The sequence below is a fragment of the Argiope bruennichi genome, chromosome 8, assembly GCF_947563725.1.
Source record: "Argiope bruennichi chromosome 8, qqArgBrue1.1, whole genome shotgun sequence".
NCBI classification, from domain to species: domain Eukaryota; kingdom Metazoa; phylum Arthropoda; class Arachnida; order Araneae; family Araneidae; genus Argiope; species Argiope bruennichi.
Window position 1 is genome coordinate 69,330,626 of NC_079158.1, and position 72,089 is coordinate 69,402,714.

Consider the following 72,089-nt stretch of genomic DNA (forward strand, 5'->3'; position numbering starts at 1 on the left):
AATATTTAATTCACCTTCCTACCGTAACTAAGCCGCGGAAAAAAAATGTAATATATGCATGTGCCGTAAAAAAAAATGAAAAGCATGAAGAATCTGTGCAGTGAAGAAATAGTACTTATGATTATGCTATTCTCAAAGGGTGTAGGTGATCTGCTTTTGAGTTCGGGAGTAAGTTTCGCCATACGATGTAATTTTTTTTTTTTTGATTGAATGATTTTATTCTGGAAAAGTTTCAAGTTATAGAAGTCAGCGAGTTATTTTAAGATGTAAATCATGAATGAAAATTATAAATTCATCAAAAGGAATAAAAATTTGTGAATGTGAACTTTAATTCCTCATTAGCGGTTTTTAAACGAAGCAATATTTTAACACGTCAGAATTATAGAATTATATTTGATTATTGAAGATGAAAATCAATCTCTTTCAGTAATAATTGAGCAGAATTCCTTGTAAGATTGCGAGAAGTGACAGAATGCAAGGATATATTTCAAAGAAAAATAATCTTATGGAGATTTAGAACAGATTTATCCAAGAGTTAAAATTTGTTGAATTAATTTGATATATTGTGATAAATAATAATGCATCAATAAACATCAACTGAAAAAAAATTCTTACCAAAGTACGAAACTAAAATGAATGAAAAGTCTACTTGGAGAAATGATACATACATATAATGGTATTTAGCAGATATTTGAGATATCGAAGATATAAACTTACCAAAGCTGGTAACTAAATGAATTCTCAAAACTAAAAATAATGAAAAATATATTTGTTGGAGAAATGGTACATACAATGCTATTCAACAGATATGTGAGATACTAATGGAATAAAGATATCAAAGCAGGTAACTGAATGGATACTTAAAAGTAAAGTGAATTAAAAATCAACTGGTTTGAGATATGGTACATACAATGGTATTCAGCAGATATGTGAGATACCTTTGGAATAAACTTACTACAGCAGGTAACTAAATGAATAATGAATACTCAAAACTAAAATGAATGAAAAATCAACTTGTTGGAGAAATGGTACATACAGTGGTATTCAACAGATATGTGAGATATCTTTAGAATAAACTTACCAAAGGTGGCAATTAAATAAATACTTGAAACTCAAATGAATAAAAACCTGAACTTGTTGGAGAAATGATATATACAACGATCTTCAGCGGATTTGTGAGATATTGATGGAAAACTTACCAAAGCAGGTACTAAACGAATAAATACTTGAAATTAAAATGAATGAAAAATCGATAAGTTGGGGAAGTCTGTGCTATTACTTATTACTCCAGAGGAAAAATCTACAAGTTGGAAAAATATACATTATTACTCCAAATGAGAAATGTACTCGTTGGAGCAATAGTTCATAGAAAAGTATTCAGCAGATCGGTGACTTGAATTTTGAACAAAATGACATTTTTATTAATAAGTAGGACTGTATTGGCCATCTGAGAAATTTGTGGTAATTATTCATCATTATTTTCAAATGGGCACAGTAATTGTTTACTCATTATCATTTCAATCTCAAATTATTGTCAAGATAGGATTTTTTCAGAGAATTTTATTTTTATGATTGTTAATACTGAAATGAATACGTTTTATGAATGAAAATTAAAAAGTCTTTGAAAAAAATTGATATTAATTGTATTTGTTTACTGAAAATACATGAAAAATACAATTTAGGCATATGCAATCGAAATAAAAATTTATTTAAAGCATTTGATCTTGTTACTGTTGAACATTGGGGTAAATTAAGCAAATCAGATTAAATTTCAGATTACAGAAAAAAGCACAAAAGGCATTTTTAATTATTTTAATATCCTACTTTTTTGTAAGAAAAAAGTTATATTTAACTTCATACATGGATCCAATTGAGCGCGATATAAAAAATTACGATATTTGGAAAATCCGGATCGAAGATAATTAACAAGTATAATTATATAAAATTTTTGCACTTAATTTTAGCTACAACAGGACCATGGACACAGAATGAACGCACACCCCTTTTCTTGTGTTTAAAACATATTCCAATTTTAAGAATGTTTATAATCGAACTCTCACAGGTTGGCGGATGGCATAAGAATTGCTTGCATTGGACAAGTCTATTTTTGTAAGTGCAAGGAGGATATTAATCATGTAGGCGGTGGTTCAATGATTGCAGATGTATTATTTAATACAAGAGAAAAAGAAAAGTCGGAGAAAAATAAACAAATTTAATATAATCCTATTTATGAAGACACTATTATTTCTCCACGAACGGCTCTACATTTCGTTCTTTTCTCCCTGTTTGGGATCAAAAATCAGCCGCCAACTCATCGGATATACGCAATAACAGATTTTTATTATTCTAAAATAAGTGTTTAACTCTCAGTTTTTAATGTTGTAGAAACAACTTAAAGTCAAGACTCTTAAGAATTCTGTGCAGACACGACTTGTATTGCAGACGACTTTAGCTAGAAAAATAACTCTAAAAATAAGAGCTATGAAAGGAAATTCTAGGAAACTCTTTTTTTTTTTTTTTTTTTTGTCAATAAATACAAAGCGAATGCCACATTATAGTTTCATGAATTAAGAATGTAAAAACATTGACAGTCATAGTTGGTAACATAAAAAGAAAACAGGAAGAAAAAAGAACTAATAATAAAGAAGCATTCCCCTCCTGCTTATCTTGTCTCTGTAAACGGTGAAACAGAAAGGCTCGCTCTTTATTGTAGGACTTTATGAAATGATTTATGAAGTGTCTTAAGCATTCGTCGGAAAAGAAACGTTTATAATTTATGAAAACCCATAAACGATGAATAGCGAGTCAGTAAATTGCCGGCAACGTTCATTGTTGATTTCGTACTCAGCGAGCTGCCTCCATGTTTGGCTTCTTTTGTGGCTTTGTTTTTGCTTGCTTCGGTTTTCTTTCCTGCAGAATGGCAATACCGAAAAGATCGTCTGAAGTTTGAACATAGGTTAGGAATGTCAGCAGTTTTGTTGGAAAAATGTTATGCTGTGCGTTTAACAAAGCATTATATAAATAAATATATTAAATGTGTCTAGTTGGTTATTATTTATAATAACCACGTTTTTTTAATAATTATTATTACTAACTGAAATTTTTCATTGGTTATTATTATAATAACTGCGGTTGGTGCAAATAATAAAGTAATTAATATTAACAATAACCGATTAATTACGCTAACCGTTATATATATGTATATCATATAATTGAAATTCTTATTTGTGTGCATGTGTGAGAGAGAAAATAAGATTTTGCTATGAAAGGAAATTTGAGGAAACCGTTTAAATAAGGAAGCATTGTTCAAAATTTTGAGAACAGGGGAAAAAAAGAAACAAAAAATGCATTTTTAATTTAATTCAAAAACCAAATTCTAAGCGTTTAATATAATTTTTTAATTGTTTATTTATAGAGTAATAATTTCAAATTAGTATAAGATTTTACAGAGAACAGTTTAATGTTTTTTATCTCTGTCTATCAAATCTATATTCATAGTAAGTACAAAAGGAAACAATAAATTTTAAATTATTTAATTCCCTTTCTTCGATATTAAAATTTTAATATGATAATGTTTATAGGATCATATACTTTAGGTAAATCATGTGATTAGACATGATGAAAAAATCGATCAAAATGCTTTACAAAAGAGAATGCTGACTTAGATCTAACAAATTTAGAGCGTAGTTATTTTTTTGCGACACATGTCCACAATGAAAAAGTTTTTCAAAATTTTACAAAGATTTTGAAACAAAAATAATCAAAATTTTAACTGGTTTTTTTTTTTTCTTAATAGCATATCATATTATTAATAGCATAATATGCCGGCGTCCTGGCCTAGAGGTAGCGCGTTTTCCCCGTTCGAGTCCTGGTTGGGGCAGGGATGTTCTCTTCCTTGTGTTCTCTCTGTGAGGTGCGTAAATGAGCCCTCCTGTAAAAAGGGGTTGTGCAAGCGAGTGTGTGTGTACTATCTTCATTTGAGCTAGAAGTCAGACTTCTGCCCTCGGGTGCTCAGGGGTCTTTACCCTCAGAAGCTACTGCGCAAAAATTTGGCTTAAAATAATCACACCTCAAAAAATAGCATAGTATGCTATGTTACATCAATCTAAAAATAAAATAAAAATCTTTTCAGAAAAAAAATCTTATTCCAGCACATGTATTAGATTCAGGAAAAAAAAATAGATATACTTTATTGCAATACTTTTCATTGTTTTAGTTTCTAGATTTATATTCACGCGCATTTCGACATTATGAAATATATTTTTTGTACACACGTTATAAATTCTAGATAATTAAGAATAATATAAGGAAAAATAAGAATAATTTAATATATTATTCTTAATATATATTTTATGTATATGAATAATAATAAATAAATGTTAATAACAAATGAATAATAATAAATAAATATTAAATAAAAATAGAAGAATCAAGCCTAAAACGCAACCCTTCGATGTTTCACTCTAAGTACTCGAATGTTCTTTACTGTCTTTCTCCCGACACAAATTTATTGTTAACTTAATATAAATTTCATATAAAGACATGCCTATTAAGTTCGAGAACACCTTAGTATAAAAATATCTTGATAAGAAATGCATGATAAAGTGAATTCGTAAAATATCCAATTTGAAATAGCAGAACTGCTTCCAAAAGCATAAATAATTCAAAAATTTAAAAATTCTTATTTATAAATGAAAATATAAAAATTTTGCCAAGCGAATGATTGAAATAAAAATTGTCATTTCTAATTAGTTTTTATCTTCCGTTATGATGTACATATATTTTATTGAAATGTATTTATTTTATATCACCGGTAATATTTTTTTAGCCATTTATGAGTCAGTATAACATGATACCTTGTTCATAGATCTCGATTTGGTACTATACATAATCTTATGCTGATGTATAGAAACATATATAGTTTTAATTTGTTTATAAATCTAGCATTATAATAAAATTTGAATTACGAAACATTTTTAGATTTAAAAAAGTCATTCTAAATTTTATTTGCTTCTGCTTCATAATTTTATATTTATAACTAATCACCTAAGATGTATTTATACATGAGATAAATCAATACCAATACCATCTACAACAAGGCTATAAAAAATCGCTAATTTTTACGAACAACTTTAACCTTCATTTGTCATCGAAAAAAAGAAATAAAAGGTCAGACCAACTCTTCATCCATCAAAGTGAAAAGAAAGTTTGTTTCAACTTTTTGGATGCTATAAAATGAAAGAGATGGATTGAATCGCCATTTTTTTTTCAAACCTTCATGTTCTATAAATGGAAGAATACTTTTACTTTCTCAGCTTTTTATCTAAATTAATACCAAGAACCATTCTGATTGAGAAACAAAACACGCTTTTTTAGGAAGAAATAAATTTAGAAACATAATAACACATTTATCTCTCATTTCCAAAATGAATAAATATAGGAATTTCAAATATAATTGTTCGAATCAAAGATTCCAGAATGTGACTAAAGATACTATAAATGACATTTTTTTGTGAACTATTCACACAAACCATTTGTTAACTTTAAGGTATGTGACTATGTTCGAGATTAATATTTTTTTAAGACGTTTGAAAATACTTATAATTTTAAATATTTACATAAAAAATGTAAGCTATGTATAAAACCAAAATAAAATAGTTAAGTGGCAAAAAAAAATTTTTTTAATTGAAAAAGAGGGTTTTCGCGGCTAAAAAGAGGCATAAATATAGTTGTAATATTATAGTTGTTCGAATCGAAGATTCCAGAATGTGACTAAAAATACGATAGATGACATTTTTTATGTACTATTCACACAACCCATTTGTTAACCTTAAAATGCAACACATTTGATTCCCATTATGAATTGATTTTTAACTTATTATAATTCTCAACGTTGCAGTTTAACGTAGATTATTATTTTAAGTTACAAATTCATTGCTATTTTCTTTATATTTATGATATCAATTTTTAGGCAACAATTATAAGGAGTGAACTTGATTTCTTATAAAAGTGAGATGTTCTTGCGAAAATAAATACAATATAATTCATTAATGTATGATATTTTAATTTAAAAATAAACTAGTTCTGTATTCCGAATTAGGATTGGATAATATTGCACGAACCTAATATTTTACATCGAAATCAAAAGTAATCAGGAGAACAAAACTAATACAACTAAGGGTATCTGATTCTTGGTATTCAGGCTTTTGGTCTCAATTAATACCAAATGATAAGCTCTTCAATTTCAATATTTTCAATCAGGTGATGCTATATCAATTTGATAAAAGTATTTGGTCTTTTGACCTAAGTTCGCTGTCCAGCTTCAGCAACGCTATAAGCATGCATGATATTTTGTTTAACTATATATAAGATTCTATAAAAAAGAATCTTTTCTCAATTGGTTATCGTACATAAAATCGTATCAACACTTTCTATATTGTAAAAAAATTCCTCAGATAAATCTTACATCTCCTTAACCTTCAAAATTGTCCTTGAAAAGAGAAGAATGTCATAGCTGGTCATAAAGGCCTCTGTTTTAAATTTGAGTTATGTAATTTAAAAAAAGATGTTGGCAACTTGTCTGAAACAACGTAAAATTACAATGAAACAACGTAATAATATAATGCTTAGGCTTAATTCATTTATCTTTTAATTTAATTTTAAAATTTATTCTTAGTTTCATAGCCGCGATAGCTGCATACAAAAATAGTTTTCTTAATGTTGTCGTGAATATAAACCAGGTCTAAAATAATGAAATCGTAAAATATGATTAAAGATACTTTGACAATTTATTAACAATAAGAAAAAAAACTTAGAAATAAAATTGATATTGATAAATAAAAAAAAAGTTAAATTCTCGTGCTTGAAGCGTTACAGAAATAATTTTTCAGAGATAATCAATCTGCCCTGAAGTTATTCAAATCTAGAAAAATGCTTCCTTAGCGTATCCATTACACAAGAAAATACTACTTACTAAATTTGACAACTCCAGCTTTGTAGATCATTTTGAAAGAATCATGCATTTCGCATATTATGATTTACAGCGTGTATTCCAAAGTATAAACTTATCTTGCTACAGTAGTCAAACCTTCAGAAAAGCGACAATTATCAATTTGAAACTGAAACCTTCAATCAATTATCAGAAAACTGAATACCTTCATATAATTTATGTCTCATTAATTTGTATATGATTGACACGGCAATGTTTGGAACACTGAAACCAACATTCGCTATCTTTTTAAGCATTGTCACTTTCGATATTCATCACTTTCCCGCGTACGAAGTGTACACAACAAAAAGTATTGTAGCCGTTAAAAAAATTCGAACTCGAGATTTTGACGATCACGAGATTTCAGACCTCACTGTCTATGAACAGGATAACTCAAAAAGTCTTTGAGTTCGAAGAACAAAATTTCATTTTTCATTCAAATTTAGTATTTATACTAAATTTGTAGATTTCTGTCAAATTTTGAAAGGAATCCATTTTTAAAAAACTCTGTTTGATCGGCTGTTAGAGTATAAAGAGTCGATAAATCAAAATTGCTTTGAACCAAGATGATTACAATATAGTACACAAGTTAGTTTAATTCTAAAGTTTAGATCCTATTCAAATTTTGATTAAAATCTGACAAATAGTTCATTGTCTTCCAGCTTGTCACGTGCATATGAACACAATTACTCAAAAATGCAACAACTTATGTAAATAAAATTTGATATTCAGTTTCAGGATCTAAATTATCGATCTTTCTCAAGTTTTAAGCTGAATGTGTCAAAGAATTGACCTCTGTTGATCTGTAATTTCAGTTTCATGTAAAAAAAAGGCGATGACTTAAAAACGTAATGACATGAACAGATAAATTGTGGCCCTAATCTTGTTATGAAAATTATAATTGTAATTTTAACTGTAATTCTGTGTAAAATGGATATTCGGTTTTCTTTACTCAACGTCAAAGCATAAGACTGTCAGGTTTGGCACTCTGCAATAAAAAGTTACAGTATTCATGGCATTCACGGCTTTGCTCAACCATTTTACTCTGGAGAAAAGGGATAAAGTCTTTATAATAACAATTAAGAGATAAAATTTCTAGAGACCCATTCTTGTTGGTTTTTCTTTCAAATGAATGAATAGGCCAACTCTATTCATGAAAGGGAAAAGAATAGATTGTTTCAACTTTCAGGACACTAGTAAAATGAAAGTGATGGATTTAATCCTCCATCTACAAATGTCCATGTTTTACAAACGGAAAAATAAAATTGAAAAAGCAAAAGTTAATCACAATTTTTTTTTTTAACTTCTGAACTAAATTAATGCCAAGAATCATTTTATATGAGAAACAAAAGACCCTCTTTTTCCCTTCAGCAAAAATAAAATTTAGACACACAATAATGCATTAGATCTCATTTCCAGAAGGAATAAATAAAGGCGATTGCGCAACAAAGTTTCGCTGGAGGATTCCAGAAGAATATGGCTGAGCAGCAAGATGGATGGTGGTGTCGGCGCAGGAAAACAAGTGCAAATGGCATTTTAATTACTACCTACTGAGTGGTAAGTGCTCACTATTGTTCCAAATTTCTTTCTCTTTTTTTTCAGTGCCACCTCTCAGTGGCTCTCGTGTCCTGCCATCATGTGAAGGCAGCATCATCCGTCTTGACTGTGGATGTCTGAAATAGAATAGAAGTGACATTGTCGGCGATCTGAGAGTGCTATGCCCCTGATGGATGGGACGGCTGCTGTTAATAGAAGATGGAACAATGGAGGCCTCTCATTGGTCGGGTCACCTTTTTGCTTTAATGAAGAGAGAACAGTTCGAACGGTCGGCGGATGTTTTTTAAAGTAATTGAGGGCGACGTTTGAGAATTTTGCGTTGATGTTCTCTTGGGGAGAAAATTGTATTTTATTCTTGTTTTTTATTTTTTAATGTTTGTTTAATTTAATTAATAGATCCTTTTTGTTAAGAAAGAGCGTTTCACCGCAGGAAAATTGTATTTCAGGAATGGTAATGCTATTTTTAATGTAATTTGTTAATAAAGATGTTATAAGTGGAAAATGTTCTTGTAATTTAAAATATATTTGGAATACTTCTTATAGAAAAGATTATGATTTTATTTTAAACAGATTTTTTAAGGGAATTATAAAGTTAAAAACATGGGGAAAGCTTTGCGATATTTATTAGTACTTAATTAGTCCCGAATATCATTCTAATGCTTTAAAATTAAATTATACCTTTAACTGGTATTCAATGGAACAAAATAATGAATATGTTTTAAACAGTTTTTCTGAAGGAAATATATAACTGTTCTATATATACTCATCATCAATATATAATTGATGATAACTCAAAGTTGACAGAGCTTGGTGAGTTTCGCTGTGTATGATTACAACCATTAAATAATCCCGAATGTGTAATTTTGGCAGTGTGTGATAATGCAATTGATAATTTTGAGTAGAATTTAGTTTTAAACATAACTTATCTATTTTCAGTATTATAAAACTGTATTTATAAAAGAAGCTAATTGATTTCATACAGTTCTATCAATAGCATAAGATGTGTATGACGATATTCTTCGGCGATTCGGCCACATCCAGCTTCCTAAGTACAGCCATCGTGAATTAGAACTTTTTGTAGATTGACTCAATCAAACATTAACAATTTTTTTTCTGCTATGCCGTGTGCAATTCATTTTTTTTTTCTTTTCTTTTCTGCACTTTTCTCTTAGGAAAACAGGAATGTATTTGCAAAAGTTGAATTGTTATGTTACTTAAGACACAGCATTGATTTATTCACTACCAAATAACCCATGAGAATTCACTGCGAAAGCAAAAGCGTTAAAGCTCTCTTAATAGTATTTATAACTGTCTCATTATATGGCACTTATCTTTTTAAATCTATTGTTAAATTAATGGTTCCAGATTCTATAAGACGGGATGTTTATAATTTCACTTAAAGTTTGCAATAATTTTAACGTTCAAGTAACATTCATGACTCAAATAGCGTATTAAATTGCAAAATATAGTTAAATTTTTAAAAAAACAATATTGTATAATATTGGTTTACAACATTCTAAAATATTGTTTTAAAATACTGGAACTATTATATTGAATTAGTAAGACTCCAAAAACAGTTAGGATATGTAAAGATTTTATATAAGGATTACATCTGTTTTAAAGTTCATGGAAAATTCGATTTTAATTTATAAATTTAAAAATACGATAATTCCAGGTATTTTTGACGCACTCTCAATCAAAAAAGTTAAAAGATTTTATAATTATTTTTAGTTTATTTTACAGATGTATGCATGCATTCTAATTAAATTAATTATTAAATTTCAATGTTATAAAATACCAAATTTTGAAATTGAAAAAAAAATAATATTCAACGATGTACACTTCCATGTATATTAGTTAAAAGTTAAAAGTATAAATATATATCGCAAAAAGGTGTAAAAGAGCTTTACAATATTCTAATCATGGAATTAGCATTGAAAATAAATATTTTATTTCTTATTACTTTCAAAATTCAAATAAATCTTTTAAAAATCCCTATAATATACTGATTTTGAAACTTCGCTCTTTTTATGCAACAGCAACTTTCGCCAATTAGAAGCTTCTCAACCCCAAAATCCATTTTATTCACCCATCACCCATGTTTATCATTCCATACAAGCTTGCATGAAAAGGGGGGCCCGAGCCGGCGTATTTATCGCCAAATTTTATGTCGCCTATGCCAACTATTTACGAGGAAATAAAAATGGAACGTCCCTTTATCTGTCGTTTTGAAGTCCACGCCCGGCGATACCACAGCGGAGGGACACTCAATTGACCACCCTCCCTTCCTGGCAAGCCAAAAACTTTATGACCCAGTAAAGGGTAGGGGGGATAGCAGTGAAAAGATCGAGACATGAAATCTGCAGGGTGGGTAGCGGCCGGGAGATATAGGAGAGCATTGGGGCTCACTACTGGAAACGTGGTTCGCACTGATATTGGCTAATTTCCAGGGGGACCTGGCGGCCGTATTTACGGTATTTGTTAAGGGCGTCGCAGGCCATTGACGGCGCAGTAACGGTCAGTCCTTTTTGCTGCTTCGCCGATTGACTGGCTGTTAGGAATGGCGATGGAAAGGTTGCTAGGACGAAAAAGCAGCCAAAACAGATGACAAATTGTTCAATTACATTCAATTAATCAGAATACGAAGTGATGTCTTCTAGATAATATTTTTTTTTATCTTAGAATTCTTCGCTGATAAATTAGCATTGATATTTAATTTGAAAAATAAAGCTTTTTCTAGCTTTTGAATCAAAAGGCCAAAAATCCAATTAATAAATTGCAGTGATTTTAAAACATTTCAGTAACACCTGTTGTTTAAATGCATTATTTATTTTAAAATCACTCTATTATCAATGCTTATGAAATTTGGGTTTTTCTTTTCTTCCTTTCTTGAGAATAACCAAATAAAGCAATAAACTGCTCGACTTTAATTATAATAATATAAATAAAATGTGGTAAATTTAAACATTAACAGCTTTGCTTCGCATATAACATTGACTGGCATGTGCTGCCAAATAATAAAGTAATTAAATTTGATTTTCTTCAGCGAAATTTTAGATAATATGTTTATGACATCTTTCTTCATTCAAACTGGCAATAAAATAAGATTATTAAAAATTCTTCCCCCTCCCAACTCCCTACCAAGCATAATTCTTTACATTTATTATTTTTGTGACCATTTTAATCTAGTCGATATCTTTAGAACATTGCCTGAATCATTTCATCCATCAATCTTAAATGCATTTCAGTTTCAGGTTCTTAAATACATTGTACGTTATTTTATAACATACATTAGTGTAATCATATTAGTGTAAAGAAAATTTAACTGTCTGTTGTAAATAAAAATATCATTAAAAGGCATATAGCTGCAGCTACAAAAAACGTTATGTTAGTACAGTGATGAAATTGTTTGTTTGAATCAGTGCCTCAGAAAAATAAAACTAATTAAAAAAAAAAAAAATTTGCATTTATTTTACAATAAGAATTATTTTATTATATATCAAGAGGGGACTACCAAATAGGCTGGTATACAAATTATTAGGGCCGATTGGCTGATGGGTAGGGGGGCTGGCAGATAGATTTAAAAAACTGTTGCTAGCCTAATTGCCAAATAAAATACTAATTTAAAAACTCTGAAAATACGAATTCTATGAATTATAATACATAGGAGCATTATCAGCACTTTGGCAAGTGTAATTAGTCAGCTTTATTCCGTTCATTTAGTACAGCATTTAATATACAGTAACATATGGCTAAATAAAACTGTGTTTAAACGTGAATTTCATTCAGTAATAGGCTGTAATAAATAAATAAGAAATTTGCATTTCCACGTAATTCCAGAAGTAAAAAAATTACCTTAAAATAAAATATAAACATAGCAATTACATTTATAATGTAAAACCAAATTCATCAAAAAGCCAGTCTTCATAATGTCTGCTACCTAGAACTGCAAAATGCCTAAATCTGATCCTGATTTTTTTAAAGGACTATTGTAATATAAAAATATTGCTCAAGTATTTCCATGTAATCAGATATTAGATCTTCAATTAGTATAGAGAACTTATTAGAAATTAAGTAAGGTTGCCCAAAGATAAATTTTCGCCTTTATAAACACTTATTGATTAGATTAATAAACGCAAGAAACAAACCAAATTTCATTTGCCGTTTGTGGAAGTTACGAGAAAATGAATTCTTTTAAAAAAATCTACCAAAAGTAGTCGATGTAAAATCCTGTGTACATAGAAAATCAGTACAATGAAAACCAGTCTTTTGAAATCAGTCAAACCTTTGTCTTTTTAACTCAACTATTCCAGTCCTTTTTCGCTAGTAATTTTCATTACAAGCGCATGCTTGAATTAAGTTATTACTATACTTTGTACGGTATGTACCTTGTACGCCGCATGTCTGCATTCTATGAAAATTGATTTATACCTTGCATGGAATTTTAAAAATGTCTTTCGCCGATTTTAGAATGTGTCCTGAAAGAGTGAAGTGCTGCATTTTTAAAATTTTTTATCTGGGAGAACCATACCTCTTCAAACACATAATTTATCATTGTTTCCTCATCAACTTCAATTTACCATCTTTGACATCTTCAAGCAGCAACTTCAAATAAATGACGGAAACCCGAATACTGATATTTGAATATGATGCGAAATAAATGAACGTTGTACTGTACAGTTTTGGTTAAGATGCAATCCTTGATAAAAAGCTAATAAAAATTGCAAAGTTGGAGGATTGAAATTAAACGTAAGTTTCAGGTATTATTGTCAACGATTCCAATCAACCATAACTAGCAAAGCAAAACACGACGCAGTTCCGATTATGACAGTAAAAAGAGGGAGAAACAAGAAGTGTCGAACGTTTAACAGCCTCAAAAGGTGATTTCCCTTTTAGGGAGGGAAACTGGAACTAAAACAAAAGAAATGCTTGATCAGCAGTTTAAGTTCCAGTTAATATATCCCGAAAGGCGTGGGAAATCCATTCATGACAGAAGTTAATAAGTCCTTCAAAACTGAGTTTAAATTGATGGAAAATAACTACTTTTTAAAAACTCGGGTAATCAAAAATTATTACATGCCCTTTTCCGCATATCTAATCAAAAATCAAAACTATCTTTAATTTATTCAAATTATAAATCATAAAAATAATAAAATAATATAAATCATAAAATCATATTTCAAGTTATCATCATTTTTTATTTTTAAACAATACTTGCGTAATCGCACTTAAATATTCTAATGCTTTCCTCTCTAACGCTTGCATTAAAAAAATTCATTTATAGAATTAATGTTCCGTTAAGAATGTCGCCCAAGATTTGAAATCGCATAAAATTTTTAAACTAATAGTTAAATACTAATTATTGTTAAGAGCTGAAAAATTCACAGTTAATAATAATTTCTTATTTAAAAAAAATAACTAAGATGAACATTTTAGATAAGGATATTTTCCCTACATCAAAAACTTTTCACTTGGTTCTAGAACTTACTTAAATCCATATAACAGAATTATAAGATGTTAGAAACTTTGACACTTTATTATATTTCTGTTGAATTCTTTAATGCTAAAAATAATAAGGGAATGAAAATTCGTTATTTCACTCATTTCCTCAAGATTTGAAAAATTTTATTGAATAAATTTTGAAATGTGTATATATATATATATATATATATATATATATATATTATTTTTATAAATGTTTTCGCCTGTTCTAATTAATATCTTTACAAGTTTATGCATTTATAATATGCGCGTATTCCTTAATATTTCTTCTTAATATAACTTCTTAAATATTTTCCACCTCTGTTAAATATGAAACCCAATTATAAGAGGAAAACGTTTTCGTGAATGTAAATTTGCATTAGAAGTTAGGATACAGTATTGAAACCATTTCTATAATGAAAATTTAAATATTTCTTTGTGTTTTCCCCTTAAATTCTGATTAAACATTTTGACTGAAGTGATGTTGTAGTGAAAGCTTATAAGCCAGTTCACAGCTACTCGACCCGAGCAATTGCTTTTGTATCGTGGTCATGTTACTGGACTGCGACCCACAAGGTCCCAGGTTCTATCCTAACTCATCCCAATTCGCCACAATGTTCTCAAATGTTTTTGATTATTAATAATTCTACATAGGACAAACTAAAATCCACGTTGTCAAATTTTCCTCCAGCCCAAATATTACCATACGATTCTGTTTGTTCTTTAGTTCAAGAAAACTCAATTTTAATGAATACAAATAATCATTAAAAATGAAATCTGCAATAAATAATAAATGGGAAAGAATTAATCTGATTAACGGAAAAATTAATTATTATTTCAGTCTTTTCAGCTCCATTCAAAATAAAATTCCGAAAGAAAACTGAAAATTATGCACAATCTATACCCTTAAAAAATTGATATTATCTTTCAACATACAATGCATCCAAAAAATACTAAGTGGTGGATTGTCAACCAAACAGCTAGCTGCCTATAGACACTAGGCTAAGAGGGGACTGCAAGCTATTCGATTAAAAATCTTAATTTCCCTAGCTGCCAAATAGATTGTAAAACATACAAATTCTATTAATGATAAAATATTTGGTTAATATTAAAATTTTATAAAATATAATTGTCCAGGTTCCTATTTACTTCATTATATTCATTTAATTATTAGAATATTCATAAAACCGTTTCAATACTATCGCGCACAAGCACGGATGCTGAGCTGACAACTCACATCCATATAAAATAAAAATATTGAGTAAAAAAAATCATGTATTAAATTTAAAAAAATAGTCATCTCAAAATATGAACTGATATGAATCAACTCAAATCCATATGAAATAAAAATATTGAATAAAAAATCATGTATTAAATAAAAAAATAGTCTTCCCAAATTAATGAATTAAAAAATATTAATTTAAAATAAATTAATCACAAATTATAAACGTGTAAAAATGCGGAACTAAATTGATAATCTAATTAAAAGAGAGATCTCATATTCTTGAATGAATAGAGCTGCAAAATGTCTAAATCTGGCACTGAGGATAGTAGAAAATAAAAATGCACTTTTCATTTCAAAATAATTTGTAATGGAAATCTTGTTTCAAAGAATAAAAAACTTGGAATGAAAATATACACTTCTGCACATGTTGATTTTTTTTTTTTTTTTTCATTTTAAATCTCTATACTTAAGTTATTGTTTGTTTGTTTTCTGTAAGAATTAAAGACATATTTCATATTTTTTTCATTCTTTCATCTATTTCCTTTCCTAAATCTACGAGTTTATTATTTTTTTTTCTTAGTTCTTTGACCACCTTTCTTCATACTATTCTACAGACTAGCTACTTAAGTTTTATTTTCAATTGCCTATCACCTGAAACACTACTAACTGATTTATGGAACCGAGTTATCTTCTCATGTCTGGCAGTTGGCTTAAAAAAAAACTAACGAAGTAAGATTGTGCACCGGACACATCATTATTCATGCGTAGCAAAAATTAAAAATAAATAAATCTCGCCAAAGCAAAAACCTTACTGACTGATTACGTCTTCTTCATCTCTTACAGGTTAAGACCATTTAAAACAAGTTACTTATTTCGCTTTATTGAAATTGAACAGGATAATTGCGAAAATATAATAGGGATGTTCTACCATAACGAAGGTTGATGAATCGTCGGTCTTTATACACGGCCCCCAGACGTTATTAATTATTCTGCTGTTGAAGTTCACGAGATCAAATTATCGATAAAACTGTCATGTTAAGAAAGGACAAGAAAATATACATGCCTTGTTAGACACCAGAGGTCAGTCAACAAAACCTGTTTGAAACTCACATTCGCAGTTTGCGGAATATTTTGGTCACTAGATGGCGTTACTTGTCTTACTCGGCTTGTTTTTGAGTTTCTAGTCTGCGCGATGGAAATTTTGGCTCCGATTCGGGGAAATTCGATTGTAAAAAGCGGTAAGTAATTTTTTATAATTAAATTGATATGACAGGTATGATTTTTTTGTTCATTAATAACTAATTCAATTGATCAATAAATGATTAAATTAATATGAACTATTAATTCGTAATATTAGTGTTGTAACACTATTGTTGATATAACAAGCATTAGGTATTGGCAAAATTTGTATCCGCTTGTACCTATTTTCAGCGTAAATAAAAAGATTATTAAATGTTTAAAAACAAGAATAAAATTAAGGGAAAGCCTCAAAAGTAGGAAAAAATTTCAATCTGATGTTTAGTTTAAAATATTGCTTAAATTTGTTTAAGAATTTCATTTGATTTATACGTGTTTTATACGTATTTGGAGGAAATAAATAAAAAAATCAACTCAAAATATTGAAATTAATTGGTGAATGAATCATCGAAGAATATCATATTCCATTATGAAATTTTTGGCAGTCAAATTTTAATTGTCCATTTGTTACAGTATGAAAATAAATATTTTTTTTTAATAAATGCTCAAAATTATTTGCCAGTATTGGATTCAGAATTGATTAACAACTAATATCGTGTTAAAAATGGAAATTGTTGGATTTATATTGTAAATATTCAACTGAAACTCTGTTACTTTAAAAACAGTTATAGTATAATTTCCAAAAAGAGATATCATAATTTTTAATGAAGATAGCAAAAATTCGCGGAATTAGAAACTATCTATAACTAGACATCTATTTTATAAATATAATAATTCCACTGAGTATGCTGCTTCATGATATTTAGGATTAGTAACAAACATATCAATTTGATTTCAGGAATTATTGATCAATCAATTTGATCGAAATTTGATTAGGAGGGGGGAAAAATGTAATTTTAAGTGAAGAAATTTCGGAGTTTTTATCAAGATTTTAATTCCTGTTGTCAGCCCTTGGTTATTTTGTACTGTATTGAGTATAGAATATTGCTCTTAATTACGTAGAGGCTACAGTTTTGGAAAATAGTATTACTAATATGGTATTAGAGGATAAGTCAAAATAGTCTTGATTTATGATAGTAATGATTTATCGTTTAACCGCATTTCTAACATAGTAGTTTAATGCAAAGCGATGCGCGATATCGCTAAGTTTATTTCGATGAGCTCTGTGTAGATGCAGAAATGGTAAATCAAAAGTTGTTTAAAAAATCATTAATAATTAATCAAAGTTAATTTTATATTGTTAAGCTTATTTTTGCTTGATAAAATAATCACCCTTTCTTATATTAGAATCCTAATTTCAAGGTTGGTATGAATAAGAGTATATTTAATAGTCTTGAACCGCGGTCAGTTGACGAGGAAGGCAGCAATCCGTTCTTCTGATTTTTTTTTTTTTCACTTCCAAGTAAAAACAAACATTTTTTTGCAATAACAGAGTTCCGATTTCAGCTCCAGGAGCTATTCAGAAAATTAGACTTTTTAAATTTTTACAATTAATGCATTAGCTGAATTTCCTTATTTTTTATTTTTTTAACTCCTACTTGGGACAGTGATAATTAGATTAAATTATTGTTATTATTATTTTAGCAAAGACAAGTTCGGAAATTTTAACCCAAAGTCTCCCAATAAATATTCCCTCATTGCAGTTGCGTTACGAAAGATGGGCAGGAAAAGGGAGCAGCAGATTTTTCTCGGCGCCAATTATTGGAGTTTATTTGTTTACTTAACGATTTTAAGACCAAATACCAATCAATATTGATATTGGAAAGGACGAAAAATAAATGATTAATCCCAGTGGTATTTTTCGGGGCTAGACTATGCACTTCAAGAGGCCCTTCTTTTAATAAGATGGTCAATTTAATTTCAGCAATTTTCAACATGTTAATATTTTATTTTTATTTTTAGTTGATAGATTTTTTTTTACTTCATGAATATATATATATATATATATATATATATATATATATATATATATATATATATATATATATATATATATATATATATATATATATATATATATATATACATGCACATTTATTTATCGATTTATTATGACACCACACTGTTTGATATCCATGCTTGATCTCAATATTATTAAATTAAATGTACAATTTTATTAATATCCTAATATCTAATTGAATGCTTCGAAGCAAAAAGGATCTTGGTTAATTCTGCTTCATATTCAAGATTATCCTAATATTTTGCTTAATATTATCCTAATATTATATAATAATTTATTTTTAAAACATCTCTTTGAAAACAAAGAAAATACAATATTTTAATCGACTTCTTGGTGGCCTGTTCTCAGCCTCACTTCCTAGGTAGCTGCCTAATTGGAAATTCGGCTCTGAATAGTCCTTTCCTTATACCTTTACTAAGATTGTAAAAATTTAGAGCTGTTCTTTTAGCTTTAGCTTCATTAATTAAGCATATTATCTAATTGATATTCCATCTGAAAAATAACGAATGTTGAACAAAAATACACACAAATCTAATTTAATTGTCATTCAGAATATTTATAAAATATCTTGCAATCTTGACGTTATTTTTAGTTATGACTTTAAAAAAAAAAGACCTGACCTTCGCAACAGGTTGCACACATTCGTATCATTACCATTTGCAGTGTGTTTCTTAGAAGCTGTAAATAACTCTCTGTGGATTGTACAGTAGACATTTTAAGCGAAAAGTGTGATATGACAAACATAAATGTCACGGCGAGATGTTTATATATCTCATTTAACATTCAAATTTTCTCTCCACTAGCACTGTCTTGACCTTCACCTGATTCGAGCAGACATGTTTTGTACTTATTGCAAGAATAAAGATGTCATGTTGCTTTCTTGATATGCATTTCCTGTGGCATGTTATGAATGTTACATCTTTTATTTTCCTCTTTTTCGGAATGCAGCGACAAAATATATGTATTCAAAGTACTCTGAAGACGGTATATCATCTGGTTAGAATCAAATACCGTGATGGAATGTTAAAAAAAGCGCGTTCATTAACAATCAGAAGGCGAAAAAACAAAATAACTGAGCTTTACGGTTTGTAACATTCCCGTGATTTGTTGTTCTTTTATAGAGAATTCTTGTTATAGAAATTTTTTTATTTGTCAAATTGTTGAGAAATTGCCACTAAAAATACCAAAGATGCACGCAAAGACAAAAAGAGTTTGCGTTAATTTGTAATCTAAGATATAACATAATGAAACAAAACGTTTCTTGGTATTTCTTCCCTTCTTAGGTTGAAATTCTAACGGTGCAAAATTTTAACAAATCAAAATGCCCAATCCGATACATTAGCGAGTAATACAGAAACTGGAATCGAAAATTATTACAAAAAAAAAATCAATGTTAACATCGCACAAATAATAAAAATGTTTCAATTGGGGCAGATGCATTTATTAATAGTCTACAGGAGAAGTTACATGTTAATAAATATTTATAATTTATAAAATTTCTCTGATTTCTTTTCTATTATAAACCTCAGAATTATAAATATTGAAAAATTTGTATTGATCAAAATATTACGAAATTGAAAAAACATTAAAAATGACAAATACGTTTATACTAGCAAAAAAAAATGCGTTCATTTATAATTCTGATAGTAGATAGAATAAGAAAAATAACTACAAATTATGAAAAATACAAATTGTAAAATTACTCTTTTTCGTCTTTCGTTGACAGATGGAAGAATTTTACATTTAGAAAATACTTCATTGGTTAAAATTTTGCAAAATAGCCGTGGCAACACATTCAAGTTTCTAAAAAATGTTTTCACAAGCCTTCCAAAGAATGTTCGTTTATTTATAGTCAGCGAATAAAATAATATGATTATTACTGAAGATTTCCAAAATTCCGCCGATTTATCTTTTATTATAAGCCTCAAAATTCTAAATGAAGAAAAAAAAATTATAGAAACAAAAGGTTACAAAATTGTCATAGAAATATATAAAAATACCAAGGAAATTTGCTGACAAAGAATGAAAGTTTTGTAATAATCTGAGTGAAATCATTGAGAATTGATTTTTCAACTTTCCTTAATTTTTTTTGTCTAGACTAAAGCCGTCCAAATCTGAAAATATAAAATATTTTATAAATCAAAATGAAGAAAATGGCATATTAGCAAATAACGGAGAAGCCGGTATCAAATATTATTGCAGGTAAGATCACAAAAATATTAAAGCGCTTATTTTGTTTTTTAAAAAAAATATTCGATTATTTATTGTTTGATAGAAAAATAAAAAAATAATTAAATAATTTGTAATGTTTTCTTGCCCATTGTTTTTTACTTTTCTTTTGAAAAATGTTTCCTACTCATACCTGTTTTTTTTTTATTCAACAAAAAACTTATTCCAAAAAAACAAATTTTCTATCGATGAAGAATATTGTACTTCAGATATAAATGAGGAATGTTGAAAGTGACAGCAAAAAAATTGCTACAAAATTTCCATTGTAAGATTTTAAAAATTTCAATATTGTTTACTGTTTAAGCAAAATCTGCTTTCCTGTTTGTTTGTTTTTAATCTTTAGGGTCTAGATTTAAACTGTACAAATATAAATACAGAGAAAGGTTTACAATTAAAAGATACAGAATTTGTGACATAAGAAACACAGAAAAGGAATGCACAGGAAACCTTTAAAAATCCACTGTTCTATGAAAGGTTTAAAAATAACAAAAACATATAAAACAGAAAAAAAAATTGAAAAACCTAGTTATTTTTTTATGATTAACGGTACTATCAATCGCCGTAACAAAAACTTTTATTTTTCCTACTTTTACTTTTTAACTTTTAATTTCACCTCACTGTTATTTTTCCATTACTTTTATTTGACTTCTGTTGTTTCCTGCAGCTTTCATGCGGAATTTTAAATTAATTTTGCTCTCACTTCCTGAGCCTGAATTTAAATTTTGTACATTGAGTATCCTCAATGAAAATAATTTATTTTTAGGAAGTCAAAATACAATTATCAATTAATAATTTATTAAATTAAATTTTGATTCCAGTGGTACCATCTGTTAGTGAGTTTCAAAAAATAAAATCAGATCTCAAGATTAAAAATTAAAAAATAATTAAAACAAAAGATTTATAGTTAATACAGCTTTAAAAGAATGCTTTTAATTTTTAAGAAGTTAAATTGAATTACTTTCTAATTTTGAAATACAATTATTAATATAATGTCTATTATTGAATTTAAATATTAAAAAATCTTTTTTAAAAAAAGAAATCAATCAAAATAACTCCGTAAACCTTTCTTTGGGTTCATTTGCATTTTCTTAATCATTTTTTAATGATTCATTATATCGTTTTTACTGCTTTTTTTAATGAATCCTTCAGAAAATATAAAACAAATCCCACTAATACACATTCTCAATTGATTTAATAATCTTATAATTATATTAAAAAAAATTAAAGCAAAAGTTTTTGCTCTTTAATACAGTTTTAAAAGCAGGCTTTTAATTTTTTAAAACTTTAATTGGATTATTTTCTAAATTTGAAATACATTTGTTAACCTTATATCCATCATTGAATCTAAATGTTAAACACTTTAAAGAAAAGAAAATCAATCAAAATAACTCCGTTAACACTTCGTTTTCTATACTATCATTTCCTTAATCATTTTTTTAATGTTTCATGCTATCATTTTTACTGCTTTTTATAATGATGCGTGACTCCTTTAGACAATATAAATCAAATCTTACTAAGACAGCTTTCGCAATTGGCTTAACAATCTTATAATTCTCTGAAATAGTAAATATTGTTTACGGCGATAAATTACAACATTTAAGACAGGTTAATGTGTTTAAATCCCAGATTAGCACCGACTTATGAAAACTCATTGAAGTATGAACTACTTAATTAATGTTGGTCTTGGATTTATTCTGATAAAAGAATGATTAATACAATGAATTTTGATAAGCTTTATAATCCTCACTATTAAATTACACATTTATCAAGAACTTCCAGCTTATAATAGTAATAATTCATTGTAACACAAAATGTATATAAAATCCATTATCTACTTAATTCATCTATCGGGAAGCGATATAATCTGACCATAATACTGTGAAGGTCAATCGTAAAATATCCTCAAAGATTAAAGGATACCGCTGAGCTCCGGTATCAATCCCAAATAGCAAATAATCAGAGGCGATCTCTGATCTGCCTGTACCATTTCGAAAGGCCGCTTTTAACCCGGAGGGAAAACGCAAATGCCACAATTCACCTCTACTCTGCAGACCAACAAGTACAACGGTCCAGACATCTTGTCATCTAGGTTGTCTAACTTGGTGTTCTAATAAGAGTGACTTCGAACAAGCTTGACATTTCATTGTCCCGACAGGATATACACAAAGAAACGTCAACGAAGAGAAATAATCGCAATGAAATTGTCTGCTGTTATCAAGTTTCAACAGACAAGTTCTGTTGGCGGCATATCGTTGAGTGGCAGGTACTACCTACTTTCATGGACATGAAGCAGATATGATTTGACGCTAAGCGATTCGAGTTCTACCAGGAAATGACGATTAGGTTGACAGTAAATTGACAAGTAAAAAGCGTGCTGAAGGTATATTCGAGGATTTTTATTTGTTTTCCCGACGTTGTCAATATTGGCAGTTTGACATTTGGGTTGATTGCTTTCTGAGTGCTCCAAATTCGAGAGAATAAGGAAAAATTGGGAATATTTTCAGAGAATAATCTGTAGCTCATTGTTCAGTTACATTATTCCTGAGCAAAGGAGAAAAAGATATAATAAAGAGTAATTATTCCAAAAAGTCGTATTTTTTTTTTTATGAAATGTTTGACAGCTAATTACTCAGAATTGCATTTTTTTTCTTTCTTGACATTTTAGGGATTTTATTTGATATATACGGAAATGTGACGTATTGAAGAATTTAATCAAAGAAAATTCGTAACAGAATTTAAATATATGCATTTAAAGCTCTATCTTTCGGGTCTATGAGGTAGAATTCTTTTTTAGTGAATTAATTATATTTTATAGGTTTTAAAACTTCAGTTTTCTATCAATTGTTGAATTTTGTTGATTTTTTTTACTTACAGCCAGTTACCCCATTACCACAGAACTAAGCCATATAAATAGATATTTTTGTGACTGACTGTTATACTCATTGACTATCCAACTTTTACCTAAGAAGGCAACAGCCAACAGAAGTTCGAAGAATCTTCAAACTGTTGGTAAAAGGCTAAAAGGCAAGTTGTCGATAAGTGGCAATTAATGCGAAACACATTGTTGGATTGCATTTTTTCTAATACACAAGAAATCAGAAAATTTAAAAAAATAAACAGTCTATTTTTATATAATATGATACTAGTGACCTATGTCAATGCCAGCTAGAAACATAGTTTAATTTATTTTGTGTTATTTCACTTCTAGAATTTACTCTAAAATTATATCTTAATGTTCACTTAGTCCAACAAGATTTAATTGCTCATTAATTGCATTAAAATCACTTTTCAAAAGAAAAGTTTGCTATCTTATTTCGGATTTAAAAATATTGGTAGCCTATATATATGAACGTAATTTTTTTTTCTTCGGGCATCAACTGCAAATAATAGTAGGGACAAAAAGATATAATCAAATGGATATTTATGATATGCAAAAGGCAATTTGGTTTAATGCATTTGTCATGAATTCATAACAAAATATTTTTAAATTACAGGGAATTTGAATTACTTTTAGTTGCTCAAATTGCAGAAGCTGCCACAAGAGATCGCTGACTTTGTTTTTTCAACATCAAAATTTTACATACATGATCTTATTTTTGGTCAATGCACATAGCTTAAATAGTTTTGAATTCAAGTTTTCCATCTCAGAACATAAGATGTGCACACTTCATAATCTTTAACAGGATGCCAGATACCAAAGATTATCCACAGCATCTCACTTTCTAAATTTCCAAGCCATAATGACTGGAAGTCATTGGACCACAACATTAAAATTAATGAATGCTTTATTCACATATATTTCAGATAATTGCAAAAGTGTGTGATGGCAGGATCTAATAATTCTGTCTCAGAATAGTGTTATCACATGTAAAGTAAACATAAACATAAATGACAATACCAAAGTTATAGTACGTTATCATTTTTTGATTAGCCATTTGAAATTCTGATAGTGATAATACTGTATGGATTTTGATGGATCGCTAATACATAACCCAAAATCTGGGAAGTTACACAGTATATATGGCGGATCTTCAACCAATTGGACAGTTGCTGTCTAGTGGGCATTGCGACGGAAGGGTCTACGCCAGATTGTAATTGACTCTTGACTTATCATATGTAGGCTTAACTAGGATGCAACAGGAAGGGACACGTCCATGAACCATTAACATTTCAAGAAATATTTATTAAAGAGTTTTATTTCTGTTTTCAGTCAGCAACAAATGTTTTTGTAAGTGGAAATGCTTAAATTATATTCCTTTCAAAAGTTGGTACTGGCAACTAATTATTTGTTTAAAATTATGGTGCAATAGATGTCATGCAGTTTTAAAAAGGGACTTTAATCCAATTAAACTACAATAAGAATCGAAGTCTTCAATGAACTGTAAGTATTTACTATTCTAACACGTCGGTGAATGGATGACCAATTCTGTCTCATTCTTGATCAAAAGTCTGAATCTTTATCAATTCTTCATTCAAAAATTATCCACCAGTGTTGAAGACCAGATTTCGTTATTTAGACTTTGCTGTCACGTATGTGCAAGTATAATTTTAGGACAGATTCATGAATTTAAATATTACACCTTACTATCTTTGTTGACAAGGATTAGCAAGGAAAATTTTTGGACTAAGTCAGAATTTTTAAAGCAGCTAATTTCTGATCAGATTTTCGAAGTTCAAATCTTTACAAATTCTTCTTCATTCAAAAACTATCCACCAGAGATGAAGACCAGATTCTTCCAAACCAGATTCTACTAATGATGAAGATAGACTTTGCTGCTACCCATATGCAACAATAATTTTAGAACAAATTCAAAAACTTTAATATAACATCTTATTGTATTCGTTGTCATAGAATTTTTAAAACATTAATGTTTTTGTTATGTTATGGATATGTGAAGATAATTCTGAAAAAAAAAATTAAGAATTTTAATGCTGCATGTTACTACTTTAGTTTCTACCGATGTTAGAGAGCAATTGAAGAGAAACTCATCATTTTTTAATACAGTACGCTAATGCATTTGCTACCACAGATGTGCAAGAATAATTTTAGGACAAATATTAATACTTTTGTTAAAACCCTTTACTGCCTTTTCTTGTCCCGGATGTATGAGAATAATTTTAGGACAAATATTAATACTTTTGTTAAAACCCTTTACTGCCCTTCCTTGTCCCGGATGTATGAGAATAATTTTAGGACAAATATTAATACTTTTGTTAAAACCCTTTACTGCCTTTTCTTGTCCCGGATGTATGAGAATAATTTTAGGACAAATATTAATACTTTTGTTAAAACCCTTTACTGCCTTTTCTTGTCCCGGATGTATGAGAATAATTTTAGGACAAATATTAATACTTTTGTTAAAACCCTTTACTGCCTTTTCTTGTCCAGGATGTATGAGAATAATTTTAGGACAAATATTAATACTTTTGTTAAAACCCTTTACTGCCTTTTCTTGTACCGGATGTATGAGAATAATTTTAGGACTTTTAACTAATTATTTGATCTAAAAATGAAATCCAATTTGCGTTCAAACCATTCGTTCTAAGACAGTATTATTCCTTGAATATAGTTGTCACTGTGGCCACAATTCCTAAAAAGCAAAGAAACGCCACCAAAAATTTTGCACCACCCCTTGTGTCGAAGGCAAACTGAGCGGGCCACCCTATTTTATTATTATTAGAGCGTCCGCCGACCCGGCGCGATTCGTCATCACTCATGTTTAGAGCAACACTTGAGGGGTGTGCGGGGAAGTTGAAAATCCGCAATTCGGCGATCCGTCTTCGTTACGTCTCCGCGGAATATTGTGGGCCGTCATCGGAGAACCCAGATCTTATGGAAATGGATGACACGGGAACGTCTGCTAGGGTCTCCCGAATCATTCATCTTCATACACACGGGGGGGGGGGGGGCAGTGTCGTTTCACTTTTCGCTTCCACCTCCTCCCCCACAACTCAAAGCCAATACTTTGTGAGTTAGAGGGAGCTACTGTTTGGTTCCCCGTATTCTTTTGGGTTCTGGAACTTCAAATTCGCAGTCGAACGTCTATACAAAGCCCTCTTTTAACAATACAGAGATGTTAATCTGTATGTTGGAACAGATGTGGATTTTCCTTTTCAGATACTTGAAGAATTGCCTATTTAGTAACATAACTGCTATGTTAGAATAAGAGTGCTTAAAATTCACCTCCCCCCCCCATCACCAATGAAGTAATCTGTCTATGTTTTTATCACCTGGCTGATCGTTTTGTTTTATACTCCAATTCAGTGACCGTAACTTGTGATAGGTAAATTGATGATAGTCATTGGTATTGAGGAATGCGGTAAAAAATTTAACTTCTGAACGATAAAGGAATAGCAGAGAAAGCGTATCTCTGTTTCACCGCCCGTTTTAAGAGGCTATTTTATATTTTCTTCCGGCCGTAATGTAAAGGTTAAATTTAATAAAATTACAGACTTTTTACTGGGATGTGGTAGGTGGACTTTCTGATATTTTGCATTTAAAATCTCATCATCAGCTTCTACTTTAATTATTCCCCCTAAAAGAAAACTCGGTTTTTCTTTATTCCATCATGGTTTTTTGTGAAACATATATTTCTCTTCTACTTCAAGCTGTATCTTAAGTACTTGAAAAATGAAAAATTATTCACTGTAAGAACCAGAGAAATAAATAAAAGTATAAAAGTGATTTTCGGTAGTAAATAAAATTCGGTACATAAAATTGTAATTAATCAACAATCTAATGCATCTTTTAATTCAATATCTTCAAGAGAAACAAAAAAAAAATATCAACAATTTTTCGTAGACAAAGGGAAACTTCTTTATTTAAGTCTTTCAGAACACAGTTTCGATTTCCTGTTGCTGCAAACTCGAAGAAATAAAAGATTTTATACAGTTTGTGAAGCGAAGAAGGTACACTAAAATACAATTCCTGAGATAACAGATGCCAAGTTTTAAATGTTTTCTATTGCAAGAAAATTTTGTGGGTGCATAAAATTTAAAGTAAATAAATAAAAGTAGAAAAACTAATAATCAATAAAAATTAATTAAAAATGCTGAACATTTTTTTCGTCAATATACATAAAAATAGTATTCATATATATATGAATGTATTTTATTCTTGTTCTTCTTGTTCTTTAAGAATGTTTTCTACTTGTTCTTTAAAGAATCGAAACAGTTACTTAATTTTTTATAACCAGTAGTAAGGAAATCAAAAAATATAATTTAGAAAATTTATTCAGAAATTTTATTTTATGTTTTTAATTAAAATTAATTCAAAATTAATATTTTCTCAGGCTCCGATTTCTTTTAATGCATCATGACAAGTCAGAAATCTAATTATTATTTTATTAGATAATAAATCAGTTGCTTAAAATTAATTGAAAGATTCAAAATTTATTACATGAAAATATAGTAATACAGAGCCTGCGATTCATATGATACCACAATCCATGTGAAGAATAAGGGGGGGGGGAATAATAATTTGTTCTCTTTAATATATATGAAAATAGTTTCCATACACGTGAATATAATTTTTTCTTGCATTTTCTTTATTTTCTTTATAGTTCCAAAATAGTTGTAAACATTTTTATAAACGGTGGTAAGAATATCAAACAATATAATTAGGAAATTTTTTAGAAATTTTTTAATTAAAATCAATTTAAAATTATTGATTTGTTTAGTTCCGATTTTTTTAACGCATCAAGGACATGTCCGAAATTTCATTATTTTTTATTAGATAATAAATCATCTGCTTAAAATTAATTGAAAAATTCAAAATTTATTACATGAAAATATAGTAATACAGAGCCTGCGATTCATATGATACCACAATCCGTGTGAAGAATAAGGGGGAAAAAATAATAATTTGTTCTCTTTAATATATATGAAAATAGCTTCCATACACGTGAATATAATTTTTTCTTGCATTTTCTTTATTTTCTTTATAGTTGCAAAATAGTTGTAAACATTTTTATAAACGGTGGTATGAATATCAAACAATATAATTAAGAAATTTTTTAGAAATTTTTTAATTAAAATCAATTTAAAATTATTGATTTGTTTCGTTCCGATTTTTTTAACGCATCAAGGACATGTCCGAAATTTCATTATTTTTTATTAGATAATAAATCATCTGCTTAAAATTAATTGAAAAATTCAAAATTTATTACATGAAAATATAGTAATACAGAGCCTGCGATTCATATGATACCACAATCCGTGTGAAGAATAAGGGGGGAAAAATAATAATTTGTTCTCTTTAATATATATGAAAATAGCTTCCATACACGTGAATATAATTTTTTCTTGCATTTTCTTTATTTTCTTTATAGTTGCAAAATAGTTGTAAACATTTTTATAAACGGTGGTATGAATATCAAACAATATAATTAAGAAATTTTTTAGAAATTTTTGAATTAAAATCAATTTAAAATTATTGATTTGTTTCGTTCCGATTTTTTTTAACGCATCAAGGACATGTCCGAAATTTCATTATTTTTTATTAGATAATAAATCATCTGCTTAAAATTAATTGAAAGATTCAAAATTTAAGTCACGTCAAAATGCATTATTGCAGAGACTGCGATTCACAAGATACCATTATCCAACTGATGAATACATCAAAAAAAATTTTCATATTTAATTTAGTTGAATAGTTTCTGTTTTAAAATATGCGAATGTTTTCATTTTTCATTAATGATATAAATACAGCGATGCCAAATAATTCTCGTTACATACAATATGAAAATATAAAAGATACGAAGAAAGTCGATAAAGTGTCAGTCTTCATTAAAGCTCGATTAGTTAATTGCCTCTCCAACAAAAGATCCAACTTTCTTCCAAGAACTTTCATCAAAATCCCATTTACTGCTTTGATTCAATAGGCTCCCAGTTCAAGGTCAAATCCTTTCGTTTTCAATTCTCAACAGATTCAACAAGGGGGGGGACCTATTTCGTGATCAATCAGTTGAAACAACGGTTTATGCACGTTATGTAATCTGCCGATTATTTGCATATTACATTACAAGTATGATTATAATTTATGTAATCACCAGAATTTGTTTTTCTTATCGGAGTAATGTATTTTAAATTGTTTTAGTCTTTGAAGTTTTTTTTAATAAATTGAAACAAAAATCGAAGGAATGTCAGCAATAATTTGGAATTTTCTGTCTTTTTATGCAAGAATTATTTAACTCTTCTTTATTCGACATGGCTACCTCATGGAGGAAATATTACACCTGCTTTGAAACTGGAAAATAAATAAGAAAATATTATGCAAATTCATGATAAGTGATAAATTAAAATTAAAATAATTATATTAAATGTTAAATGTATAAGCACTTAAAAGTATAAACAAGAATCAAATTTTAAACATTTAAATTATCAATATTTAAAAGCATAAATAGGTGTCACATTTTAAATGCACCAATACGTATCAAATTTTAAGCCTAGAAACATGTATCAAATGTTAAATGTATAAACACTTAAAATCATAAGTATGAATCAAATTTTAAACATATTAACTCGTATCAAATATTAAAAGTATAAATCAACAATATTTAAACGTATAAAATTTTAAACGTATAAGCATGTAGGAAATTCTAACATGTACATGTACATTCTAACATGGATCCAATTTTAAAAGTATAATTATATATCAACTATTAGTTCCAGACGATAGAAATAAGATGTCTGCTTTATGTATATATATATATATACTCTTCTTCCCTCACAACATTACGAATCACAAGACGCGTCAGTAAGTGCTACGTGCTTGTTGCGTTTCCCAGGCATGTAACTAACTAGAGGGGTCTGGCGCTCCATCGTAACGCCTTGGCAATATAAATACTAACAAGAAGAAACGAACGGAGTGAGCACGCTATGATTGGTTAATACAAGAAAAAGTTGAGAAGCGAACATTCAAACTAATTTGTTAAGAATTCAAATCAAATTTGGAGTCGAGATCTGTTAGTTTAAGAATTTCTAATATACACAGAGATTACCGATACATTTTTAGGAAAAATACAGAATAAGGAAATTATGTTTTAATTTAATATGGTAAGATTAGTACCAAGTTTTGTAGGAACGGACATGTGAGGTGTTTGGAAGAGGCCTGATAACTTCGAACCGTGATCAAATAAGGAGAATATCCTCTTCTCCGCATTCTTCTGTGCAATCTTCTAAACTATAGCAATGTCAGAACTGTGATTGGCACAATAGCATACTTATTATGCGAGTTCTACATGTATCCAAGACTTCAGTAAGCCCTTGGGACACAGTTTTTCGAATTCTGAATATCAGAATTCAAGAAAAAAAAAATTTATTTCTGATCATTTCACTGATTTATCTATTAAGAAATGAGAATGAATCACTCATTAATTCTTGTAATAATTATTATAAGATTCCTTGATGTTAAAATAAAGATAGCAAAAAAAAATTTAAAAAAAATAAAAAATAGTGAAAGTGTTATTTCTTTGATTTTCCCGTGTTCTTTCAAAATAATCGGTCCTTTTGCTTTGTAATACAGTATGAAAATTTGTGTATGCAATTAATTCAAAAGTCAAGAAAATCTATGTATGCAATTCGAAGTCAAAATTTCATACAGAATGTAATTTAAATGGAAAGACCATACCAATTTTTCTATTTCTGGAATGTAGCTTTTTAGTATTCTATGGACATAGGTAGCTACCAATCACTCTCAATTTCATATATCTAGCATTTGAATGATCATTCTCGTGTATATAGACAAAAAGAGAGGTAGACTTCTGGTAGACTGAAGAATTTGGTAAAAAATTTTTGAAGAACTTGATTTGATTTTATTCTAAGATAGTATTATTAACATGTCGTCAGTAAATTCATTGAAGCCATTATTATTTCCAAAGAAAACTGTAATTAAAAACGATATCTTGAACGATAGATGAAACACCTATATAAAACTATTGCAATCAAACAGAATTCTTGCACATCTAAAATGCAGACAACTTCAAATTTAATTCCATGTTACAAACTTTTATTTAGTGTCTTACTTCAGGTTCGCGAGCATGGAATTTTCCAATTGATTTTTCCGAATAAAAAAAAATCCTATGAAAGTTTGTGCTTGCCTATTCTCAGTGACTATATAGAGATTTAATATTTTCAGAACTTAATTATCAGTCAATCAATTAATCTAAATAGCTTATGATTCTATGGCACCACCTGGTGAGGAATTTCAGAAACAACTGATTTCGTCATTCCTGAGGATTTATAATGATGAATTATAAATTAAGATAAAATAGTAAATTGGATTAATTTATTTTTCTAAGGCCACTAAAGAAATTGCGTTTAATAACCATTTTTATTTAAAAACTAGCTTATTCACAGCTAGGCCCCAATGTTGGCTTCGTTTAATTCCAGCAAGATTACTTGGACTTTATTTACTATCCATTACTCCGTCAAATTTTCAGACATTAAAGTTGTATTATTTTAATTTCCTTACATACGATTTGTTTATTGTGTACATGTTCTTTTTTTTTTAATGAATGCCAATTCAATAATACCCTACTATTATTAAAAGCGTAAATGTCCATTTTCTCAATTTAACAGTGTTGCAACCACTTTGCCCTGTAAACAACATACTTATTAAACAGAATCCTTCTTTAGCTTTCAGTAAGAAAATCAAGTAATCAACTATTTAATAACACACTGAAATAAATTGGATTTCATTAACAACAATCCAAATATTGTTTTTGAAATATATTTATTTAAAATTAAATTAAATCTAGACTAAAGAGTGAAAAGATCATTTTTTGGAGTTTAAAACGGAATAAAAATTATTTTTGTGCCGAAAGATTTTTAGTAGTTATATCGGGAAGAAAATCAAAATTCAGTTTAATTTTTGATTAATTAAAATTCTAATATATATATATTTTTAAATCGATCTGATTTGCACATTCTCACCCTTCAAAGCATATATGTTTCAAATTTGTTAGTTCTCGTTGTATGATCTGGGTTGTAGAGTACGAACCACTTTGTCCTGTAAACAACATACTTATTAAACAGAATCCTTCTTTAGCTTTCAACAATGGAAGAAAATCAGGTAATCAACTATTTTATAACACTCTGAAACAAATTGGATTTCATTAACAGCAATAAAAATATTGTTTTTGAAATATATTTATTTAAAATTTAATCAAATCTAGACTAAAAAGTGAAAAGATAATTTTGGGAGTTTAAAACAGAGTAAAATTATTTTTATGCCACGTTTATTTTTAGTAGTTATATCGGGAAGAAAATCAAAATCCAGTTTAATTTTTAATTAATTAAAATTCTAATATAATTTTTAAAAAAATTGATCTCAGGTGCACATTCTCACCCTTCAAAGCATATATGTTTCAAATTTGTTAGTTCTCGTTGTATGATCTGGGTTGTAGAATACGAACAGAGAGAGAGAGAGAGAGATTTATATAATGGAAAAATAATTTATTAATAAATAGATATGGTTTTATATGGTCTATATGGTCTTAAACCGTAGCTTTATTATAAGTAGGTTTCATTTTAGATACCTTAAGGTGTACGTACACACTTGAAGATTTTTTTTTTAAATTTTAACTTGATAATTTTTAAGTAAAAATGAAAAAATTTAATTAAATTTAAAGTTTTTTCACAGTAGGTTATTAATATATGTTTAAACTCATTTCAGTGAGTAACAACCATATTACACTAATTATTAATTAATTAAATAATATTTAATGAGCTAATTAGCCTATTTTTTTGAAACAAGATATCTTAAATTCTAATTTGTACAGACACACAATTCTAGCTGGAAATGATGCCTAATATTAGTCTTCATGTTGTCTGCCTCAATCAAGTTATAAAAATATATAGTTTTTTTTAACGATTTTTTCATTAACGATAAATAGAAAAAGCGAGATTTTTTCTGTCATTTTCACTTTTAAACAGCTATTAAAAATTTATTTCTATAAATATAACTTTGATTGAGGCACAAAACATCCGCTATTTCATACAGATTATTTTGATATATAAATAACTGTATTTGGTTCATTTATTGTCGAGTTATGATTGTTTGAATGAAGCAACATAGTGGAAAAATATCATTCTTCATAAAATGAGTTTTAAAAACACCGTAACTAGAGTTTTCCATGAAAGCCCCTCAAGAAAAATAATTATAACTCGAGAAATATTTGGAATATTGGCAACATCGTGGTATCGTTTGAAAGCTAAGGAATCAAAGAACATTATTAAATAATAAAAAAATATTCGATATTTTGAACGATTTTCGAAGTTTTAAGTGTGTACATACACCTTAAATCAAGTTCGATATAAATTTGTGCACGCGCCCTTTTCAAAATTCGCATATCCTTCAAACACAGATCGTTGCCCATGTTATAACATATAGGAAAGACTTCATTTATTTCTAAATTTTTATGGATCGCTTTTTACCCAGCTCTCTCCCCACCCCTGTGCTGTCAAGAAAACTTCCACGGATCCTTTACTCCGGGCCTCTCTTCCTCCTTAAAATGTCAGATGATGTTATGATAAATGACGGAATTATCATTTGCAGAGATACACTATGATCAATGACTTTACATTATACATGAAAAAGCGACATATTTTCGCTCGCGTATTTTGTTTTCAGCTAAGCCCATGCATTTGCCGATAGAAATATTTCTGTTTCTCGCGATAGGAGATCTGTTCAAGAGAAATGTATTTCCACTTCTTTTTTTCTTTTTATAATGAAGAAAGATGGAATTCGAGTTTTTTTTCTGAATCTGTCGATTTATTTTTTATTTTTTTACCTCTAAAAGAATTTTTCCAAAATATGTCTGCTTGGTTTTAAGGATTCATTTGGGTAAAGGTTATGTAGCTTTAGATTTTATGGAACGGTATTGAATTCAAATATACTGCCATTCTGCGGAATCAGTTTGGTTGATGTTGTGAGTTTTTCCAAAATGACTTCTCAATACGAAAAAAAAAAATCTGATCCAACTTTTTTTTTTTCTTTTTGATGGCAAAAAAGCAATACCGATTGAAGCAGAGATTTTTTTTAAAGCGGTTTACAAAAAACTTGATGTATAAAATAAAGATTTAAAGTCTAAACTGAATTTTGTTGGATTATGAGATTGCCAGATAAACATATGACATTTTCATAAACCTTAAATCAAATCAAATCAAATCTAAAATTCTTTGAAAAATGATGTATTTTTCCTTTCACTACTTTTCAACCTCTTTCACCTTTGTTGAATAGTATTGTGAATAATTAAATTCCCATTAATGCTCTAAAAGTTTTTAAAAATTTCTTTTTACAAATAGTGTCCCAAAATAAAAGATTTGAATTTACCACCATTTGTGCAGTAAAGTGTTGGAAACCCTATTAAAAAACTATTTGATAGCTGATATGTAAAAATGGAGCGTCGCACAATAGAACAACGTGTTTTCAATATTCAACAATATTTCAAAAATATTGAAAGTATGGTGGCACCAGTTCGAAAATTTGAGAATTAGCACCTACATCATGTGATTCAACACCATTGGATTTCTTTTTATGGGCTTGTTTGAAGTCAAAGGTCTATGCCAACATCAAACAAGCACGCATGTATTGAAGGAGGGAATTCAGTGTTGCTTTGGCAAAATTCAGTCACATTTATACAAAATGGTCATGGAAAATTTTGACAAAAGAGTGCATATGTGCCAGGAAAGATGTGGAAGTCATTTTCCTTATGTGTTATATTCAAATGGCTTCTTGCCATTATATATATATAACCCTATCCTGTACAATTTGTGGTTCAATAAATATATAACAATTTAAAGAAAAAAGAATGCGGTTTTTTTTTATTTAATTTAAATCTTGCGGTATCACGTGTTTCTATTGTGTAAGGCTCCATTTTTACTAACCCTACACTAATAGTCATATTTGGCTACATTGTCTACTTTAAGATTACAAATAAAGAATTTATCTTCACTCAAAAATTCGTTAATCAGCAAATCATCAATATAAAAAATAAACTACTTCAAATTCTTAAAATTAAAAAAAAAACATTCATCACCTTAACAGAAACATGTCATGGAATTTTAAAAGCGATATTTATATGTAAAATATTTCTTTGCATTTTATATAATATGCTTTTATGTACCTAATTTTTTTCTGCAGCATACATATTATTTCATTTTGTTGTGTTAAAAGTAATATTCTCCAGACATGGCAACCTGACGCTTCCTATTTCTTTAAAGGCATCGGCCGCGTACAGGTAATTGAGATGTCATGTTATGGTGTTAAATACCACTGTTTCACATAAGTTTATGTTCTATCAATATCTTTTGATTACTTATCTTATGTAAAGATTTCTGCATTCGTTATGAGAGAGAAAAAAAATTATGCTTTCTTTTTTTCTTTTTTTTGAAAATAAAAACTATATCGTTTGAGTTTTAAAAACTTCAAATTTACTCAAAGCTTTATATTTATATAATCGACATCTGATCAATCTGGTAAATACTAAAGAAGGAAAAAAAATACAGATGCAAAACATAATGAATACATAAATGGATAAATAAACATCCTAATAAATGATATTATAAAAATTATTTGAGTTTATTGCCTATAATTCATCGTCGCTAAATGCATATGCGATTATGAAACTACTGTGATTACAGTTTAGACGAATCTCACATATCGTATATTATTTCAAAACTTTGTTTTATCTAATATGCTTAAACTAAAAAAAAATTCAGCAACAACATATCAAAATGCTATGCACCAGAAACGCTACTTTTGTTTGACAAACAAATACTGATTGCCACAGCAGATGTTATTTCATTAATAGTAAAAAAAGATAATTCATTTATATTCAAATGTTATGAACGTCTTTTATTTTGATTTTGATGGATAGATATTTCAGTGTGCAGACAACACATCAGTCAAAGAAAACAAGTTTTTTTTATCATATTATTTATTTAGTTTTATTTTCGAATTGGCGCATCGGCTAAAGAACTCTAGATAAACAGATGTGTATATTTATTTATGTAAAGGGATGGTATGCTTAAAAAGTATTAAAAAACATTGCTTAAAAAATATATTTTGTCACAGAGCAGCTCTAAGTAATGTTTAAGAAAGCTTATAAAATTAGTTTATTCAAATGTATGTGTTTTCATTTTATATTTATCCATTCTAGCTCCTCAACATTTTGCAATTTTATATAACGAGTCAAAATTGTTAGTTTTTTTTAAAATTTATGAATATTATGTTTTAATCACTCATTTTTATTGTGCGTGACTTGCTGTGGCTTGTATCTTTAAACTAGATGTTAAATTAAATGCACTTTTTCAATTTTAATGCTAGAATTGAAAGATTTTCATGAGCTATCGATAAAGGAGATTGGAGTCAAATAATATTTACTGGAAACTGCATATAATTTTCGCATTTTATCACGAGATAATTATTATAAAAATTCTTATTTAATTATTTTTATTATTCATTGATTAAAACTTTAAACAAGTTGGTATTTTTTTAAAAATTATATTAATAAATAGTTAATCATTTGAAAACAAAAATAGGTTGTTATTTTAGGTGTAATGGCACAAGGGCTATATCTAGCCATACTGCGACAACAGAAACATGAAGGAGATGCTCATGACACTATTGTCAAACACGACATTCGTTGCTGGTTTGATTATTTCAACAAATTTGTTAACAATCATTTTGATTTATCTTCCTTAAACTTGAGACATGACCCAGACACGTTAATAACGTTCGGAGATTTTTGAAAAAAAATATTTTGAAAAGTTTTTATGGTGGAATAAAATTGAGTGGTGTGGATTGCGGAAGATATATTCACAATGTATACAAATGGTTTACGGATATAGATATTAGTAAATTTATAAATTTACAAAGAATGACTGGTACTGTTATTCGCATGCCAGCTAGATCAATCTTAATGTCTTTCTGGCAAAATTAATCAGCAAATTGCCTTGTAGGAATGTCTCAAATAATTGGATTGTTAGTATCGATAGGAATTTGAATATTATACGATCAATTAAACGGATAAATATCCTTATGAACAAATTAAGATGAAATAAACTTATTGAATAGGCCAGGAGTACATTTGTAGAGCGGAGCACTAAGGATGATGAATTGTTTTGACAAAAACACATCTGTTTACGATTCTTAAGGTATTAAACCTATTCCTGAGGTTCAGTTTGATGCATGAAATTGAGTCAATTGGATTCATAAGGTTTTAAAAAACTACTTGCTGAATTGGTGACAATATTCTTTGAACAAATGGCGCTTGTCATGAACTGATTCTAGGTCCGAAGAATGATTGTTTAAAAAAAAAGAGAGAATTTCATATATACTATAGCGGTGAGATTTCTACCGATGGTAAGAATCTTCAAAATTAAAATAGGAACCAACGTATTGCTTTTAAATGATACTTTAAAATAGGTATGAATTCAGTTTACGCAATATGGTTTTCCTTAGAATTAAAATATTTGAAATAAACCAATTTTTTTCAACTTTGCATAAGCTTATCAAGTCAAAATTTAATTGTGTGTTGCATTTTTGCTTTATGTATTTCCCCAATAGAAATGTTAATAAAACGTCCAGGTCACCAATGTGGGGATTGTGATGAGCGAGGATAGAACCTGGGACCATGTGGTTCGCAGCCCAGTAACAAGACCAAAATACAAAAGCAATCGCTCGTGTAGCGTAGCTGTTAACTGGCTTATAAGCTTTCACCACAGAAGTATGATTATTTCAGTTTATGTTAGACAACTTTTCTCGATTTACTGTAACAAATCTCTTTATAAACAAGTAAGAAGAAATAGACATTTGACTTTCTGGATTGGGATAATACTAAAATTTTGTAAAGAAATTTATAGAATGTGAAAAAAAAAATTTAGGCTTAAAACTCACTTTATATGACCGTAATCTCAAAATCATTCACTACTTCAAAAAAATGATAAACTTCAATAATTAGTTATTCCTGAATGCCTATCGGGTAATTTCGGAGGCATAGATTTTTCCACTAGTCTATATATTAGTCAAGTTAGACTTCGTATCAGGAAAAAGATGCAAGAGTCTCATTGTTACGAATAATTTTTTATGCCTCTTCAGTTAACTTGATGATTAACAGTAATTCTTTTTTTTTTGTCGCCAATTTATCATGCCAATAAGTGCTATGAATGAAAAAAAAAAAAAAACAATTTCGTGTGAATAAAGGGAAAAAAATCAAGAAATTCTATTGTACAAATTAAATTTTTCTCCATATTATATCGATGTGTCGGAATCTTGTTACAGACGAATAAAATTTGTTGAATATATATTTTAATAAATTATTATTTATATATTAAAAGAATAGAATTAGTTGTAAATATAATTCATTGTTTTACTATTTTGAATGATTAGCATTTACTATAATAATTGATTTACACAATCAAATTACATTGCGCAAGTTGGTTTAAACATTACAGATTGTCCAGACAAGCAGCAATATAAAGGATTGATTGATTCCCACAATATCGCCAACCAATCATCTTGAAACGAAGCGCTAATTTATTTTGAGAACCCAGCCGAATCAAGTATCTCTCAAACTGATGGCAAAATTGCTCGAATTCTGCAGATTGACTTTCGAGATTGCTTCGATTCAAGAGCAGAGATACAGATCTTCGCAATGATCGACCGATTGCAGAAGTTACGCCTCACATAATGGAGCTTCATTTATGAACTCCGCGGTTGAGAATAAACGTTTATGCCTCATCAGTTAGTCAGTTCGGCGTTGAGGCATCATTCTTCCTGTCGCCAATTTATCACGCCAAGGTCTGTGTTTATAGCAACCCCGGCTCGTGAGACAAAGGCCTATGTTTTAGGTAGACAAGGACCATTTATTCTGTCTAATTCCCGACTGACTCGGCGGCGAAGGGGCTAGTGATGAATGATGTGCCCGCCAACCGCCAGGCGGCGCTGCTAGCGCCCTTTGTCACGTCACTCCCGCTGACGGGCTCACTGCTATCTATCATTCTTGATGGAACAAAAACAGGCAACTATCTTTTATTTTTTTGTGATTATTATTTTTTCTTTCGTCATTGGGTTCGGAATGAATGATTCTGTGAGAAAAAAGAAACTTTATTATATATTATTATTGGCGATAAATAAAGAAAAAAAATTGTTGAAGGATTTATAAAAGCTGTAATTATATATAAACTGGTTCACGGTGCGAGAATCGCCCGTTTGGGGTTGTTTTTATGGATTTTTTTTTCTTACTCTACTTGATTTACAGTTGTCGTTAAGAATGGAAAATTTATGTCTTCTAAGAATACGATAAGCCATTTTTTCTTTCTTTTTCTTTCCCTCTTCACTATGTAAGAATATTCTTACATGTGTTATGTCGTTATTTAAATTGATTTAATGGATCATTAAGTTCTTAGTTATAGGTTCATTTTTTTAGCAATTATGTCACCCTGAATTCGATTAATTTCGTTTGATTAATTTTGCACATGCATCCGGTTCCTTGATTAATATAAATTACTATTCTTGATAAATTAAATATTGGTTCCATTAGTCAACGAATGCATAATTAATATCAAATCAGAATGTACTTTTATTAATCATATGTATAATTGAATACCAAAATCCTTTAATTAAATTCCAAATGACTATACAGGACATGTATAATTACTTAGTACACAGTTTATGCAATCAGATAAAGTAAAGACTTAGTAATTTTGATATACAGTAGGTAATATAATATGTTTAAAGAAAATTATTATTCTATTTCTCCTTAATTAACAATCGATTCGCAAAAGATTTTTATGTGAAGTTTATTCATTAATACCAGAAGTAAAAATAATGTATGTATTTTTTAGCTTTATGTCTTAAATTGCTCCTGGTTTAACATAATTAACAATCCTTTTCTGTTTTTTTTTGCTGAAAGATATAACAAATAAGATATGTAACAAAAGAATATGTTATGCATTCGATTGTCATATTCTTATTTAAGAAATAACTGCAAAATTAATAATAAAAAATAATCGTTCTTATTTTTGTGTTCGTTTCCATTTCTGTTCCAATCTTTCCGCCTGGCGAGTTCATAGCTGCTACTTGTAATTCTTAGGTATTGCTTTTCCCCTGTAAGTTGCTTCTGCGATGGTGTAAACAAATGCCATTCAGATGCAGTTCTACATATCTTATTCGTAGCTTTTCTTCTTGTTTTTTTTTATAGATATTAGTTATTATAAAAATAATATTACTGATTCATTATCTTTGTAATATAAACTTTTTGTCAACCAATTACCTATTCATAAATCACAAAATACGATAGTGCAAACAGATGTCAGTACGATATAATTTTACGTATCTTATCCACAGCGTTTCTTCTCTTGTTTGTTCTAAGTGATTATAGTCCAAATTCCATTTGAAATTATTTAAATAATAAAATACAGAGTGGTATAAAATTATTTGTACTATTTATTTATTATTTTGTTTTATTTTTATATGTTTGTTTTACTATAGATTTCTGTATATGAGGGGAAAATAAAATACTTCAAAAACTTGGTTTAAATTTCTTTTAAAAACTTAAGAAAATTGGCTTCAGTTTTGTTGCATTTAAATAGAATATGTATAGAATATTATGATTTATTATAAGCATGTTTAAATTTTAAAAGAATATCATAATATACCATCAACAGAACATAACCAGAGTGTAAAATTAAATAAAGGCCTGACAGTGAAAATTATACCTGATCATCTTGCTTTTTTTTTATATGATTCCCTTTCATAAAATTTGGCAATAATCATAAAGTGTCAAACAATACTTTTTATGCCATTTTTAAAGAATCTGATTTCCAAACATCAAAGACTCTGTCGCTCCCCCCCCCAAAAAAAAAAACAGCATTAATGTATTTCTTATAAGCATGCAAATACAGAACTAACTAGAATAATTTTATAATTTTTTAACTATATAAACTATTTTTGAAATGAATACCAAATAAGGTATAAAGAACTCACTAATTGGTGCAAAAATTATACTGCAACAGTGCTAAACATTTTACGTTGTATGCTATTTAATTTTCACCTTTAGCTTAGAACTCCTGCAGTAAAACAGGTTTTACAGAAATGCTTTCATTAATTTTATCATTATTAAGAATGAATAATATAAGCTGTCAGCAAGTTACTATATTTGGCTACCAAATTTAACTGTTCGAAAATAATCCATATGTTTTATAATCCTAGAAGAGGAATTTTTAAAAGTTTATTCTCTCGCTATTGTTTTTTGAGGGTAGAAAGTTTTCGTGACCACATTTTCGCCAAGGAAATGTTTGCCTCGGCTATGCAGTGATGTATTTAAAACTAGACAATATGGACAAAATTAAACCCCTAATAAGTACAGATTCTATAACTAAAAAAATGTTAGAACGATATTCACACTGTGCCAATATAGTTGGTCAAACTCCAATATTTTTTATTGTGCATATTTTGCTATTGCAATATTCATAAACATCGAGCTTCTGTGTAGTGTTCGTTCTTGGATTCAAAAACCTTCCGTACATTTACATTTATGCATGCGTCGAGATGCGTTTATTTAGTCAAATAAAAGGTGAAAGGAGATACTAAAAGAGGAGATGTTTACATTCAACAATAAGGTGAATTTGGATTATTCGCTGACTTGGGAGGCGTAAAACTACAGATTAGCGTAACATTATCGTAAAAAGATAATTATTCAAAATAAAATACTTTGATGGAATTTTTATTTACTGCAAGGGGCCTAAATTTTAAAATTTTGATTAAGAAACGGACGATTTCTGTTCTTACAATTTGGTAGCTCACTTTTTAACAAAATAATAGTAACTTTTATGTTAAAACACTTCTTTTTTTATTTGTTATTGAAATGTTTGATAACATATTGAGATTAACAACGATAGATAATCCCTCTCCCGTTTAATGATATTACTTGAAATATTCTTCATATCACTTCTAAAAGCTTTTTTGCCACTTGAATTAATCATAACAGCAATCAATACATTATTTTGAGTTAAAATAAAACAGTAAGATCATAAATGATACAGCATTCACATATATATAGGAAAAAAAAATGAAGGAAAGAAAACGAATGAAAAAGTATATAATGGAATAGAAATCAAGGTGAATGAGTGAGGAAGAATACTGGAAATTGCTCATCCATCCACGTTTCACCCTTTAGCGAGGTAGAATCGTCAAAAAGTAGTAGTCTCGGGACACTGAAACAATGAGTAAGCAATATTGTGTTCAAACATTGATAAAAGAAGTGATATGTCTAAATAAATAAATATATTAAGGATACATTTTTTTTAAAAAAAATTGCTAAAATAACGAAATAAAGTTAAAACAAAATTTTAAAATCTTGATTACATTAAAAAGCTTTAAAATCGACCATTATTTTCAACGAGGGGGGAGGTCTCATAAAATGCACTGACTATGGCTGGAAAGTGCTTAAATTCGCTACAGCTAATTCCACTAAAAATAATAATTGACATGAAATTTGCTGCTGAGATTCTTTTCTTAAACATTTTTTTTAAAAAAATTTGAAAAATGTTGAAATAAACCTCATGAGAAATCTCACTATTTCAATAATATTTTTACATTCCCTTTCTTGAGGGAGACATACACCATTATTTTAAAAGCCTACTAAAGTGAGAACATTCATTTTTATCTTAGGAAGCAAAAGCTCATAAAAATTTAGATTATCATCTGAAATAAATATATTTTTATTCGAAGGAATTAATAAAAATTTAAATATTAGATTGTTCAAATATTGAAATCCTAAAATTAAATAATAATTTTATTTTTTGGAGCTATATAATGTTTTGCTTAAAAATTTATTGCTGAATAATCTTCTAGAAATTTGTCCCTGTTTATATTAAATCGGAACTAATTTCTTGATTAGTTACGCTTCAAAGATTTTCTGTAATTCCTATAAAACTTCATCGTGCTTCATTTCGGCATGAATCCTCACAGGAAAACTTGTCCGAATTTGTAACTTCATGTTCTCTTGAATTTACTAATAGAATGTTTAATAAAATGATTCGAATCAACTCGATATTTCTCATGAGTAAATAATTCGAATATCATAAATATTAAAAATCAATAAATTAGGTAAATATAACTAAAAGAAATGTTTTTTTTTTTTAAAGAAATGTTGTTTTGATGAGTTTGTTCCTTTTTCTGGAGAAAAAAGTAATTTCATTCCATATTCATTATAATTTAGCAATAGTGTATTAAAATTTCTTTGAATATTATTATTTACTAGTCGCCTCAGGCGATCAGCCGGCTCGCCTGGAATATTGGTTATATTTAATTTCAGATAATTCATTTTTTTTATTTCATGTTTATGATTTCGTCCACCAAATTCTCTGCCATTAAAGTAATGTTATTTTAATTGATATAGTTAAGTTCTGTCTATCGTTCTCATAAAACTTTCTAATTGGGACAATCCTATAACATCACAGAGCTTCTAAATTTCTCGATATTTTCGTTTCACTTTTTGTGCGTTTCCTAAACTACATAGATATTAAACAAAATCCTTTTTCTTTAACTTTCAACAATGGAAAAAAAAAAACTAAGTTATCAGATAATTGATGAAACAAAATAAACGATTTGAATTTCAGGTCAATAATGGATATATTGTTGTAAATTAGGTAAATAAATATATTTGAAAAATTGACAAAAATTAGCAAGAATTCGCACGATTATTAAATTAGTGTCATTAAAAAGATTATCTTTTAAATTTTGAATAGTACTACATTTATTTTTTGAGCCATATTTTCGGGATTTATCGCTGGAAAAATATCAAAATTCAGCTTAATTTTTAATTAATTAATTTTTTTAAAAAATTCCTTGCCGGGTTCACATTTTTTCCTCCAAAGTAAATATGACCACAATTTTTGATAGATTTAGGATAAATAGTCAGGCTTATGGAGCGTTTATACACACAAACATACACATTTATCTTCATTATTAGTATAGATTACACATGTATTATAGTAACATTAGTGTTAGTGATCAGGAGGTCATACTGTCCGATTTTTTTCCATTTTCTAACATTGATAAACACTCTTGCTTTGTCAAATATAAGAAATCTGTGCTGAAAATTTAGGAAAGCTTCACTTAACATATATCCAATTTGAGAAAATAATTATTTTTATTAATACGATTACCTATCAGTGAAAAAAAATTGTTAACATTTGATACTATGCTTTTGAAAACAAACATGAATATGATAAAAAGAAAAGAACGCAACAGCGCTTTTGCGAATGCTAAGTGTAGATCAGAATTCTTTAATTACTATGATTACTACAATAACATTTAGTTTATTTAATATTAGTCGCCTTTGGTGAGCAACTGGTTATGTACTGTTGTGACTTATGGCACTTTATAAGCCCGCTGACAGTCTTCTGTGAGAGATTTAAGCCGAGCGATAGTCGTTTTTATAGTAATGCCAACTAGGGCCAAGAGTACGACGTAGCTACTCACGCGTCACAGCCCTTTTTACGGGGTGGTCTTCTTTCATGCATTTCATTCTCTCATCCACAGATCATAATTTAGATCTGAATCAGAGAACGATCACCTCTGAACCAGTACCCCTTGTGGTATTACTGTCGACATGGAGGACTCTGTGACCACGACAGATTAACATGTGTGTCAGCCAACACACATAAAGAGCCAACATACATAAACCAACACACTTTCTGCCGTCGAGGTTCGAACTCACAACCTAAGAGATGCGAGTTCAACATCCTTCCAACCAGGCTAACTCAGGCCTGCTGGTTAAATCATTGTGTTATATGGGTTAATTGATGGCTGTGTTTGATTTCAATTAAATCTCTGATGCATAAACTGGTGTTCGTAATCCTTTAACAAAATTTTTTTAATGCATCGAATTTTAAGCGACATTATTTAATAGCTTTTCACCGGTTCTTTTCATGGCGTACATAAGCCTTCCTAATAGAGTGATCCCCATGACATCATTGTACCATAAAAAAATCAAAATGTCTGGGTACGATTGCATAGTGCCTTTTGTGTAATGTAATCTGAGCAGATAATTGAAATTTCCCTCATTATTTTCCTTCTGCTCTTAGTGATGGAAGAAAAGAAAGTTTTTACATATTTCATTGAACAGTAAAAATGGATTAAATTTCGAAAATTAACAAAACTGCGTGTCAATTAAACTGGAGTCATTGAAAGTAAATTTTTCGAATTTTAAAGTGGTTAAAAAAATCAGTTTTGTGCAATTATATTTTTGAGAATTACGTCTAAATCTTATTTAGATTTTATTAAATAAAAATTAAAAACATTTTCCTAGGTGTCGTTTTCTATTATTAGATGAGATTATCATATTAAAAAAAAAAAAATTGGATACACCAAATGGTGGAAGAATTTTAGTCATAGCATAAAGGGTTTAAAGAAGGATTTATATTTAAACGTCAGTTCAAGTTTCATATATGTGTAATATTAGCTATTTCAAGTTTCCATTGTTAAAAGTGAACTCTTTTTATTTAATCAAAAATGAAAAGCGTAATATCAACAGACATGTTCATCATCTCAGTTTAATGTAAATTATTCCTCTTAGCAAGGGATGAGAGATTTTTTCGCCAATTAATTCAAACTTGCATAAGGACACTACTTTTTCTTAACTATTCACAGCAAAATATTTTTTTTGGAAATCTTTCTCTCTCTCTCTCTCTTTTCTGAATTTACACAGAGTCAAGTTTGAGTAGATCATGAAAAGAGATATACTATCAAAGTAGAATGTCTTAACACGATAAGAATCATACTGACTTGAATTTAGATAAGGGTATATACAATAATAATTCAAATAACGAAATCAAGGCATTTAGGTTTTTTAGGTTTTAAGATTTAGTTTATTTAATATTAGCCACCTTTGGCGAGTAACTGGTTATATGTTGTTGTGACTTATGGCACTTTACAAGCCCGCTGACTGTTATCTGTCAGCGATTTATGCCGAGTGAGCGTCTCTTGTTTTTTCAGTAGTGCCAACTATGGTCAAGAGATACTCACACGTCACGGCCCTTTTTACTGAGCGGACTTCATTCATGCATTTCATTCACTCATCCATAGATCTAAATTTAGACTTGAATCAAAGAAAGATCACTCCTGAAACAATAACCCCAGGGGTATTATTCTCGACATGGAGGACTTTGTGACCACGACAGATTTATGTGTGTGTCAGCCACTACACATCATAGTGACTTGAATATAGATAAAGGTATATACAATAATAATTCAAATAACGAAATCAAAGCATTTAGGGACTCTACAGTGGTGATTCATATCTCATGAATCATATCATATGAATCATTCGCAACGATTCTTATGATATGACTTCCAGAAGAGTTTTGCGTATCTTTTCCGATTTTAAAAATCCACATGAGCCTAGAGTTAAAAAAATTATATAGGACGATAGTTAAAGTTTAAACTCTTTAAATTCAAAACGGTGTCCCATATAGCTAGGGAAGTAACATGTATCTATAAAATGATATATTTTAGCTGAATTTATTGAGATAGTTTATAGCGCCTCTAGCGACGAAATAATGAAATTACAAAAATAAACCGAAAAGTAAAGGAGATCGACTGAAAACTGCATTCAGAAAAATGTACTCAATACGATAATGGAAACACAGGAAGAAAATTTATGGAATTTTCTGAATGATTGGGGATATATTTGCTATTAAAATTATGAACCAAACCAGAATCGGGAGAATTAATAATATTGCTAAAGAATTGGTAATTCCGTACCTACCGGGATATGTTTAATCTTCACCCATTATTACAAACGACTCTGGTTAAGTTTATATACTGATTTTTTATATACTTTGAGTGGGGTGGGAGAGAAATATCAAAGAGTGAAAAGAATCTCAATTTCCTATTCCCTTTAACTCCTTACTATTGAAGGTAAAAATTTTAATCAAATTAAACAAATTGCTTCATTATAACAAAGAGAATCTTTTATCTTAAAAATATTTTGATATTTGTCACCCCTTAGAAACGAAGACTTGCAATCAACTCTCGAAGATAAAAAAAAATAAATAAAATCACAATATGAGTTTTAATGTTGATAGTGACTTCAATTTTGAGCTTCGACTCAGCTCAGAGGCTTGTAGGTTCGAATCTGGTTTAAAGTAGAGATTTATAATGTATTTTAAGGAATATTCCATCAATCTCCGGTTTGTCAATTATTATTTATTTATTTAAACGAATGTTGTGTAAATCTATTCAAATAAATGCGAAGAATAAGGAAAAAATTACGGAAAAACGAATATTAATAAAATTAATTTTATTCAAAATTTATTAATTTAAATTTCAACAATTTAATTCATATTTATTTTGTAAAATTCTTCCTTTAAATTTAAAATGCAATAAACGAATTTTTATCAATTAATTATTGAGTTATTCAAAATAATCTACGAATACTGAAAATTGATAGTGATAGAAATCTGAATAATAATGGATGCAATGCGTGGTTAAAATGTTTACCGAATTACGCTTCAACTTCCCTGTAAAAAAAAAATTTCATTGACCATGGTACCATTATAAATGCATTAATAAATATTGCTTTTAAGAAAACGTCTTTTAAAAAATGTCTTCAAAAATCTATAAATAATTTGTGTTTTCTAGAGACTTTTAAATAAATCAATATTTCAACAGAAGTGCCCTCCAATTAAATAATAGAGAACACAACATAATTAAGGAGTTAATAACATTGTTTAATCCATATTTTTTTCCGTCTGATATAAGTCTCATTTTTTATCATTTCTATGACAGATATATTTGCCAAATTAATTATTTTGTTGGGATCAGATAGCTTTTGAAAAAATATATAATATAAAAAAAAGTTCTTTTTAGCCAGTGACTTTTTAACAAGTTTTTTACCATGGCATCTATGGCAAAAATATTGATTAGGTAGCACCAAATTACCCAAATTTTAATTACAGAAGAAATAATTATTTTCATCAGTTCAAAAGATACTTGTATATCCTCTAATTATTAAAAATGCATCACTATTTTAAGATGAAGTAAATAAAAGCGTAAAGGTAATTTTTATGTTACTATAACAAATTTGAAACGGTTTATTTATGATTTTAAAAATGTTTCATGATACTTGTAATCAAAATATTCCCATTAAAATGCTTAACGGAATTTCTACTACCGATCAATTTCAACTGAAGCTTTAATTAAACGCCTTGTTGGCAAAATCGGAATTGTTAATCGAGTATAAGCCTATTTCAAAATTATAGAAACACAACCATTTAGCAAAGACAATGCAAGACTGATTTATTTTTTAAATTTCAACGTCAAGAAAATTATATCATGTAATCCTTTAAAAGCGAACATTCGCTTTCATGTAACTAATTCTTAAAATGCGTATCAGCGCCTAATTTATAAAAGAGATTCATTCTTGAATTTTGACTTTTTAAATCATTCTATTACAATAGAAAAAGAAAGTCTTTCACTTCAAATTGAATATTAGCTACTTTCTTAGATAGTGAAAGGCGTCGTTTAAAAATAGGCCCAATTTTTCATGCCTCTAAAATGTAAATTCCATTTATATGAGCTCCAGAAATAAGTTTTTAATCCTTTAACAGCTAAAAGACAACTAAATTTTTCAGTTGAGTTATGAAACCACAGAGAAAGCTGCTTAACTCAGAGAAAACGTTTTATATTTGATACTTCGACGGGGAAAAGCAAAATATTACAAACAGTGTATTAATTCGAGAGGATATGGTATCAGATGCTTTATTAATAAAGCGAAAACAAATGAAATCGTAACGAAATAAAATTGGATTTTAAAGAATAAAATATTTATTTTGCACAAAATATCTTACATTTTTCCTCCAAATCCTATTCGTAAAATTTATTCATAAGTAAATTAGTAAAACTTGGCATTTTTTTTTCTAGCCTTTATAGTTTTTTTTAAGAAAAGTAAATTATAAAAACTAAATGAACGATGGCTTAAGATTAATTGGTTTGATTAAAATATGAGCAAACTTTCTCGTTAATTTACATCTTTTCATTAACCAACATTAACTGGGCCTATTGTACAATAGAGATTAGAGATTATTTTACTTTTTCTATCGAAAATTATATTTAAAAACCTGATTTTTTACTCAAAACTTATTCCAGTTCGGCTGTATAAAGTAATGTAATCATTATAATATTATAATTTTGAAAAATGGAATAACTATAATTCTTTTTCTGGTATGTATTAGAAAAAAAAAGAATATGTTTTAACGTAATAAAGAAACAAAGGGAAAAAAAATGAAAGAAAACTATACCCAATAAAGATTTTAAGTTCCACCATGATTTTATTTTTGTATTTATTTTTATTATTATAATTGCTTATATTACATTATTTATATTTATTTTTTTTAAATTTCATGATTTATTTATTTATTTTTAAACACTGCAAAGTTTTGCTCATTTAAAAATTGATGATCAAATCAGTAACCATGGTAATATTATTTAAAGATAATTAGATAAAATAATTATCAAGTTTGTTGGTCAATTTCTTGATGATGAATCTTGTGTCAGATTTTTTGAATTGTTTTTGATTGTTGATAAAAAAACAATGTGACATGAATTCATTTTAACCAAACTTGAGAGAAGCCTAAATTTTGCAGTCGTGTCCTACAGTTTAAGCAAATCTGTTTTTTAAGACTATGCAAGTCCATTTGTTGTTCGAGTAATTAACCACTTTCCAAATGGGTTTTAATTTCACGACAACCCCTTCACTAAAAGGTAGCGAAAGAACCCCTTAACGCTGTGGAAGGTGGAAGTCTCCTTCAATCTCTTTTTGTCGTTTGATTGAACAAGCCTGTTATCGGCTTCAAAAACTCAAAAAAAGAATAAGAGCAACACAGCAAACGGCTTAACATTTTCTTATCAGGGCAAACGACTTTTACTCTGCAAACCTTTTGTCTCTCTCACCGCCAGAGCTTTTCTTTTTCTTTTGAACTTTAACAAAACTTCGCCAATGCCTGCTAAGAGTAGGTGTACGAGGCGACTGATTTTAAAAGAGTTTATACAACGGCACTGCTCTCTTTATTCAAGACAGAATGGAAGCAGGTGGAAAAAAAGGGGAGAGAGAAAGGGAAAGGGGGAGGAGAAGAATGTTAAAAAGCATTGTCATGATCAAAAGGGTTTCTGTGCATTACAAACTCATTTGCAGCTGCTCTTTAATCTGCGGAGAGTCGGCTAAAGAAAAGTTCCGGATGGGATTTTAAAAGTTCTAACTTTTAAAGGCAAAAGCGCGCGAAAAAGAACGGCGGCGGTAAACGGCTAAGCCCAAAATCTCTTCAGAGTTGAAGAGTGTTGCCAAATGATATCGGACAAGTTTTGGGATGTGGTCGCCTGGTTTGCTGACGAATATCACTGCCGTGTTTTTAATAATTCAAGATATTTAGGTCTTTTTACGAACTTGCTTCTGATGTTCTTTTAGGTGGAGCATTAGTGTCTTTTCCTCTTCTGGAACGAATGTCAGATGGTGTTGCTTTGTTGCTGGAAAAACTTCAAAATAAGGTGTGTCAATGTGACCATAGTTTCTTTTACAGTTAATTTTAAATCTTTTGGAATGGCAGCAAGAGAGCATAAGAAGAAAGAAATATTCTTTATTCGATCCAATATATTTTCCAGGGAAGTTATGGGACGATTCTAGTAAATATAATTTTTTTGGTATACAAGTTGGTATTATACTTCATATGTGAAAAATTGGAGATAAAATAAGGAGGCGTTCATAACTGGCATTTTATTTTAAAAAATCAAATAAAATTTTAGAAACATTTTCTATTAAAATATTTGTACATCTTTTTAACACAGTTTTTAAGGTTTATTTCTGCATGGCAAATATCTTTGAACAATTATAAAATTATTAAAAGGATTTTTAATTGAAATACTCGATGCAGTTGAACTCTATCATGGAAGTTATAAGTCTGTTTTATTGGGCCACTTCGGATATTTTTATTTGCAGTACTTTTCCTCAGAGGAAACATATTTCTTTAAAGGCTTGATCCAAAATTCCATTTTCATTTCTTTGTGAGATTATAGGATGTAATGGCAACAGAGCAGTAACTCAATGATAAATCTTTTGATCTAAATAAAAACATCGACATAAAAATCATTTAAAACAAACAAAAAGTATGTGAAGCCATCCATAGAAAACCAATGCACATAAATGAAACTGATTAATTGAAAACTATAAAAATATAATTTTTTGAGTTATTTTGCGAACGAGCGCGCACAAATTTGATATAATCTCATTGTTAACAATACAATAGTCAGTTCTGTGGAGAGCTCGGTTAATAGTTTAAAATTTATTGGACTTGTAAAAAAATCCAGACATTTTTCAATAAGGTGAAAGAGCTATAATTCATTCTTTATCCATCAGAACTGGATTTTAACTCAACAATTTAAAATCTCACAACCATAAATAAAGAACACTAAGCCATTGTACTGAATTACTTTTCCGACAATTGATGTTCAAAGTTCAAACATTAAACATTTATTTGTCAGATCGAATACAAAAGTAGTGGTATCTTTTTTGTCAGATAAAGCAGTTAATATGTTTAGTCGCAAAAATGTTGGAAAAATACACCACTTTGTTTCCACGAAAAAACATTTGTTCCAAGTTTATTTTCCACGCGAAGTAAATGGGCGGTTCACAACCAAGCATGATAAATAGTTGATTTGAAAGCAGAGCACATAAACAATAGCGTAGTCATCGGTTTGAAAGAATAATAAAAAATAAAATAAATAAAAGAGAATCAAACATACGGTCGGCCATAATATATCTCCAACAAGAACGGGAAACAAAACAAAACTGAAAAATTTCGAAAACACTCGAGCTGCTATTGTAACGCCCATTCCCGAAAGAAATACATTCTTCAAGTTTAAAACGACCAATCAAACGCAGCCAGGTTTTCATTTGTTTTCCTGCCGATCGCTTGGCAGACGATTTTTTTATTCCTTTCCTTCCGTTTCGCCTTCTTCAATTCTTTTTGAGGAACCGGCAAGCTGTGTAACTAAACAAGACGAACGACCAATCGTAGAATAGCGAATGGAAACCGTGTATAACGCATTATCGCCGCCTGCCGTTGACTGTGACGGATTCGCTACATGGAGGCGATCCATTTGAAAGAATGAATATTTCCATCATCCATCTTTTTATTCCCATTTGTTTGGTCTTGATGATGCGTTTTTTTATTTGTTTCCTTTTGTGTGTGGGAATGCACACGTTTTCAGGGGCACAAACCCTGCTGCGAAAAATTTGATATAAAGAGACTGTTTAAAATGAACAACTGCAGAGGCGCTTCCTTTTATAATGCATAATTAACTTCTCCCTTTCGGAGGATACAGATGCTCTATCAAGAGAATACACTACTGTGTTTTTTCGCATTTAATATATAGATACCAGAGGAAGGGAGTTCCTCGAATACGAGGATGGGAAGTTCCTCCTGGTTGACAAATGGATTTTCGCTCTTGTGGAGGCAGACATAATAAGTGACCTTAAACTAGTTTATCTTTTGGAAGACAAATCATACCAATCGAGGACTAACAGACTTCTGCAAGAGAGGTTCCATTATGGAATTTAATGCATGGAGCAGCGTAATCCCTCCTTAAATTTCAAAGTGGTCCGACATTTATATATGCACAGGTACCTGTTTAGTAGCACGAGTTTTTTGGTTCTGTGTAATTGGCCTATGGGAAGATATAATTATATGATTCATTATTTTACTTTTCTATAATATTATATGGTGGCAATATTTCTTGCTAATGAAGGAGATAAGCATATAATTTATTAAAGGAAACGTATTTTCTTCCTTTGATTTAAAAATGGACCAAAGTCTTGGAGAGTTTAGGGTGTAAGTGCTTCAAATATTAGCAGGGCTCCTACGTGTGATTGCTTAGCTGAATTTTATTTGACAATATATATTCTTACTAAGATTTTTCTACGATTTTATTTTCAAACATAATTGGCAATCAAAAAGAATTGCAAAAAAATTCTGGAATTTAATAATATTTTTTTTTTCTTTATTATATATTTATTTTCTAAATGGGAACTTATTCATCATTATTAAGTATTAAGATTAGTTGTTTATTTGAGAACAATTAAAAATTATTTTCATATAAAATATTCTATTCTTATTTATTCAAAGTTGCTTGAAATTGAATTTGTTTTATATATTAGTAATTAAATATTGAAATTTTTATTCTATTTACCTGCAAAGACACGATACTCTTGAGGTTTGAAGGTGTTTTGCGGATGAAGATAGAATCGCTATAATTTTTTTTTTTTCTTTTGCAAAACTGAAGAAGTCTATTTTATTGAGAGAAAAAAATAGCAGGATATCTTACTCTAAGCCTTAAATAATAAATTCACTCAACAGCATATGTGTGTGTGTGTAATGATATTTTAAAATCTATTTTAAGCTTAATTGAGTTTCAAAGTTTTAGCTTAGTTTAGCCCATATTAACTTCATTCTAAAATATTCTTTTATTTCCTGATCCCATTCCACTTTTTCTATTTAATTAATGTAACAGAAAGCTCTGTAAAAATGCTTAAGTCAGCGGTTCCCACGCTCCGAGTGAAGGAATAAAAATTGCTAGCCTAAACAAATTCTTCTTATAGATACCTAGATTCTCCTACCGAAATCGCCACGTGTAAAGAAATCCCTATCAGAATCTCACAGTATATAAATATTGGAAAAATAATTTCTTCCCTTTTTAACTTTTTCTCATTTCTCTCTTGTGTCTCTCTGTGTGTGGCATGTTTCGTCGCTTCTGCTTGTATCTTTATGTATGTATATATATATATGTGTGTGTGTGTGTGTGTGTGTGTGTGTGTGTGTGTGTGTGTGTGTGTGTGTGTGTGTGTGTGTGTGTGTGTGTGTGTGTGTGTGTGTGTGTGTGTGTGTGTAGGATAGTTTTACAGATGCGTGGCCGAAAAAAAAGCAAAGGTGGAATTAACTTCAATTTATTTTTTCATGACAGTCAAGATTTGTACACGGGAAGAAGCAATTAAACGTGCATGTCCTCATTGAGACAAAAGAGGAAAGCGTAAGAAATATTTCCCTTAGAGCTTTCTCTAAGAAATTCTGTTAGGGATTTTTATGACAAGAGTGGATGCAGGAGAGGGAATTTCAGGTATCTTTGGAAGTCATGCTGTAGGGGTTAGGGATTTTTTTCCCTTCCTTTGGAGCATGAGAAATTAAAGACACAGTAATTTTTTAGAGTGTGAGTCAGAAATAACTAAATAAAAAAAACACTGGAATTTGGATCAGGAAATAAGAGAATATTCTAGAATAAAGTAAAAATAAACTTATTTAAGATTTTGAAAATTATGAAATGTTTGATTAATGCGCGCTTGTGTGTATTTAGTATATAAAACGAGAACCAGTCTTTAAGGGTGCAGTTATATTATCACCACAATTGTAAGCTTATTTCAAATTTTTCACTCAAATTTGTGAGCTATAGTTAAAAAAGTGCATTGAACATTATGCCTGAACATTATGTACCTTTATTATGCCACAACTATCTCCTGTTGCAATTTACATTCAGTCTCCTTCTTCCAGTAAAACTGATTTCAGAAGATCAAGATTTGTTTGTACCGGAATCATTCTTCTGGAAATATGACAGGAGACATCCTGCTCCAACAGCTGCGGGAAGAATGGCCGAGAGTCCGAATCGTCCATCATCCGTCTTGCAGTGAAGGATGGCCCGACGGACGGATTTTCTAGTCTCTTGTCTATCTCGAGACGAAGACCACACAGAGCTCCGGACAGTTGTCATCGATCTTCGCAACAGCTGTGTGGAGGACAAACAGCAGGGTGGGCTGGAAACCCATTGTTTCCTCAGAGATCTTCAGGTGATTGTTTCTGTACTGTTATTAATGGTTTTTAGAAATGTTTAGATGTATATTTTGAAATGGCATTAACGAATCTATTAAAATAATTTAATACTTTGGGAGACATTTTTTTTCGTTTCATTTTTTTATTTTCTCGTGTATACAGTATAGACAAAGGATAGTTATCGTCAAAAAAATTCTAATTCGGGATGTAGACGAATCTCTACGTTTTAGACCCCCACCCCTGAGTTTGAAAGACACATATTTTTGGATAATGCCTGTCTGTCTGTCTATGGCAAAGATAACTCAAAAATGACTACTACTACAAAAAAACTACTTGATATACGGCGGCTTGATATACGATCTTTATAGTAAATTTGCAGATTATTATCAAATTTTGAGCAAAATCCGCTAGGAGAAAGTCTGTCCGTCTGTCCTTCAAATATTATAAAACGAAGATAGATAAATAATATTCGATTATGAAAATAACCTCTATAGTCTAGACCCTCGTCGAATTTTGGACCATATCCAAAAAGGGGTTGATTATCTAGCGGTCTATACTTTTAAAGGTATGTAAACCTTATAATTCAAAACGGAATTATTTAAGTGCATCAAATTTGGTATATGATTTGGTGACTACAAATATAGTTTTGCGTCTAATTTTTGTTTCAATCTGTTCGGAAAAACGCGTCTAAAACACAAATATAATTTTTAGATACTATTAACAATATGCCAAGGATTAATCGCCAAATAACTCGTCAAGGATAACTTCAGTAGAAACGCTAAATTCACGCCAAAGGTTGATATTTTGTAATAATTGTGCGCCAATTCTGTGCAAAGCGTTCTCTGGGATAACACTTTTATTAGAGTACTTTCAAGAACGTTTTGGGGAGACCAATTCCACCTGTTATTATACGACATAAAGTTGATATCAAATAGGAATAATATAGAGGGCAATTAAAAGGCCACGGTGTCTTATCGATGTAACATAAATATCAAGACCACCAGTAAACTAAAGTAAGACTCGAGAAACTGTGAATGCGTGGTGAAGGCTTATAAGCCAGTTAACAGCTACGCTACACGGGCAATTGATTTTGTATTGTGGTCTTGTTACTCGGCTGCGAACCGCAAGGTTTACCGCGCTGTTCTATCCTCGCTCATCACAATCCACCACAAATGCTAACCCAAGAAGGTTTTGTTGAGATATTTCACAGCGAGTGCTCCTGTCAGTTTCGTCAATATAAATAAAAAATATATTGTTAAAACCATTTTGATTTGAAATGTTGTGTAAAATTTTACACATAAACCCATTTTAATAAAGCTTATTTTGTATAACATTGAGTAATGTTTGATACAACTTATTCACTTGAACTAAATTTTTTTGAAGATATTCAATATTGTTTTACGGGACAAAGAAATTTTTGCTTTTTTACTGCAGGTATATAAAATATTTATGAGACAGAAAGAGAAAAAAGTCTAATAATCTTTGCTCTAGTGTGTAATAATAATTTATTGATGGGATTGACAATTTAGTGATCTCGACTAAATTGTCAAGGATTTTTTACGAATGCGCCAAACAAAGCAAACCTTTTTGAAAAATTATTTCGATATGAATGGACTGCGTAAAAGTTTGTTGAGTTTTGGCATAACTTAGAAAAATGGATGAACTTGCAGTTGGACTGCGGGTCGCGCAAAATATTACTTATACAGGAGATTAACTCAAGAATCGAATTTGATTGCGTTGTGAGTAAATATGGAAAATAAAGGAAGAAAAGTTTTTGATAATCGAAGATGCATTCGTTGAAGCATTGGCGTCAAAAATTAAGTTACTTGAAATCTTTGGAACACTTTTAAGAAGAAAGAATGGTCCTATAAAAAATATAAAAATCTACTTCTTCTTTAAAGATTTTCAAGAGTTAAATTGTCTACACTTGTGCCAAGACAGTTCAAAGATTTTACTGAATAAGATATTCTGCTTTCCTATTTTCTAAATAAAGTTTTTATAAACAAAAATTCCATTTGTGATTATTTTTTTCCTATATTTCACTTTTTGATTTAAAAAAAATCAACCTTTCTTTTAAAAAAATCTGAAATTTTGCCAACTTGAATTGTTTGTAAAAATTCTGTCCCCCCCCCCCTCTTTTTTGTCTGCCTCTAAATTCTTGAATTTACCAGTATCAGATATTCAAGTTTGATTGGCAGCCTAAAACTTAAAACCCTTTGTTAAATATAATTGAGACAAATTAAGAGAAATTCTTGTTTTTTTTTTTTTTTTAACTTCTATTGTACGATGTATTTACATACAAAGAAAAAATACAATACATACAAATATTATAGCCAGATGATTCGATCATGAACATTAGACACATTTCTGTGTTTCAGATCTGATCTAGTCAGTAACAAAGTATTTGGAATAAGGTCCTGCGTATCTGTCTGTTCCGTGTTTGATGATATTTGTAATGCGATTCCCCCACGACAATTGTACATCAGAATCAATTTTTGAACAAAGTTCACCAGCACACATAAATAATTTTTCCCTCTCAAATTTCCGAAATATTTCTAGAATATTTTTATTAATGCCAATCAAGTATTTTTTTAAATTTCAAAACACACACACAAAAAAAATTATATGCCAAACGTTATAAGTATAATCTTTGTTTGAGAAAGTCGCGGCGGAATACTTTCGCCCTTTCTTATTCACTCCTTCAAAATCAGCGCATCGGAAGGGTGATAAGTGAATGACCGCACGTTTAAAATAAATGATAGGGGGTGGGGGAAGAAGCATACAAATAGCACCGAAAAAAAGAATTTTCTCCTTTTCTCTGTTGACCGTTAAGGATCCCAACTCTGAAAGTCTTCAGAAGAGACTACTTTATTGTGAATGGGTAACCCGACCCGGTGGACTGGAACTTGTGAATGAAAAGGGCTATGACATATATATGAGACTTTGTCAGCGAAACGCAGGAGACTTATTCTCAGGCAACAAATCTTTACATAATCCTTTTCATTGAAGTTTCCGATAACAGACCACACACATGATAGGGTGATAAAAATTTATTGCATTGTACACTTGGTGAAAAGGTGCCTACCTGTTTTGAAAGACAGCAAACTGACCAGATATTTGATATATGGGATGGGAGTTTCTAAGTGTATTAGAGATATTTTTCGTTGCTTATTTTTATGAAGATTCTAAAATTCTTGCATTTCAAGCCTACATTATTGAAGATTTACTTTAAAATAGTGGCAAAATCGTGATTTTTTTCGTATTCATTAATATTAAAAATACAGCATCAATAATATAATATAACAAAGAGATTTTCTTACAGAAATTTGTATTTCTCTCCAATTTTTATTTTTTTTATTTTTTGAAGAATATTTTTTTCCATATATGATTTGAAAACCATCAAAATTTTATATACAACTGCCTTCATGATATATGGAATTTAAAGTTGTATTAGTAAATAATATAAATTTTGTAAAGTTTATTTTCCTGTGCTGTCTTCTTAAAATATAAAATTGTTTTATAAAGTGCTGCATATCCATTCAGAATTTTAATTGACAGTTACGAAGTTACTTAAAAAGTCCTGGAAATTAAGAAATGTACAATTAATTAAAGTATTCGGTAATTAAGGAAGTACAGTTGAGCATTGATTAATTCATTATTAAATCTTAATAATTAATTTTCATTATTATTCATTTATTTCATTATTAATTTAAATTGCTTTTAACTCATTGTCCATATTTAAATAAAGATTGCAAAATGTTTCACCATTGTTTAACAACGGATGGTGATTAATAATAAGAAAGGATTCATGTTTCTTTGAGGAAAAACACATCTAGAGAATAGTCTCTGCAAAATTACTGCAAGGCAATTTATTTTCAGATTGAGAGTAAATTGTTAGATAATAACAAATGATTAGACAAATTGTCATTAGATACTTTGTTTATTTAAATTTTTGCCATTGTTTAAAAATACTTAAATCTGCCTTGTATTGCCATGCAAAATTTTGATTAAAATTTTTGCTTTCTCATTTACATAATATAGAAAAAATATTGCATTCGTCAAAAGATTCGAAATCCAGATTTTAACGATTCACTTCGTTTTAGACCTCCATGAATTCCAAAAATCACTTTTTTGGAAAATGTCCACCTGTCTGTTTGTTTGTGACAAAGATAACTTAAAAACGCTTTGAGCTATATCGATGAAATTTAGCATACGATCTTTATACCGAATTTGTAAGTTTCTATCCAATTTTGAGCAAATTCCGTTTAGAGCAAATCTGTCTACTCAGCTGTTTAAATATAAATTAAAACGACAATTACAAAACAAAAAGAGAGAGAGAAAATTCAGTACTTCGAATTTACATACATAATCTAGACATTTTTGAGCCAAATCCAAAGAGGAATTAATTGTCTGTCAGTCTGTACTTTTGGAAAGAAGTAAACACGATAACTCAAAAATAGAATAATTTAGATACATTAAATTTGGTCTGGAATTTTTTTAACTTCAAGTGTAGTTTTGAGTCAAATTTTTGTTTGAATCGGATGGGAAAAACGCATCTAAATCACAAATTCGATTTTCGAATGCTGTTAACCGCATGCCAGGGATTAATCGAGAAATAACTCGCCAAGGATGACACGATAGATTCAGTAAAAATGCTAAATTCATGCCAAAAATTAATATTTCGGAGCTATTGTACGCCAATGCTATGCAAGATGTTCTCGGTATAACATATTATGCGAAGAAGTTTTGGAGACACCACTTTCACTGGTTATTCACTGTAAGTACTTGAAAAGTGAAACAAAAAACTTTGCCATTAATTGATAAGAGATAATTGATTAAAAGCAAGAACTATAAATTATTTAAGTCTTGTTAGCGAGACATTCATCTGAGTATGAAATGAAAGAACAAGGAAATACGAAAGAAATTAGGATTGCAATTTGCTTACAACTGAGCATAAACATACCATATATCAAATTAATATTAGTCAGAGAAACTATTTATAACTTCGGTCTTACTTTTGGAAATTTTACAATAGTTTAAAAAGTAATTAAAGCTGTTGGTAAAAAAATCCACTTGCAAATCTCGTCAATTATTTTAAATAATTTTCATCTCAATTTAACTTATTATTGTGAAGATAATCTTACTTTTCGACTCTTTTGATGTAATTCAAATTTCCACATGTATATTTTGTGGCGTTTAAATTTAGAACTTTAAAAACATTTGAAAGTCATGAGATTTAAATTGTATAAAATACAATACAAGCATCATTTGGATGATTATATGAATATGCTTTTCTAATTATGAGTCCAAAAACTGACTGCGTACGATATTTTTGTCTTGCAGACTTTTTGTATGAATTGTCTTTCTTGGAGTTTAATGTTGGTAAAACACTGACATTCTAATGGGGTATATGAACACATGCACTTTGAAATATGAGATGAGTCTGCATTTATTAACAATTGATAATATTTTTTTTTTATCTAGAAATGAGACCCAGAGTATATTTTACTATTGTAGCGGTTACATAACTCTACTACCTTTTCTTTTAATACAACAGATGGCGCTGCCTTAATAACATCAATGTATATTTCCCATGATCCTTCTTAGAAGTTATTATTAGATTGTATTCTAAGTGACTGTCATGTATTTTCGTATTCGTGTTTGTTTTGTCTTGTGAAATGTGGAACTTCGAAAATAATTAAATAACTGTTCCTGAAATTCGTCTATTATTGTCATTTACCTAATAATGAAGTTATAAAAAGTCTCGCCACTCTACATTATTGAATTTTAAATAATTTTCCTTTAAATACTGTGAATCGCAATCCTAAATCACTACTTTGAACACCATAATCTATATCATATCCATGGTCATAAAAGGTTTTTTTTTTCCCCATTCAAACTAGCTGAGAACATTTTTACGCTTTTTCATTCGCAATCGCTTTTAAGGTACAAAACCATTCATAATACTATTTTCATTTGTAAAATATTTTGACTGAAGTGTGTCACAATGCTAGCACCTCAAACTAAATAAATTCAATTAAAATAATCATGTAGATGAATTTTATAGACTGTTTCAAAAGAATAGAAAAAAAAAATTATAAAATAGTTTTTTTTTTTTTTTTTTTTTTTTTTTATAAATTTGAAAAATTAGGAAAATATCTCTATTGCGATTTTTTTTTTGTCTCCATTTATATTCCACATGACTAAATTTGCGATTGTGTAGCTATATTTAGAACAACCACGCCAAAAATATTTATATACATTCGTATTCAAATTTATGCCAAGCTTTTACACTAAAATGACAAAAGATAAAATGATGCTTTAATGATTCAAAATATATTCATCACTCAATTCTTCCCGAGGAAAACTTACAGTCAGTTTCCTCGAGTTCATAAACTTCACGACGTCTCTTAAAATTTCACCTTCCAGCTCCAAATAACATTCCGATAATATCGCGAAAATTCTTCTTTAAACGACGAAATAGCATCCTACATTGGGGAAACATTATAAAAGGCGAAAATATATTCATCTTATAAGACAAATACTGCTGAAAGAGCCTTAGCGAAGCCGCCAAACCAGCAACACTCCGAAGCGACGACGAAGGAAAAAAAAAAAAAAGTGTCTAGAAATAAAATAAACCTTCTGTCTAAAATCCCGCTTTTATAACTGGGAATAAAAGCTCGCCAAATGGCAAACGCATCTGCAAAAATAAACATCCTTTTCTCTTCCTTCGTAAAGCTTGTTTGATAGAGAACTAATGCCTTTTGATTTTGGGATGAAATATGCTTGGCGAGGGCATGGAACAAAGGCAAGTTAGTATCTATCGTCTAGTGATATACGAGCAAGCGAACGACAGAATGGCAAAAAGAGGGGAATGGAATCTTCTGGGAATATATTGGTTCCTAGTCATAAAGGAATGGGCTGACATATCGGTCCTCCACCTCGGACTCTTGATCCTATAATGGCGTTGTTGAAACACAATCCTGTACATTTTCACACGTAATGCGTTTCTTGCAGATTTTCCGATACGAGGGTTGCAGCATATGGTGAGACGGAGGTGTGAAGGATCGTGCCAAAACATCGCCAATCCTTCCTAGAGTAGATCCATCTGCTAGTTAAGCAAAGGGTTTTTCAAACAATAATGGTAATAACAATAAAGTATGCACAATTAATGTTATGTTACCTCATGTTTTAAGGACACAAATATTACATGAAAAGTTTAAATGAATGAAAATAATGGACCTTTTCAAACTTTATTTTAATCTTTGTAATTCAGAAATATTTTTTCATGCACTAGCAATCGATTTAGATAAATTACAGCCCCAGTTTTTTGCAAACATTAAATTTACTTTCATATTTCAATACATTTTTTAAATTTTAATGGTTATTTTAAGTTAATCTTTTTTTTCTTTCTTAACATTATGAAGATGTGTTTTGTTTCTTATTATCTATTATGATTCAGACTACTCGGCACCCGCATTTGCATACAATATTATTGCAGTAGTCGTTTGGCGTTTACAAATATTCTAATACAAAAGGAAGATTTAATGAAAATAAAAGATTGATCAATTATGGATAAATATAAATTATATCTTAATATACTGTAATTCATAGAATTCGTATTTTTTACATACTTATTTTAGTGGCAACTAGGAAAATAAAGTTTTTAAATCGATCTGAGCTTGGTATCTTATCAACTTATCGGCCCCAAGTAGCAACTTAGCTTATCTAGTTAGAAATACATCTGTGTTGTGCACCTTTTAAATTGGAGAGAATAACATTGGACAAGTAGATACTTGTAAGGTTAATACTGAAATTAGCAAAAGATATTTTCCTAAGAATATAGCTAGTTTTAAAATTTTAATACTTTGGTATCGCTTTTAATTGGCTTTCTCTCTATCGCCATACGAAATAGGTTAATTGTAATGAAAGTGAGATATACTTTGTATTTATTCTCAGCAATGGCATATCTTAATTAAAAAATATTTGTCCTATGAATAAAAACACTTTATAAATAGATACATAAAACCCCGGGAGGGGCACCTCGAAAAGAGGATGAGATGTTTCCGGTAAGGTGGTTGGATCTCGCCATTCTGGCTGGTACACAAAAAGATGGGGCATTTGGCTCCTCTCATCGATGACGGGACGTACTTCCTTCGGGAAGGGTTGCACCATGACCGGTAACGGTCCTTAGGATTCAACCATCTTATAGGATCAATTAGAACAGAGAATCTTAATTTGTGGATAGCGAATCTCGTTGGGGTCATGTCGAAAGATAACGAAGATATGAAGTCTCCAACTGGAATTTCAGTCAAATTTTGCAAAATTTGAAGATAAAAAATAGTTCAGAAAACCATTCTGACTTAAAATATTTTATTAAAGTTTGATAAATAATTGCCTTTAATTATCATTCTTTAACGCTTCATTTTTCTATTTATTATTATTATTATTTTAATATTTGGATTTAGAAACTTTTCAAAAGGATATCAAATTATGCAAATGCTTCTTATCAAAAGATTCCTTGGGAATAAAATTGCTTAAACTGGATATTGTGAGCTCAAAATACTTTATGTCATCTTCTATCAAATACCGAAGTTTAAAAAAATTATGAAAGCTGACTTGAATTAAAAGATTTTAAAAAAAATTGTTGTTTCAATAGTTTCAGTTGACCGCATTCTTTTTATCGTTAATAATTGTTTCGCTGTCTTTTTTATTCAGAACTACTTGATTTCGTAACAAAATTTTAGATATGCGATGTAATTTTTTCCGCTGCCACTGAGATGATTTTAACTTAGGTGTTGTTCTCTTAATCTGATTCGTGTTTCAAAAATTGGGATAAGTTCATGCCAAAGAAGTTTTTTCACTGTTTCTGAACGAGATGTTAATATAACTAATTTAAATTTCTCTGAAATCAGTGATTTCTTAAAAAAAAAAAAAATAATACAAATGAGTCTTTTTTTTTTCGAATACTGAAAACAAGGATTCTATATTTGAGCATATTTATGTAATAAGTAACTAATAACCAAATATTCATTTAGAAGTTTAGTGTTGTTTTTTTAACATTAAAAACGCGTTCGAATGCTTCATTTTTTTCAAATTGATTATTGCATTGTATAGTGCCCAGCTCATTTCTATTTGCACAATTTTACATTGAAATTTACACAGGTCGAGTTATCTATTTTTAATATTGCCCTTGAAATCCATGAAATGAGGATTGTTTCATGTTTTCAATGTTACAACAATAAATATTTCTGAAAACTATTTACCATTTCATTTTCATTGCATAGTTAAAATGATTTAAAAGCATAGACATACCAAATAATAATGCATTGTTAAAAGGAAAAGAGTGGTTCATAAATTAACTATTTGCAATGTAATAACATACTTAGTGAATGGCAGTGCACATTCTGATATTTTTTTTAATAATCGAATTTGCATTTGAATTCGTCTTTTTTTTTTTTTTAGAATAGTGTTATAGTGTTAGAATTAGAGAAGTATTAGAATTAGATTTATAGAAAAGATTTAGTATTTTTTTACAAGTAGGCAACTTTTACCTGTTTTGGCAACTAGAAAAGAACTATTTTAAAAATCTATCTGCTAGTTACTTTCCTCAGTTGTCCAGCTATAATTCACCAGTTTTTTTTTTTTTTTTTCCTTGAAGGAAAAAGTATTTTACTTCTAATAAAATGAAATGTTTTATAATTCGTTAAACTGTCAGAACATTTTTTATCAGATTAAAAGTTTACCGAGTTATTACACTTTATATTTCTTTATTACAGGAGAAAACAGTAGAGAAATAGAAAAAAGTTCATTCGCCTCTTATGTAACAATCTTTGTCGCCAAAATAGCGCTTACTGAGCTTTTCTGGCGCGTAGACGATTTTCCTTTGATCTCCCTCTTCAGTATCAGTTTCTGTGTTTTGGCGACCAATTCCCAACGCATTTTAAAACTTTTGTTACAGACGTCAGGAGAGCGCGTGGGGAATGTACAAAATTAGATTTCGACACTGGGGCTTAAAATGGGTTATGCGCAATGCGGGTTCGATCAAAGAAAAAAAAAAGCGAAAGAACGCTGGGGAGAAAAAGCTTTGCTTTCCCCCTTGTGTGGAGTTTATTTTATTTCTTCTTGAAAAAAAAATCAAGCTAATGTGTTTTGTGCATCGTTAAAATTATTAATTTTGATGAATCTTTAACAAAATAGGATAATGAATGTGATTAAAACATTTAATAGAATGATGTTAAATTGAATGGATTTAACATTATGAAGAACGAAACTTAGAAAGAATTAGAAAAAGGAAAAATTAAATTACGGATATCGTTTGTTTTTACATTTTCGTTTAAAAACTTGCTTTGCAGATTGATTTTTACAGAAAAAGGGATATTATGATAAAATATTTTTTTTTTGTTCCTTCAATTAAATATTTATATTACTCGAAAATCTAATATTAATTATAAATGAAGACAAATTAATTTAAATTGATTGATGATCAAGAATTATTTCTAAATAAATAAATTCCAAAAGTAATATCAGAACGAAAGCTGCATGGAATCAAACGGAATTTTTACAGACTGTAAAATTAATTACTTTGATCAAAATAAAATATAGAATCATATCTATCTAATTATATATATATATATATATATATATATATATATATATATATATATATATATATATATATGCAATTTCATGGCAGAAGAGAGAAGACACTTGTAATTTTAAAATTTCACTTTTAAAATTACACTTCAGCATTTTAAAATTACACTTCACCATTTTAAAATTCCACTTCATCACTTTGAAACTTCACCATCCCGGGAGGCATAATTTATGTACAAGCAAGTAGCGACGAGGTACGTCACTTCAGAGAACGACACAAGATCGAAAAGAGAAAACATCAAACGAAATATTTATTCCCATGATTATATACTGTAAGATTCTGACAGGGATTTCTTTACACGTGTCGATTTAGATAAAGGAATCATGGGGATTTTTTTAAAAGAATTTGTTTAGATCGACAAATTTTTATCCCTTTACCCGGAGTGTGGGGACTTGTCGATTTCAGCAATTTTACAGAACTTTTGTTGCATTAATTAAATAAAATAGATGGAATTGGATCAGGAAATAAAAGAACATTTTGGGGGTTAACTGTTTGGGAACAAATTTGGACTCTATGGGCTAAATTAAAAATTAGGAAATTAATTAGGATTTAATTTAGATTTAGAGATATCGTTATATATGTATATATATTCTTGTTTACCTTCTTTTTTTTGTCATATGTCATTATAATTGCATTTTTTTCTATAGCATTCATTTTCAGATAAATAAATAATTTCAAAAACAATAGAAACAATATTTATCAGATTATAAATTTTTATTATTTGCATACTAGAAAAAATTGAAACTCTGTAAAATTGTTTTATACGTTTTGAAAGAACCCCCCCCCCCCTTTTTTTTTTCTTTCGAAAATATATTCCATTTTAAAGTAAATAATGTGACGTAATTTGATTTTTACTTCCTTTATTAAAATTAATATTTCTATTTTCAGAAAGCTACTAGATGTTTTTAATGGGATTTTTGTCACCCACAAAAGATGTGTGCAGTGTAAGCATACATGCGTTTTTAACTTATACGAAATAGCTATTTTAAATTCAAGAAACTGCCTTTTTTATTTTTTACTCTTCGTAACTCATATCTTTATAAAAAATGTTTGATCAGCAAGTGAACTTACTTTTGTACGTATGTAACAGATAGAGGAAATATTTTATAAACTCTTGTTTTATAATTAGTTTAAATAAGAAATTAAGAAAATTCTGCCGAATTGTTTAACAACAACAAAAAAAAGTAGCTCTTGAATTTACTGAAAAATTAGGAATTTCTTAGCTATTGGAATCCACTTCACAAAAAAAAACATTGACTTTTTTTTTTTTTTGTAATTTACCAGTAGCTTTATGCCATTAAAAAATATTAAGATCACTAATAATTGAGGAGGATTTCTGATTCATTTTGTTCGTATACACTCTCTCGCCTTTTACACTCGTTTTTTATTTCAATTTTCTAATTTATTTAAGTCAAATAAAGTATGTAACAATGAAAATTTTTTAATCAAAATGCCAATGTACTATTAATAAAAAACAATTAGGAATATCGATAAAAAATTATTGTTTAATCTCAAAAACTTTCAGTTGTTGTCGCATGACGAAAATGACTTTTGAGATTTCAATTCTATCTTCAGATTATATACCCACTCTCATCTACTGAATTTCTCTTTTAGATCAAGAATATGATTCATGATAATATCAATTAATATAATCTAATGTTATTATTTAAAAAAATATTTCAATGGTATGTAATGGTAATTAATAAAGATCGAGAGCAACTATAGAATTAAGAGAAATCAAGTGAAAAATGGAGGCATTAAAAAATCTTTTTTTTTTTCCTTTCTTTTTTTTTTCTGAAAGTCTTTTATTATTATGTAGAGAAACTTCTACCATATTTATTTATTGAAGTATTTTGCATTCTTATTTAATGAAATCTATTAAAATAGAATTTTTATTTCGACATTTTCATTGTAATATAAATACCACAATTAGATGCTGAATTGACTTTTTTTCCGCTTAGGGGTAAAATCCAATATTTTACTTTTTATTATAAACATCTTATCTACATCTTATTATAAAAATGCTCACATGATGTGCATTACATTAGGCGGCTAGATATAAAAATTTGCCATAACGTAATTTACATTATCTGCCATAACATAATCTGCCTGAAAATAATCTACAAAATAATGTAGCATCTAGGTAATCACATAAAAGATATATATACTAAATAATATACATTTTTCTTAAAAGTGGTATATATTGTCTCTAAACTTATTATATAAACTGTGTCTTATTAATTTATACCGAAGCGAAACCATATTGCTCTTTTTTACTTACGATAGAATAATATTTTTTTATAACGTGCATGGTTTTGGACTGCAAGATATCAAAATCTGCTTTAACATAATTTTCTTGAACATAATCTACATAAAAATGTAGCATTCTAAGTAATAACATAAAAGATTTATATACTAAAGAATCTACATTTTCTGCGAGTACTATATATTGTCTCTAAACTTATGTAAACTATATAAACTATGTCTCATTAATACAAAATGAAGCAAAACTGTCTTGTTTTTTATACATGCGATAGATTAATTTTTTTTTTTATAATGTGCATTGTCTTGGGCTGCAAGATATCAAAATCTGCTATAGCATACCTGAACATAATCTACATAATAATGTAGCATCTAAGTAATAGTATAAAACATTTATATACTATATAATCTACATTTTTCCTCAGCGATATATGCGTCTCAAATATTTATACCAAAGCGAAACTATCCTGCTCTTTATACATGCGATAGAATAATATTTTTTATACGTACGATAGAATAATATTTTTTTATATGTGCTATAGAATAATATTTTAATGATATTTTTTTGTTCACAAGACAATGTGCATTGTCTTGGGAACAAAAAAAGATATCAAAATCTGCTATAGCATAATTTACCTGAATATAATCTAATGATATTGTAGCATCTAGGTATCACATAAAAGATTTATATATCATATAATCTACATTTTCTGCCATGGATTTATGTTGCCTCTAAACTTATTTAAAATTATATAAATGTGTCTCATTAATTTATTATTAATTTATACCAAAGGGGAACTATTTTGCTCTTTATACGTGCGATAGAATAATATTTTTTTTATAATGCTTATTGTCTTGGGCTGCAAGATATCAAAATCTGCTATAACATAATTTACCTGAACATAATCTACATAATAATGTAGCATCTAGGTAATAGTATAAAACATTTATATACTATATAATATACATTTTCCCTCAGTGATATATGTGTCTCAAAATATTTATACCAAAGCGAAACTATCCTGCTCTTTATACGTGCGATAGAATAATATTTTTTTATACGTGTTATAGAATAATATTTTAGTGATATTTTTTTGTCACAAGCATTGTCTTGGGCTGAAAGATATCAAAATCTGCTACGGCATAATTTATCTGAACATAATCTAATGATAATGTAGCATCTAGATATCACATAAAATATTTATATACCATATAATCTACATTTTCTGCCATGGATATATGTTGCCTCTAAACTTATTTAAAATTATATAAAATGTATCTCACTAATTTATTATTAATTTATACCAAAGTACAACTATTTGGCTCTTCATACGTGCGATAGAATATTTTTTTTTATAATGAGTATCGTCTTGGGCTGCAAGATATCAAAATGTGCTATAACATAATTTACCTGAACATAATCTACATAATAATATAGCATCTAAATAATCGCATAAAAATTTATATACCATATAATTTACATTTTCTCTCATTAGATAAGTTGTTTCTAAACTTATTTAAAATTATTTAATTGTGTCTCATTAATTTATGTCGAAACAAAACTGTCTTGTTCTTTGTATGTGTGATAGAATTTCATTAAGTGGTTCGCATTAGATAAAGTTTAGATATGAAATCCTCAGTCAGATATATATATTACTCATTTTCCATACAGACGAAGATAATTGTAATAATACAATGTTTTATATTTCCTAAGATGCTTTTATACGAAAAATCCCAAACCATCATCTCGTCACCATCATTCATATGAAATAATCATTATACAATATATTTGTGATCGGATTTAAGTCCAAGATTCAAGATTTTCAGTAGATATGTACATATACGTATATCAAACAAACAATATTAACCACTTAAACTGTTGTTGACAGTTCTGTATCAAGAGATTACGCTATTGTTCCTTTGTGTGGAATCCGAAGATCATTATCAAAATGAAATCAATCTTTGTAGAGAGATTTTGAATGCCTTCTCTAGATAATAGTTTCAGAACAGTTGAAAATGAAATCATTCTTTCGTATTCACCGAAGGTTCCGACTTAATTAACGTCGAGTGAATGAATTCTTACTGTCTCATAAAATAATTAATTGCATTCGAGTAAAAGTGTTTTACTATTCTCTATTTCCAAATCCGATTGTCGTAGAATTTATTCATCGGTGATAAGTCATATATGAATAATAACTGTTTATTAATGCTTTATTATTATTGCCTTCAACCCCATAAGAGAAGATTCAGTGATATCACATGAAACATTTTCTTTAATTATCGACACCTCCTAAGCGTATATATGTTCTTTATTTCGTGTACTTTTATCGACTACATACGAAATTCTGAAATTTAATGGACATCAAGATAAAGCAGGAAATTTATATGTATAAAGACAAGTATTTGTTTGTAAACCATTTATATAAATCAGTAATTTTCAATTAGTTTTTTCCCCATCTCGATGAATTGATGTATACGTGTTTTTTTAAACAAAGGTAAGTAGCACGGAACCTAATAGTTTTAATTATTTTACCATGATTAGAAGGCAATTTTTAAAATTTAGAATAAAAACGTAGAAAATGATGAACATTTTTGTTATTATATATAAATAAATGCAGTAAAAAACCGTATATGTTTTTGTATTATAATTATAAATTGGGTGGGACGTATAAATGTTACCCTACCTTAATTTTCGAAATCGTCATTTGTAGACATGTACTTACAATTACAAAAAAAAGTTTTCAAATAAAGCAAATCATATAAAAATATTCTTTTAAGTCAAAAAAAAAATCAATTTCAAAGAAACTACAAAATTTAACTTTTTGTGTGATCCGCCGTTCCATATAGTTATATATTGTGTAAATGTTTATAAGTATACTAATGAATATAATGCAAAAAAAATTTTACCTTTGTAAAACAAAAATTGACAGAGATATTTTGAAATTTGTGCTGTTTCAGTTTAGAAAATTTTAACATCATTAACTTCACATTCAACATTCAATATTGATATCAATTATAAAATTATGCAATCAATATTTATGTCAATTGAATAAAACAAATAAAACAAAATTGATGAACTGAAAATAAAAAATTCTCAGGAAGACGTGGAGGCAATTGGATCAGAATGACAATGGGCTATAATAGGCATAAAAAGCGGAATTATGGAAATTAGAATAGTCTATTATAGTAATTAGAATAGTATAAGTACCGTAGTAATCCATAAATTGTCAGCTCAAATTTTAAGCTGAAATATCTCTGTTAATTCTTGTTGAACAGAAATCAATGTGTGTTATATTGGTTATGATATGTGTAAACTTTTGCTGAATATCACTATAAAAAAGCGGGACTGTATAAAAATCGTAATTTTTACATAATTGAATTTTTTATTTTCAAAAGGAATTACATTAATGTTTTGAACCTTGAAAGTTTTTTTTAATTGACTGGGTATAATTATCTCAAATGGTTATGAAAATAAAGGCTGGGTGAAGGTAAGAGGTTGTTGCCCTGTACATATTTTTTTCAAATAAACTTAGGAAAATTTAACAAAATTCTAAATGTAATGGTAACTAAGGATATATGGTAACTCCATGATGGATTAAAGAATAATGCAAGCCACGAATATTATCTTGAGATATTAATATTATCTTGAATA

At 29.0% G+C, this 72,089-nt stretch overlaps 1 long non-coding RNA gene across 1 annotated transcript; it reads left to right on the plus strand.

The window, feature by feature from the left end:
• Positions 1 to 16,109: 16,109 nt before the first annotated feature.
• On the plus strand, positions 16,110 to 55,636 carry LOC129981431 (uncharacterized). The gene is made up of 2 exons (XR_008785315.1): positions 16,110 to 16,489; positions 55,243 to 55,636. It is a non-coding gene; the product is annotated as an uncharacterized LOC129981431 (long non-coding RNA).
• The last annotated feature ends 16,453 nt before the right edge of the window (positions 55,637 to 72,089 follow it).